The 71,168-nt window shown below is 41.3% G+C and overlaps 5 protein-coding genes, 1 long non-coding RNA gene and 2 other non-coding genes across 9 annotated transcripts; 6 read left to right on the top strand and 2 right to left on the bottom strand.

Annotated features, from left to right (window-relative positions):
• Window positions 1-7,955: 7,955 nt before the first annotated feature.
• Window positions 7,956-15,036, top strand: Gbeta5 (guanine nucleotide-binding protein subunit beta-5). Its single transcript, XM_074098110.1, is given in 6 exon segments — window positions 7,956-8,378; window positions 10,377-10,513; window positions 11,398-11,516; window positions 12,702-12,771; window positions 12,774-13,400; window positions 14,226-15,036. Coding segments are annotated over 6 exon segments (1,110 nt in total). The 5' UTR covers window positions 7,956-8,233; the 3' UTR covers window positions 14,238-15,036.
• A 1,010-nt stretch (window positions 15,037-16,046) lies between these two features.
• On the top strand, window positions 16,047-29,061 carry Bsg (immunoglobulin domain-containing protein Bsg). Its single transcript, XM_074097578.1, has 7 exons — window positions 16,047-16,111; window positions 16,248-16,492; window positions 18,599-18,904; window positions 20,953-21,133; window positions 27,258-27,510; window positions 27,783-28,168; window positions 28,652-29,061. The coding sequence occupies exons 1-7, from the start codon at window positions 16,062-16,064 to the stop codon at window positions 28,662-28,664; spliced, it is 1,434 nt and encodes a 477-aa protein (XP_073953679.1). The 5' UTR covers window positions 16,047-16,061; the 3' UTR covers window positions 28,665-29,061.
• A 9,378-nt stretch (window positions 29,062-38,439) lies between these two features.
• Window positions 38,440-40,398, top strand: LOC141435389 (uncharacterized). The gene is made up of 3 exons (XR_012452145.1): window positions 38,440-38,491; window positions 38,857-39,033; window positions 40,196-40,398. It is a non-coding gene; the product is annotated as an uncharacterized lncRNA (long non-coding RNA).
• A 3,316-nt stretch (window positions 40,399-43,714) lies between these two features.
• On the top strand, window positions 43,715-47,585 carry LOC141435388 (general odorant-binding protein 1-like). The gene is made up of 3 exons (XM_074098108.1): window positions 43,715-43,863; window positions 45,468-45,648; window positions 46,464-47,585. The coding sequence occupies exons 1-3, from the start codon at window positions 43,735-43,737 to the stop codon at window positions 46,649-46,651; spliced, it is 498 nt and encodes a 165-aa protein (XP_073954209.1). The 5' UTR covers window positions 43,715-43,734; the 3' UTR covers window positions 46,652-47,585.
• Window positions 47,586-49,226: 1,641 nt separating this feature from the next.
• TRNAA-UGC (transfer RNA alanine (anticodon UGC)) lies at window positions 49,227-49,298 on the top strand. The gene has a single exon. It is a non-coding gene; the product is annotated as a tRNA-Ala (tRNA).
• Window positions 49,299-50,318: 1,020 nt separating this feature from the next.
• On the bottom strand, window positions 50,319-50,390 carry TRNAW-CCA (transfer RNA tryptophan (anticodon CCA)). The gene has a single exon. It is a non-coding gene; the product is annotated as a tRNA-Trp (tRNA).
• Window positions 50,391-52,115: 1,725 nt separating this feature from the next.
• LOC141434795 (ATP-dependent RNA helicase vasa-like) lies at window positions 52,116-57,707 on the top strand. Of its 2 annotated transcripts, XM_074097237.1 has the most exons (7): window positions 52,116-52,438; window positions 53,408-53,608; window positions 55,025-55,054; window positions 55,337-55,467; window positions 56,145-56,233; window positions 56,939-57,063; window positions 57,500-57,639. In XM_074097237.1, the coding sequence occupies exons 1-7, from the start codon at window positions 52,270-52,272 to the stop codon at window positions 57,550-57,552; spliced, it is 798 nt and encodes a 265-aa protein (XP_073953338.1). In that variant the 5' UTR covers window positions 52,116-52,269; the 3' UTR covers window positions 57,553-57,639. The 2 variants fall into 2 exon arrangements, with proteins under 2 accessions (XP_073953338.1, XP_073953337.1); XM_074097236.1 differs by lacking the exon at window positions 55,025-55,054 and having other exon boundaries at window positions 52,118-52,438; window positions 56,939-57,065; window positions 57,500-57,707.
• Window positions 57,708-59,792: 2,085 nt separating this feature from the next.
• Window positions 59,793-62,012, bottom strand: LOC141434794 (ATP-dependent RNA helicase vasa-like). The gene is made up of 5 exons (XM_074097235.1): window positions 61,737-62,012; window positions 61,381-61,578; window positions 61,050-61,180; window positions 60,730-60,854; window positions 59,793-60,402 (listed from the first exon to the last, which is right to left on the bottom strand). The coding sequence occupies exons 1-5, from the start codon at window positions 61,897-61,899 to the stop codon at window positions 60,246-60,248; spliced, it is 774 nt and encodes a 257-aa protein (XP_073953336.1). The 5' UTR covers window positions 61,900-62,012; the 3' UTR covers window positions 59,793-60,245.
• Window positions 62,013-71,168: the final 9,156 nt, after the last annotated feature.

The raw sequence follows: 71,168 nt of genomic DNA, 5'->3' as shown, positions 1-71,168 counted from the left end.
GAGGCGACCGAGGTAAAGCGAATGTTCGCGTTATCGCAATGTGTGTGGCCCTAGCATTATTAAAATCTAAGATACAATTGATCTAAGAAGCATCGGTCTAAGAAGAAACTGGTCTAAGTAGCAAGTGCTCTAAGAAGCAACTGGTCTATGTAACAAGTGCTCTAAGACGCAATTGGTCTAAGAAGCAATTGGTCTAAGTAGCAAGTGGTCTAAGAAACAACTGGTCTAAGAAGCAACTGGTCTAAGTAGCAAGTGCTCTAAGAAACAACTGGTCCAAGTAACAAGTATCTAATCTAAGACGCAATTGCTCTAAGAAGCAATTTGTCTAAGTAATAAAAAATGGTCTAAGAAACGACTGATCTAAGAATCAACTGGTCCAAGTAGCAAGTGCTCTAAGAAGCAACTAGTCTAAATAGCAAGTGTTCTAAGATGCACCTGATCTAAGTAGCAAGTGCTCTAAAAAGGAACTGGTCTAAGAAGCAACATCTGTGGGGTTGGTGTGTTGTAGCACTCGCTGTCGCAGCCGCCGCCGTACTTGGCGGACCTGTCGCTCGCCGGACACAGCTTGTTCGGGCCCGACAAGGAGGCGCCGGCGCTGCGGGAGGCGCTGGGCGCGCTGCCGCCGCACGCCGCGCCCGCCGCCACCGGCTGGGGCGTCGACCTGCATCTGCACCGCGTCTAGGGGGCGCTGGGGGGGGCGCGGGGCGCGTGCCGCCGCACGCCGCGCCCGCCGCCACGGCGGGGGTCGACCTGCATCTGCACGCGTCAGGGGGGCGCTGGGGGGCGCGGGGCGCGCTGCCGCCGCACGCCGCGCCCGCCGCCACCGGCTGGGGGGTCGACCTGCATCTGCACCGCGTCTAGGGGGGGCGCTGGGGGGGGCGCGGGCGCGCTGCCGCCGCACGCCGCGCCCGCCGCCACCGGCTGGGGCGTCGACCTGCATCTGCACCGCGTCTAGGGGGGCGCTGGGGGGGCGCGGGCGCGCTGCCGCCGCACGCCGCGCCCGCCGCCACCGGCTGGGGCGTCGACCTGCATCTGCACCGCGTCTAGGGGGGGCGCTGGGGGGCGCGGGGCGCGCTGCCGCCGCACGCCGCGCCCGCCGCCACCGGCTGGGCGTCGACCTGCATCTGCACCGCGTCTAGGGGGGCGGCTGGGGCGGGGGCGCGCTGCCGCCGCACGCCCGCCCGCCGCCACCGGCTGGGGCGTCGACCTGCATCTGCACCGCGTCTAGGGGGGGCGCTGGGGGGCGCGGGGCGCGCTGCCGCCGCACGCCGCGCCCGCCGCCACCGGCTGGGGCGTCGACCTGCATCTGCACCGCGTCTAGGGGGGGCGCTGGGGGGCGCGGGGCGCGCTGCCGCCGCACGCCGCGCCCGCCGCCACCGGCTGGGGCGTCGACCTGCACCTGCACCGCGTCTAGGGGGGCGCTGGGGGGCGCGGGGCGCGCTGCCGCCGCACCGCCCGCCGCCACCGGCTGGGCGTCGACCTGCATCTGCACCGCGTCTAGGGGGGGCGCTGGGGGGGCGCGGGCGCGCTGCCGCCGCACGCCGCGCCCGCCGCCACCGGCTGGGCGTCGACCTGCATCTGCACCGCGTCTAGGGGGGCGCTGGGGGGCGCGGGGCGCGCTGCCGCCGCACGCCGCGCCCGCCGCCACCGGCTGGGGCGTCGACCTGCATCTGCACCGCGTCTAGGGGGGCGCTGGGGGGGCGCGGGCGCGCTGCCGCCGCACGCCGCGCCCGCCGCCACCGGCTGGGGCGTCGACCTGCATCTGCACCGCGTCTAGGGGGGCGCTGGGGGGCGCGGGGCGCGCTGCCGCCGCACGCCGCGCCCGCCGCCACCGGCTGGGGCGTCGACCTGCATCTGCACCGCGTCTAGGGGGGGCGCTGGGGGGGCGCGGGGCGCGCTGCCGCCGCACGCCGCGCCCGCCGCACCGGCTGGGGCGTCGACCTGCATCTGCACCGCGTCTAGTGTGGACGCTGCCTGTGGGGGCCACAAGGGGGGGGGGCGCCCATAACATATCATTTGACTGAAGTCACGAATAGTGTCGAAACAATTTATATTAAGCTCCAGTTCTGAGAATAGATGCCGTGGTGATATCGCCAGCTATTAAGCTAAAGGCTGGCCAGAATTATAAAAAACCTCGCCATATTGCAAAAAACCAATAGAACTAATTTCTTGCACTGGTAACACTAAATTCAAATGTCATCTGTCTATTGCTGTCAAAGTTTACCGTTGTTTGCGCGTGGTATTTTAAAGTGTTATTTTGTGTTTTTGTGCATTAAAATGCCGAAGATTGTCCATAGATTTTGAAGGAAAATAATTCACAATGTATAAAAGTATTTGTCATAGAAAAAGTCTGAGGGATTAGAAAATATTCCTTTAAATAACATTACCGACACCGTTGTCAATATGACTGATAGGTATCGTCACAGAGTACTTTATACATATACTGAAAGGTATCGTATAGTAAAGTGTAAAGAATGTTGCAATATAAAACGTAGAAGTGCTGCCCTCGCGTCAGGTTTTTTATATTCCTGGTCAGCCTTTACTCGTACTATATTATCAGTATACTGGCAAATTAGTGGAGACGGTAGCTGGCCTATAAACGTCTTTAATCCATCGGGGACCTGGACACTTTAGCCTCCCCCCCAAACGTAATGTGTGAACTTGTAGTCCATTCTTCGCAGGGCCCGTGCCCAGAGTTCTCAGTGGAAAAAGGCCCCGGCTGGCGACGTCGCTATGGCGTTTTGATAGGTTAGAATCCTAAAGCAATCGAGTTACGGCAATGCACTCGCCGCCCGCGGTCCCTTACTCATCGGGGCGTGCAAACTGGGGGCAGACGCGTAGCGTATACTGCCTCGCTTGTCGATAACCACTTATCTCCCTAAGAATATAATAAATAGTTAAATTACTTTGTTTATTGCGTTAGCGTTTAACGTTAGTGCGGACTTTAGTCTGCTGAATATGTTGCGCGGGGTCAAGGTTGTGAAGCGTCAGTAATAGGTACGGGAGAACTTGTGTGAAGTGCCAGGGAGACCGAGCTAGTTCGCGTACTTAGGGTTGGCAGGGTTTCTTCCCGTGTGTCATCTAAATGTGTGACCGTTCATGTCAAGAATATGCGCAAGATGCACAGTATACTTACTAGAAAATTCCCATAAATTGGGGGCGCCGTGGAAATCACGCCCAGCGCGCTGGAAGTGCTAAAAGCGGCACTGGGTAATGTAGTTCAATTGTAACTTAACGAAAGTCTATTAAACCCTAAATGGAAATGCCTTATTTACTGCCTTCGGGCGTGTCGTCAGACAATAAAGACCGAGGGTCTTATGTACGGCTTTACAGCCAGTTAGGTGAGCCTGGAGGAGGCTTTGGTTGGGCCTTAGCATAATGCTTATATTAGACTAAGATTTCGAAAAGACTAATTTGTAAAAATGACCGAAAGATCGATTTTTTTTTTTGTAAATGTGCTGATCGGTCGTTTTAAAAATAGTAGAACCGGACAAGTGCGAGGCGGAGTCGAACACCGAGGGTTCCGTACAAAAATATCCCTGGATCCGAGTCACGCTTGATGAGTTTTATTTGTTGATATGCATTATTAATCTTTTTGTCATTCCAAGATTAAGGTTGTAACCTGTGGTTGAATCGTTATGGACATAACGAAAATCTCCTTTAATTATTAATTTAATTTTGTTATAAGGTTTGGAATGGTTTCGTAGTTTTAGTCACATAATTGGCGCGTCGCCGCGTCATCTGCGGTTAAATTATACGCCGTGTGCATCTAGAGCACGGAATTTGAGCAGTTGTCAGAATGATTTGTCAGCATTTTTTTAAATACTATGTAGGTATATTTTGTTATTAGAATAATACGTAATTAACTGCATCTAATGCATCAGAAGTTATTTTGCGGAGACAGCAGTGAACTACACGTGTAAGAGCCTTATCACACTGTCGATTTGTGCGCGAGTTGAAAGCGAAGGGAGCCCCATTTCGCTACGAGCACGCAGCGAAATCGTTGCGCGCTCGCTTTGCTTTCACTTTCAACTCGCCCGGAAATTGCTAGAGTGACAAAGCTCTAACACAGATGTCTGCGCTACACACGCACAGCACACGACACACGTCAAGTCCACTAACCGTTTGCACATTTATAAACATAATGTTACACAGCATATCGCTAAACTAAACACTGACGAGTTTTGGACTCCAATACGAGAAAAACTATTGTTAGTCCCATAAGTTTGTTTTTGTTATAATATTGTAAATAAATGTTATTACTTATATTATTCGTGCTTTTTACTTTAGCTTAGTACCCAAGTACTTGCCCAATATTTATTATACATACATATTATATTGAGACATGCGGGATCAAGCCAAAGAGAAGGTCAATGTAATGTCGTATCAGGAGCTCAAAGCATTGGCAGAGAGGGGTTAGTCTCACTTCGTCTAAAAAGCAACTGTCATGTAGCAGGGGTCTAAGTAGCCAGTGGTCTATAAGCAACTGGTCTAAGTAGCAAGTGGTCTAAAAGCAACTGTCTAAGTAGCAAGTGGTCTATAAGAAAGCTGGTCCAATTAGCAAGTGGTCTATAAAGCAGCTAGTCTAAGTAGCAAGTGGTCTATAAGGCAACTGGTCTAATTATCAAGTGGTCTATAAAGCAACTGGTCTAAGTAGCAAGTAGTCTATAAAGCAGCTGGTCTAAGTGGATACTTTTTTAATTCATTATTATTTTTAATTATCTTACTATATTTTCATTAGTAACTAAGTAATTATTAATTTATATCATATTCATAATACATTATAATTCTGTAAATTTATTTTCCTCACAGTCGAAATGAAAAGTAGAATGTTTAACTCGGGTAAAATTAAGTACCCATTTTACCCTCGAACTATTTGCGCCAGAAATATCTCAGGTGGAATGGTTCACTTTCCACCCTGGTTATCAAACTAAAAACGAAAACTGCAGGATTTATTAGAAATCATATTTCGAGTAAAAGCTATCCTATCAGACTATCACACATAAGTATGCATGCCAGCAAGCAATCTAAAATTCAAACTTTATTACGTGTATTTTATTGTTTATTCCGCCTGCAGTTTGACTCCCATTGATTTTTGATGTTGTAAGTTAATTTAATTTTATCCCACAGGAGGGGTAATTACACAAAAGATCCCTACGGGTCGAAGTGTATCCGCAAGGACCCTAACGATAAGATAAGATCCCACAGGAACACTTTACCGGATAAAAATATTCTATGTCCTATCCTAGAAGACACACACTGAAATTTTGCACCCACCTACCTGCGTGCAAAATTTTAGCAAATTCCGTTCAGCTGTTTACGCGTGATTGTAACGAACAAACAAACTTTCGCATTTATAATATTAGTGTGAAGTCGTAATGAAACCTACTCAAAAAGATTTCGTACGTATGGTAGTGAGTATAGGGAGACTAATTTGTGTTTAGACCAGTTGCATTTTAGACGAGAAGCGTTTTAGACGAGTAGCGTTATAGACGAGTTGTATTTTTAGACCAGTTGCGTTTTAGGCGAAAAGCGTTTAAGACCAGCTTCCAGTTGCGTTTTAGACCACTTGCTACTTAGACCAGTTACCTTATAGACCACTTGCTACTTAGACCAGTTGCCTTATAGACCACTAGCTACTTAGACCAGCTGCTTTTTAGACCACATGCTACATAGACCAGTTGCTTTTTAGACGAAGTGAGACTAACCCGCAGAGAGGGTAGAGGCGTACAGAATGGCGATTACTTCACCGACAAGAGCTAGGCTCTTAAAAATATGATGAAGAAATAAATTAAAGTTGTAAGGTGCCTGAGGGAGCTACTACGAAAATCGAAGTTCGTTCCGCACCGTTCCTTTCACTCGCGTATTAAATGACATAAGCGTCAGCGGGACGGCAACATACGAAGTGCGAGTTTTGCACTTCGTACTTTGGGGATGGTGCGAAAGGATTTTTAATTCAAATTCAAATGATTTATTCAGTAAATAGGCCGCAATGGGCACTTTTACACGTTATTTTTTTAAACTACCAGCGCTTTCGGAAAGACCATCATTGCCAAGAAGAATGCGCCGCAAGAAACTTGGCAGAAAGTCATTTTTTTCATAAAAATATAATTACAAATAAAATACTTAAAAACTATATTATACAATTAAGAAAAAAAAATACAAAAAATAATAATAAAAGAAATACAGGGATGTATGGGGTCCCTTAGTTAAAATACTAAACACTAACTATATCTACGTTCAGTGGAAGTGTAGAATGCTTCCACCGTCATACATTTTAAAATAATAATAACAATAATTTAGTTCTGAAATATACATTTCAGGTCAAGTAACCATTAAGCTTTTGGATTTCGAAGGCAAGTTCACGTCTGCCGCCCCCAAAGTTAGCTCACACGCACTCATGTCATGCTCTGAAAGCAGAGCGGTACCGAGGGCATGGTATTGCTTCCGTTCCCATTAGCTCTATGGGATCGTCTTGGGAACTTCGACGTCGCGAGCCTGTGACTAGAATTTAAACTAAAAATATAAAAGTTTAAAATCCATAAGCTTAACAATATACAGCCTTAAACATAACAAGGGATGTATAAAGTCCTTGAGTTAATAATAAAATTATTATACAGCAAGGGGATGTATGAAGTCCCTATGTTAATAATAAAATTCCGAATCTAAATAATTCAGAGATGTATATAGTCTCTAAATGTCAAAGTAAACTAATTAAATTAATTAAATTATACAATCTTCAGAGGTGTAAAAAGCCTCCAAGGTCAAAAACTAATAATAATTATTAAAATAAAGAAATGGAGATGTATAAGGTCTCAAATGTCAAACTAATAAATATTATAAATTAAATTCTGCAACGCGGACAACGGCAACAGAACCAGAAACGGACACTGCCAAGTCACACTTCACAACACTATACAATACAAATACACCGACATAAACACACACACACACACACACACAAACACGAGTACATCACATCACACATTCAACATCCCAATTTTTCATCGGCTTTCAGTTTGAACACAAATAAGTCGGCAACGCGCTGGATTTGCATACGTTCAAAGGCTGCAAATGTACAGCACCCTCGCGTTCATCTAAAAGTCCTAACTCGTGCCTAAAAAACCGCTCCCGAAGTTAATCATTCCTTAGATAATTAAAGACGCTCATTCAGACACTTCGCGAAAGGGGGGCAATCGCCGAATCCAACTCGGATGGGCAGCGTTCGGGAAACTCCGCAATATCTTTTCGTCCAAAATCCCTCAGTGCAGCTCAGTGCCAAGTCTTTAACCAATGTGTGTTGCCAATGATGACATATGGATCCGAGACGTGGTGTGACTATACGTCTTATAAATAGGGTCAGAATTGCTCAGAGAGCTATGCTTGGGGTTTCCCTACGGGATCGAATCAGAAATGAGGAGATACGTACGTAGAAGAACAAGGATCATATAGCACGGAGAACAGATGGTCATTGGGGCCGAAAGGTTCTCGAGTGGAGACCGCGGATCGACAAGCGCAGCGTAGGACGTCCACCAACGAGATGGACGGATGACTTGGTTAAAGTCGCGGGTTCACGGTGGATGCAAGCCGCTTCCAACCGAGGCAACTGGAGGTCTATGGGGGAGGCCTATGTCCAACAGTGGACGTCCTATGGCTGATGATGATGATGATGATGATTTACACACTTCTCAAATAAAAATTCGTTTATTTGTCAAACATATGATAGGTGAATCTCGTGAGTTGCTTGTCTTTCGAGGAGATATTCGGTAAAATCGTATATAATCTGACAAATATTTTTAGAGATTGATTGAATGAGACATTGGAAATATGGTTGAAAATACCACACACCTTTACCTTTTTTTAATGACCTGTTCAAGCTGTTCGAGGCTTTTTTTTAACTCCCTTATGAAGTTTCTTTGCCCGCTGGAGTTGTCGAGTCTACTCGAGTCATATTTTACTTTAACCTGTGGCGCGACCTCGTTTCCGGCTTTTGACGTTTGTCGAATCGAAGTTGACTGAAAATCTTTATTGATTGCGCTGAAAAGTAATTTATGATATAAAAGGAGTCGCAAGCCAGCGCGAACTGCGGGAATGTTCATCGAGTAGCGCCAGCGTCGACGAATCAGTGTGCATCCCTGCGGGTGTCGCGGGCGGGAGGCGCACGGGCTGTAGCGGGGCTGGGCGGCGCGGGCTGCGGGATGCGCGGGCTCTGAGCGGCAGGCTGTCGGCGGGCATGGCGGCGGACACGGCTGGCGCGGCGGCGGGCGCGGGCGCGGGCGGCGCCAGCCCCGAGGAGACGCTCGAGTCGCTGCTGCGCGAGGCCGAGGCGCTCAAGCAGAAGCTCGAAGAGGAGCGCCAGAAGCTCAACGATGTCACGCGTGAGTGCCCCTCCCGCACCCAGTACTGCTCCCATCAGCTCGTCTCCCTTAAGCCCAATTTACACTGCGAGCAGAGTGGACTCATTGCATTGACTTAGCTTCAACTTCCGTCAACTAACTTCATAGATGTCAGGTATAAGTACTTTCATGCAGCCAATCGTATGTTAAACTAAGTCATTATTGAGTCTGCTCTGCTTGCAGTGGAAACTGGGCTTTAGGCTGCATTTCCACCAAAGATGTGCGAGGCTGTGTTGAGAGAAATGTGTTTTCATGAACCAATAGCAACATTTGATTTACCTATCCTCGCACTGCTCACTTATTTCCACTAGAGCTAGGCAGTGTTTTTTTTCTACCTGTTTTTATATAAACTGTCGCTATTGAGAATAGAATAGAATAGAATTCATTTTATTGGTTTGTGTAAAACACATTCCTCGCACATCTTTGGTGGAAACGCAGCCTTACAGTCCTCCGAAAAAAGTATTGCGCTTAAAATGCTTGCTAGAATTAAATGCCTATCCATTAAAATCTTTGATATTAGAGTACCATTAAAAGCAGAGATAAGAAGATATTATTAAGTCTTAAAAAGACTTTTAAAGTTCCAAGTTGTCTTTATCAATATTTCACATTATCACATTCCTAGAAAGTCATTAATGTCACATTTATTTATTATTATACTTTTTTTTAATTACTCTAGTGGTCCCCAAAGTTAAAAGTCTCCTCCATCTTTTTCAACTTTCCCTTTTCTGTAGTAATATAAATGTCTATACAAAATGTAATCTATTAAAATAATCTAGACTACTTTGGTAGGATAGATTTTGTGTTGAAAGTTTGAGCTCAAATAAGGTTCCATAACTCAAAGACTTACGCTCTTGAGAAGCTCTTGACTCACATAAAGGGTTGCTATCGACAGATTCCGTTAGCAGTGACCGTCCAATGCCCATGCATTTTTCAATTCAGTTTCTTTATGGTCGGCAAAACTGCATGCAAGCTGCAATTGTAATGTATGGGCTGTTGCAGTTACGTTGAGTTGTAATTAGGGAGTGCAATCTTGCATCAAAATCCTCAATCGCGGTATTTGCAAGATTTAAGAGGTCTAATCTCGCAAGATCTCGGTGTTTTGCGAGATTTCGCATATCTATGAATTATTTCTTTTTTTTTTAATTATTATTATTCTATTGGAATTTCGTAAAGTTCTAGGGTCGAATCAATGCAATAATTTATCTTCTTACATACATTATACAAAAATGCTCAATCTTTTATTAAAAAAAAAACAATGGATTATTCTGAAAAAAAAAACTAAGCAAACAAAACATATCTAGTGTCGTCTGTCAACTGGCTTCGGATGTGTCGTGCCTTTTCTGCTACTGGGTAAACGTAGAGAGTGGTACTATGCTTGTTGTCACCACTGATGTTAGGCATTGACAGAAACAGATTGATTTCTTGCCAATATTTTTTATCAATTAATGGAGCTGCTACATGTGAAGGTGTTCTTGAGATCTTGAGGGCAGGCTTTCTAAATCATTTGTAATTTTTAGAGAGAGTGAGTGTTTTTGCGGCTATTGTGGATAGAATAGTGTAATATGCCTATATTACACTAGTCTATCCACACACATATATATGTATATGTATATTTTGCAGGTGGTAGGACCTTGTGTAAGGTTTGCCTGGATTGCTACCACCATCTTGCTCGCTAATCCTACTGTGAAGTAGCAGTGCTTGCACTGTTGTGTTTTGGCATGGAGAGTAAGACAGCCGGTGAAATTACTGGCACTTGAGGTATTCCATCGCATTACCCCTGGTGTTGCAGATGTTTATGGGCTTGTTTGCCATCCAGTCAAATAAAAAAAAAAATATATTACCATCATCGTCTGCTGGATGTACTGTAAAAATATATTACTTACTGTGTAATTGGCCCAAGATCTCCCTAGTTGTAATGTATATTAGTAATAGCGTGTAAGGTCTGTCAGTATGGTTGTTGTTTTTGTTGTGGGGATGCAGTGGCGAGTGTGGCGGAGCGCCTGGAGGCGGTGAACTTCCCGAACCTGAAGCCGCGGCGCGTGCTCAAGGGGCACCAGGCCAAAGTGCTGTGCTGCGACTGGGCGCCCGACAAGCGACACATCGTCTCCTCCTCGCAGGTCAACCACAACTTATTTTTTCTACAGTCAACTGCAATAGTACATTATGTCTTAAGGGCGGTAACAAGGAATTACTAACGAGAGTCTATTAGAAACCCGAAGTCAAAGACTGAGGGCTTTGATAAGTCGATCTTCGTAATTCTACGGGCGTACTACCGCCCGTGCGACATACAATGTTTTTCATCACATTTGCGAGTAAAATTGTATATTTGTAAAAGAAAAAGTAATAAATATGTAAAAAAAATGCCGATACCGCTGACTACGCTCTTGGCAGCGCCAGCCTCTGCGCCATGCAGTAGCAGACTCATTTACCGACCTTGGGCTTCATGACAACAAAATGAGTACGGGCAATGACTCATTTACCGACCACGGGTTTCGTGACAAGCACATTGAGGCCGAGGGTTTTATTTGGGGGGTTGCAACCAAGGTAGCCTGCATGTTATGACATTGTTTATGAGCAAGTGTGATGAAAAAATTTGATATGGTCAAAGTAACAAAAATATGCATATGTGTCATGACTTTACTGACTTGATTAAGGTAAATAAAGTACAGCATAATAACCAGCTCACAAACTTCTTTCTAAAATTTTGAAAATGGAGAGGCATACAAAAATTTACTATGGCTGCGCATGGCGTATTTTTCGGCGCAGACGACGATAATTTCTCAAACTGCAAGTAGAAAAGTGAGTGAATTTCGTTAACTACGCGTTGTCTGTGCGTTGCGTAATACAGTAGTCGACAACCTTTATAAAACCTCGCGATACCAACGCATTCTAGCGAGCGATATTCCTCTTGTCAGAAACTCCTCTAGCGCTTCGAGGGAGTACTGCCCCTCAACAGCATCCATACGGCCGCTCGCTGTGACCTGGCGCTGGCATGTTGCAGGACGGCAAGGTGATCGTGTGGGACGCGTTCTCGGCCACCAAGGAGCAGACCATCGCCATGCCCAGCACCTGGGTCATGGCCTGCGCCTACGCGCCCTCCGGCACGCTCGTCGCCGCCGGGTGAGTGCCCACTGCCCACTGCCCACCGCCCACTGCCCGCCACACGCTATACTCAGCAAGCGGGGTGACACTATTTACCGGCCCGGATAATACCGACATGGAAATACCAACCCGATTTTTTGGTACGTACCTACCATCAACCAAATATATATATGGTCTACCACCCTAAAGTTGATAATCGTTTGCGTGTCATAAAACAATAATGCCAATAGACGTGTCTGTCAACTTGAAAATTCGACATTAGCGACATATTCATTAGATAGGAACTTGTTTAAAAATTGATAGACCACTTATTTGGCTGATGGTACGTACACGCCCATAGAAATGAGTGTTAAACTGACATGACTTCCTATGGGCGTGTACAAATAGGGTCGGTATTATCCAGACGCAAATAGTGTCAACAAGCGAATCCTAGAACAAGAGACTAGCGACATATTGAAAAAGAAAGAATTTTATAAAAAAAAAAAAAAAAAGTAAAAGGGGCACTCACATACGCGCAAATATATTCATCTATCTTAATAGTTTTACAGTCAGACAAACAAAACAAACTTTGTTGAGGCTCTTTTCAAGTACAGGGACACCTATTGGTCAATAAAGTAATCATCGTCCAAAGCAATGAGTGTTAAACATTAAGGAGAGGATATCGTCTTGCGATGTCTCGGAGGTTCGCGTATTCGTGTGAATGTGAGTGAGCAGAGCAGCATTACATTTGTCACTATTCAATTTTGAATTAAGAGGGTTTATACCTGCTGAGATGACGTTGCATTTTTGTTAGTTTTTCTCGATTATTCCATAAAAATTGAATGAAAATTATTAATGTTGTCTGATAGAACCCTTCTTAATATATAAGCTAATGTGTCTACTCCAATAACTATTCGTTATAGACTTTATTTTCTTTAAAATGGTCATAAACATTAATTTGTTTTTAAGGAATATAAAAGTCTATCACGAGTAATTATTGGAGTAGACACATTAACTTATATATTAAGAAGGGTTCTATCAGACAACATTATTAATTTTCATTTAATTTTTATGGAATAATCGAGAAAATCTAACAAAAATGCAACATTGTCTCAGTCGTTGACGTCAGTGATTTTTAGGATTGCCGAGACGAGGTTCGTTTCACGTCGTTCGTCCCAGGACTCGGTGGGCGGGTCGTAATCCTTACCGTTCGTTATGTTGCAGCGGGCTGGACAACAAGGTGACGGTGTTCCCCGTGGGCGGGGGCGGGGCCGGCGAGGAGGAGGGGGGCGGGGGCGGGGCCTGCGCAAGCGCACGGTGGCGACGCACACGTCGTACGTGGCGGCGTGCGTGTTCCCGCGCACGGAGCGGCAGCTGCTGACCGGGTCGGGCGACGGGGCGGCCGCGCTCTGGGGCGTGGGGTCGGGCCAGCTGCTGCAGACGTTCCAGGGACACGCGGCCGACGTGCTGGCGCTGGACCCGGCGCCCAGCGACACGGGCGACACGTTCGCGTCGGGCGGGGCGGACCGCGCCGTGCTCGTGTGGGACATGCGCTCGGGCGCGGCCGTGCAGGCCTTCGACGCGCACCGCAGCGACGTGACCAGCGTGCGCTTCCACCCGGGCGGGGACGCGCTGGCCTCGGGCTGCGACGACGCCGCCTGCCGCCTGTTCGACCTCCGGGCCGACCGCGAGGTGGCGCGCTACGCCAAGGACTCCATCATCTTCGGCGTCAACAGCGTCGAGTGGTCGCTCAGCGGCCGCCTGCTGTTCGCCGGCTACAGCGACTACACGGCCAGCGCGTGGGACGCTCTGCGCGCGACACGCGTCTGCGTGCTCTGCGGACACGAGCACCGCGTCTCGCGCCTGCAGCTCGCGCCCGACGGCGCCGCGCTGGCCACCGCCTCCTGGGACACCACGCTCCGGGTCAGTAACACGCGACACGCGACACGCGACACGCGACACACGGCCACCGCCTCCTGGGACACCACGCTCCGGGTCAGTAGACACGCGACACGCGACACGCGACACACGGCCACCGCCTCCTGGGACACCACGCTCCGGGTCAGTAGACACGCGACACGCGACACGCGACACACGGCCACCGCCTCCTGGGACACCACGCTCCGGGTCAGTAGACACGCGACACGCGACACGCGACACGCGACACACGGCCTCACTGCTGACACCTCACAAATAATAATTTATCGAAGAAGCAAACTTTATTTGTTGATATCGTCCTTGTTCTTTTTACGCCATTCGTCTCATGGGCAGATCCAGGGTGGGCAGAGGAGGGGGGCGGTCCAGGTTAGAGCTTAACCAACAGTACATATTTAAAATAAATTTGACCATGTACAGATCTGTTGTCTCACAAAGAAGGACCCGTCCACGTTTTATAATAGTAGTTGTAGACGTATCCATACGACAAGTTTATGTGTGCGTGGCTCGAACGTGGCCTCAGCCGCAAGCGTACCGTCAGTCACGCACACTGAGACTGAGACAACGTGTAAGTATGAGGTCTACTCCTGCACATTGATATTAAATGTGGAGGGCCGCTTCCCCCTGGCTATAGAGCTGGTTTCGCCCTTGATTCCTAATCCCAATCCCAATTTTGCTCGTTTGCCATCCAGTCAACTGATAAATAAATAAAAATAATATTTTATATTTTACTTCTTTCTTAATTTTGTACAGTAAAGAATTTACGTTCATAAACGTTCATGGGCCGCTCACCGCATCCGTTTTCTGTTCCAGATCTGGGCATGAGCGCCGAGCGTCGTCCCGCACGCGGCCGCGTATTCTCTTTCTCTTTCCCGGTCTTACATATTTATTCGAATACGATACGTAGCTAGCGAGTAAGTGACGCCCCGCGTCGTTTTCGTGCAATGTTATATACCTAACTGTATTTATGGGTAGCGTGACGCTAGCGCGTCGGCAGCGGGCCACCCGCCCGGGGCCGCCGCCGATGTTTTCGAATATATCATTCCTCCGCGGCGATGACAGCGACGCCCCGACCCGGTCCCGCCTGCGAGGCGGGCTGCGGGCGTCGCCGAGCCGCTGCGAATGTTTCTTTTGTATATTAGCAATATTAGTTAGTCCAGTGATTCCGCGCGAAAGAAGAATGTGCGTGCGTTGAGAAACCAAAGAATGAGATAAAAGTAATGAAAGTAAGAACTGATGTAGACGATGCCAAAGGAGACCGCGCTCGTCGGACACGGTCGAGTATTACGTATTATGTAGCCGTATTGTATGTACCTCTATATTAAGAATAAGTTTAGTGACGTGACCTGTCCGCGCCCCGGCGGCGGACCGTCGATGCGTCGGGGAACACTCGTAGGATCTGATTGTGTGCAGAGATTATTACGTGTATATAATGATTAGTGACCTTGTTGAGCGTGTGGCGCTGTGGCGGTAGACCCCGGCGCCACGTGTCGCCGGACGCCCGCGCCCCGCGCCACGCGCCACGCGCCACGCGCCACGGGCTGCCGGCCGCCGCCGCTCAGTGTCGTAGTTGCAGCCTCCTCTGTGTCATCATTAACAATAAATAAACAAACTTACATGTTCACCTCTCGTTTCATTTTGCCTGGTTGCAGTTCCATTCGTGTACTGGTCGAATCCAGATCTTTGAGAGAGCCAGATGCTTTAGAATGTCTAAATGTTTGCCAGCTGTTGAAAAGAGCATATGGCCCACGCTCGAAAATATCAAAAAATTGTGCTTACAAAGTTAGTATAAATCTATACTCAAATTAAATATGCGGATAGCTGTCAATATGAATTAAGAGCTGTAGATTTACTAATTTGCTCTTATTTCTAGTTCGTTGTAATGTAACTTCAGAAATGGGTTCTTGTGTATTGTTGGACTATGAGCTACGGCAGTGTTTTTCAAACTTTTTGAGGACGCGACCCCATTTATTCGTAGGCGACCCCCTGCCTACCTGCACTTACAGTTATTTGTATTATCCTACGTTGATAATACAAACGTTGAATAATCATACACCATAGTGGTGAGAGTATTTTAAAGATACCGCGACCCCCTCAAGGGGTATCCGTGACCCCCAGAGGGGTCGCGACCCAGTTTGAAAAACACTGAACTACGGTAAGAAAATTCTAGAAAACTAAATATGAGAGGTAATGGCCATAATAGGCGTATATAGAGGGGGCCATGGTGGGTCGTGCTCACCCCAAGACGTGGGGCTGCCGATTCCAAAGTCTATAATAGGTACTGATACCGATATCTTCATACAAAAATTCAGCCCCCCCCCCTGAATTAATGATTGGTAATTTCGATTTGATTGATGTTATTTAATAAAAATGAATTTTTGATATTGATACCCAATAAAAAAAAGTTATTCGTCAAAAGATGGCGTCATACATTTCAATGTCCGAGACATTGATTAAGTATTCATCATCGAAAAAATACTAAGCAGTTTTTTTTATTAAAATATCGACTATGTCGGCACCCCTTCGAAATAATAGCCTTTATTTAATCTATATCTCGCTAAACCAATTTAATTGTCCATTTTTTTTTTATTGTAGCTTCGCGCTCTTGGCGCATTTAGCCAAACGGGGAAACGGAATAAGATAAGGGAAATGCGTAAGGATCGGAATTTAGAAAAATGGGTTGGAAAAGATCAGGAAGGGTAAAAGATAAATAATAATTTTATCCATTTTTTATGGTAGTCTAAGAGAACTCAGAGTTAACTTCTTTCAGGCTACTATCACACTTCCTGTAGATTCAGTACTCATTGCTTTCTGACATTGACAATTGACTTGTAGCCTACTTCAAGCAGTACGCCATCTTGTGCCCATCCATTGTTCGCCTGTCATTCAGTCGGGCCAGTTGACTGCTGCTGTCGGGCCCCAATCCGCCCAGGAGATTCCATCGATTGACCGAGTTGCGTCGCGAGCTTCCTATTCAAGCCCTGCCACTGCGAGAAACGGCCGCACCATGCGCCGAGCATTATCCTGTTTGCCGTTGGCTCTGCTATTATTAGCCAATGTAGTTCCATCAAAAGCACAAAGTAAGTGAATGTATTAGATTTTGATGTAATTAGTTTTATTTATATCATTGATTGTCCTTGGATATTCGTGCCGTTTTACGATACTAGTGGTCTCTCGCAGACGAGTCGCATGTCGGTTAACGTATTACGTTAAGGCGTAGACAGACGTCTGGAACAACGTTATCGCTATTTCCCGTCCCCCGTTAGCTCGGAACTCGGCAGCCCTAGCACTAGCACGTACCCAGCCCAGCCGCTCCGGGCGCGGGCGAGTGATGTCACGCTTACTACAAAGGCCTGTCCTTAATATTTGTTTAATTATTGTTGTGTATGATTCATACCACTGCTGCACTGCTCTAATTTGCACTTCCAATTTATATTTTTTATTACCATGTAGTACATTTTACTAGTTAGTATTAATCATATTTTGATCTGATGATTTATTGTAATCCTTTTAGAGGAATAAAGAATAGTTTAGTGACAACAGTTAATATTTCCAGCAGTCCTGGTGACTTGCAAGACCTGCAGTGTTAGATTATTCACTATTGCTTCACCAATATCTGTAAGGGAACTATTATATATTCGCATTTGATTTAAAGGAACTTGTAAAGTACAGTCAAACTCAAAATCATTTATTGGCCTTGAAACTCAAAATCAAATCTGCAGTGTTATTATAGTACACCGTCAGCTAGCTACAATTCAATTAGTTGAGAGGTACAGTTTAATTGTCAATGCCTGTTTGCTGGGGCAGGGCTGCTGCTGATACTGGCAAACATAAGTTAACAATGCCTGTCTTATCTGAGCAAATAACCAAGTCTTTATCATTTCATTGACTTGTTTGTGGACTCTTCTCTGTGATAACACAATGACGAAAACTATTACCCCAAGATGCTAATGTTGTCTTGCAGATAATTTTAGCAGTGTGTTATTATATAGTTTAGATACAATTGAAAGATTATAGTCCCATTTTTAGGATTCCCCAGTAAGAACGGCAAAAACAGAACTCTCATATGTAGTTTTGCTGTCTGTTTGTTAACATAATAATCATGCTGACCAGGTTGTGAAAATAAATTAAAATAGATTTGTGGAGTACCTACCCCATTTGTAAAAAGTTGGTTTGCATGGTGCAGTACCTATGTTGGATAGGTCTTTCAAAAATACAAAATATTTGTGAAAAGGCTTTTTTGATCCTTTTGTGTATAATATTAAGCTTCAATCAAAGTGCAAGTAGTGCCAGGAGTTATCCCCCCTAACCCTCCTCCTTCACCTACTGACTGAGTGCTTCAAGCTCACAGCTTAATATTATAAAAAACTAAAAACTACATATAAATGGTCTAATTGAACTACAGCGACTCTTCTTTTCGCTATCAAAACTACAGAAAAAGTTCCAATGTCATACCTATCTTTGATAAAATTAAAATAACATTTTAGATCTAAATTACATTTTTACTAAACAGCACCTAGGTACTTGATAGATTTCAGGAATAACAATTGTGATTTTGTTCATATTTTTAATCAGTTTCAAAAAAAACGACAGAATAAACTGAACAGCAAAGTTAGAGAACTCAAATAAAACTATCTGATAATGTAATAGAGTTTATAAAGGTAATAGGAACCAGTGGTAACCAGCTGATTGAAAGTACCTCTTATTGTCAAATTAATATTTTTTGGAAGCTGCAAACACTATTCACACATCTCTAAGTCAGTTATAGTTGAGATGCTCAAAACAATCTCAACGCACAGTAGAATTTTGCTTGCGTTTCCGTGGAAGCCTCCACCGTGTCGACCTAAACTGTTTATTGTACAACTAGCCGTTACCCGCGACTCCGAGCAGAGTTCTTTTATCGCTATCCCGCGGAAACTATGCAATTTTCCATGATAAAAACTCCTATTTCGTTCTCCGGGACTCGAAACTATCTGTATACCGAATTTCATCTAAATCGGTTCAGTGCTTTAGACGTGGTGAAGTAACAAACAAACAAACAGACTTACAAACTTTCGCATTTATAATATTAGTGGGATAGTGGGATTTTATCTGGGATCATGTGCCAATGTTCTTGCGTGTATGACTATGACCGCGTTAGCGAGTACGGTAGTGAGGCGGCGCCCTGTGCCCTGTGCCCTGTGTAGAGTCTGCGGCGGGCGAGGTGGTGGTGCGCGTGCGCTCGGGCGCGCCGCTGCAGCTGGAGTGCGCGCTGCGCGTGGAGCAGCGCGCGGAGTGGCGCCGCGAGGACGGCCGCCCGCTGCCGCCCGAGCTGCGGCCCGCGGGGGAGGCGCCGGTGGCGGCGCCGGCTCGCCAGGGGCTGCGGGCGCGGCTGCGCGCGCCGGCCGCCGCGCCGCACATGGCCGGCGTGTACGCGTGCGCGGCCGGCCCCGACGCGCAGCGCCTGCGCCTGCTGGTCGAGGCGGACCCCGGTACCGCGCCCGACACCGCCCGCATTTGACCGCTCTTCGCTAATTCGCTTCGCTGCTCGTACTTTGGCCGTAGTTTGGATTTACTCTATTAATATTCGACTGTAGAATTGTTCGTTCTCTGTAGGTGCATTGTAGTTTGGATTAATAAAACGAGACATTGTTTTGTCGAGCACATTTTTTTTTTATTCCGAAACCTCACCTTCGATTTTCTTTACGGAGCGGGCCCGTCCGCGGCCGAGAGTACCACTGAGAGTTGCTATTCCGTCGACCGTTATCGGGCTAATAAATTGAATCAAAGTATAAGTTTGATAACGTTTCCCGTGACGGGTTACGCCGAGTAGATATTGAGAATCAAACACGGATTTCATTGTAATCTAAGTTCCAGTTGGTTAATTAAAGACGACTAAATCGGTGCGTTTGACGATAAGATATTAAACTACTTTGCGCCGGTAAACGCGATCAGATTCTAGCGAAGGGATGGAAATAGGTACACGGTCAGGGTCGAGTTGCCACTGGCCACGCGGCGGCGGGCCCACGCCGCGCCGCTGGCCTGCTGCTGCACTTCGCAGGAGACTATTAATCAAATAATTCCTAATCAATTACATCTACTGTCTAAATTAAACGGCTCAGGGTGACTTCGTCCACAGTCCTATTTCATCATCTTCTTAATCGTCCTCATTCTCATATAGTCTACAATTCTGATGCGCCAACATTCCTATATCGTCATTTTCCTTTCATGTCCATTTTCTTACGGGGGCCACAGTGCCAACTCGTCAACATTCCTATTTAGACCACGGTGTTAACTCGTTAACGTTCCTATTTAGACTACAATGCCAACATTATTTTATCGTTCATTATCCAGACTTGTTCTATTATTATGCCCGTACCTAGACGCCACGGGCACGGGGTCCGCAGTTTAATTTTCTTTGTATTTTTATGTAAAAACTCGTTCACAACTTAACAGCGCTGGTCGATAAAGGTAGGTATGCGGACGAGTTGGCACCGCTAACCAAGTAGCAAGTAGTTAGTACTGTCTTTAGTAAAAGAAAGTGGACGAATTGGCACTGTGGTTGAAATAGGAAGTTAGACAAAATGGGATATTGACGATATCAGAAAGTGGAAGATTTAGGAATAGCCGGACGACGTGGCACTGTGGACGATTTAAAAGAAGGTGATAAAATGGGACCGTAGACGAAGTCATCCTGAGCCAGTTAAACGCCTTGTTTCCATTTTGGACATGATGAGATAAAACTTTCCGTGCTACTCTGGTAAATGTGATGCAATAATTGCCTATTAATATTTATTTTCTGCACCGGAGGCTGAGCGGTGTCCTTGACGTATTTTTATTTTGTCGTAAATAACTGACTTACCTTAGTCGTTGTTGTGATTGATTACGTATTAGTAGTGTCGGTCTCCTTGTGTTTAGCGAGTGTGTAGTTAGCGCGTAGTGTTTGAGGTCGGTGGTCGCTCCTCGAAGCTCGCTCGCGGCTTCGCGGCTGCCACCGCTGTAGGTAGCGCTCTGGCCGTGCCTACCTTTTGTATCTATAATACCTAAATAGAACGTCGTTCGCAGTAGCCGCCTAATTATTGCTACTTAGTTTGAATTATAATAGAGTGAGACCGCACTGAAGGGCGGTGAGCGGCTCTCCGCCTGCGGTCTGTCACGAGAGTTACCGTGTTACGTGCCCGAGCGACTGCTGCTCGGACCGGCCGACTCCCAACTCTGATAAAGCCCCTGAGATTTTTCTTCATTCACATTAAAATTATTACATTGTCTTTTTGGTTTGGAAAAATTGTTCCTGCTCACTTGATCAGCGATGTGAAATGAGATCGTCGGTGACGGGAGCTGCGGCGCGGAGCCGCTCGCCGCGTCCTGTGCACGCGTGCGTGTGCGTGTTTGTTTATGTCTAAAAAAAAAAAAATGCTTCCAGAGTTCAGTCATACTATAAAATCAACAGTATAAAAATATCAATAAGTTCATCAAGCTTCAACTTAAAATGTAACCAGCGAAATCATTATCAGAAAGTAATGTTTTATCGCATCGTGACTGTGGGACTCGTCTGTTCCAGGTGTGGAGACGACGGCGGCGCCGACGGCGGTCCCCGCGGAGGCGGCGGCGGAGGCGGCGGCGGCGGCGGCGGCGGAGGCGGACGCGGAGAGCGAGGCGGGGCCCATCGTGTACTATGACCTGCAGCGGGCCGTCTCCTTTAACTGCACGCTCAATAATGCCGACAAGCTGCCTTATGTCTGGTGCGTACTCACAGCTCACCCCTGCACCGCCTTTACCCCCCTATAATATTATAGTCGCCGTCCCCCCTTCGCTGCAGGCACGGGATCAAAACACAAGTTTTTTCACGAAATAGGCCGGTGTTCACGTTGAATATCTTCAACAAACTCAGGGACGTGGTTATAGGTGCAAAGTTATAGGTAGAGTCATTCACGATGACGCGTGCCGTGGTTCTTATTACAATGTCATTAATGGCCAATTTTGACAAAATCACGCGTCTTCGCGGGTGGCACTAGGTATAGATAGAAACTAGATTTTGCCCGCGGCTTCGCTCGAGTGAAATTCGGTTATCGCGCGCTGTTTCTTCCGGAACTGTGGATTGCTGTGCGTGATAAAAAGTAGCCTATGTTACTCTCTGGCCCATAAACTATCTCTATGCCAAAAATCACGTCGCTCAGTGTCGCTCCGTTTCGACGTGAAAAACGGACAAACATACAAATACACATATTCGGATTTATAATATTAGTATATGTGCTGACTTAAGGGTCAGAGAATGAGTACTCGTTCGAAGTATGCTCTCAATGAAACAAGCAGCGCCTGACGATAACCGCATGGCAACAGTATTTCAGTTCACAAGCTCGGAACAACAATCCTGCAAAGAACCAGATCCGGACCGGGGGATCCTCCAAAACTGGGCAGTCATGTTCACTATCCGATAGTTAGCAGATCCGATAAAACTTACGTTGTGTGAACGGGCTCTACGTACAGACAGATGTTTAAGTTATAGAAAGTTCCCAAAAAGGTGAGAAATTTCTCGGAAATTTCTGGAAATAGGTGTGCAGCATTTTGCTGAATTTCGGGGCGTACCGCTAGCACTATATAGGAAATTTTAATTTAAGAAACGGAAAGTTTCAATCCCTATACAAAAATTTTTGGAAAGTTTCCTTTGGCACATCAGTAGCTCTGCGCTAACAATGTCGTGGCTTTTCTGTTCGTCACATTCAGAAACCGCGAGTATTTCATTAATTAGGAAGGTCGTTAGTTCGTTTTCATCACACTTGCTCGTCAATGATGTTATTCCATGCCTGTATACTATAGGACAGTGGCCTCAATTGTTCCCGCGGGAATTATGGATTTACGTATAGTTTTCCTCCCCAAGGGAGTTATGACTTTAGTTTTAAAAAGTTAGTAGGTACGTCATTTCAGACTAAAGAGGTTTCAAGTCAGCCAACGTTTTATTCACATCTTTAAAATTTAGTTATAACCCAATTTTACACCATAACAATTTGCCACGCTTCATGAAACTTCGTTATTTTTATATTTTGAATTTATAATCAAAATGTTTTGCAATAATTTTTGTACATATTTTTTTAGCATCTTGGAATAATCTGGCCGTAAGACCATTCGAATTCTAAACTAAACACGGTTCTTAGTATTATCTACGTATATGGTAGACGACTCGAAAAAAGTGACAGTCAGGGGGGGCTGGCTACCACGTAATTCGAAAATCGAAGTTCATATAGTTTTCCTCACGCTAATATTATTTAATACGAGAGTGAGAGGGAGGGTACGATACGAACTTCGATTATCGAATTTTGTAGTAGCCCCCTGTATTGGCAGGCAGCCATATTTTATTCAGTTGTTTTCTTAGCGTCTTGCTTTTGCTGAGCTGTGAAGTGCTTGGACACAAAATAATTAAATTTTTGCATTTTTTTCCTCGCAATGTGATTATTATCATTGTGTGTATCACGGGTCGTAAGGGGATTACAAACTCGAGTCATTAAAAGCCCTCTGCCTCCGGCGTCGGGCTTCTAATAGACTCGTTAGTAATCTCCTTCTTACGCCCCTTGATGCACAATGCACTATAGTGTAGTCAGTAGCGGTCCTTAGTGACAGGTGGAAACTCGATACGGGTGAACTTAATTATTCAAATTATTCGTTATTGACGTCTTAGTTAGTGTCTGAAAGTTCATCGACCGCATCGTTCATTTGTTCATTACAATAACAAGCTTTCATTTAACTTGCAGCGTTTGTGTGTAGTACTAGCTTTTGCCCGCGGCTTCGCCCGCGTGGAATTCGGTTATCGCGTGCTGTTCTCTCGGGAACTGCATTTTTCCGGGATAGAAAAAAAGTAGCCTGTCACTTTCTGACCCAACTATCTCTATGCCAAAAATCACGTCGATCCGTCGCTCCCTTTCGATATTCCTATTCGATATGTTATAGAATTCGAAGTCCTGATCAAAAATGTCTAAAAAAACTAAACTCCGAAAGGGACCCGGAAACAGAGGTAGCACCCTTAGGGGCTGTTTCACCATCCATTGATTAGCGTTAACCGACGGTTAAATGTGATGCCATCTCCGTCTATTCGAACAAAACAAATAGAGACGGCAGCACACCTAACCGCCAGTTAACACTAATCAATGGATGGTGAAACAGCCCCTTAGACTTTTGATCAGGACTTTGACATCTATCATCATCATCACTTGCATAAGCCTCAAAATTCAGCTAATAAAATTGCTGTCCCCACTGACATGGTTCGCGTGCTTACTCTACTAATCTTTAAACGTATTCAAAATCTCAGGATATTTAACTGGAACTTCAATTTCATCTTTCGGTCCGGGGTACGAAAGTGAACGTAACAGCGACAAGGTAGTACTTTGCATTTATTTTGATTTGAAACTGTGCGAAAATGCCTTGGAAAATGTTTTTGAAAATAGCTTCATTTATCAAACATAAAAGCTCAGCTGTTTAAAAACAGTGATCATAACCGTTCTGGTTGTTTTATTTATCGGAATGTAAATATTATAATAAATTCCGTTTCATTTTAAATTCGTTAATTTTGAAAGCTGACTAAATCGAATGTCATTGCTTACCGCTGCGACTGTACATGAAAACGACATTTCATGAACGGAAAACAGGGCTTAATTTTGATAGGACGTTTTGACATCGCATCACATCATCATGCCTGTTCGTATGCTGGATGGCACGATGTGCACGATCCTCGGACTTGAAACGTAACGTATCAAACCCTCAGGTTTAGTAACCTACCACTTAACATCTTTCGTCCACGAAATGAACTCAGGCAAGGATAGGCTGGTTCCGGTTCCGATTTTCGGTGTTTGATTAACCAATAAAACGCTCATTTATCTATCATCGTCGCCAGCTAAAACCACATGTTCGTTCCATTCCGTTTCGCTAAGTCACTTCCGTTTGATATTAAACATCCGTTTCGGTTCCGGTTCCGTTAGAAACGTGAAGTCTATTCGGATGTCGCTTCCGCTGCGACTGGACATCCGCGTACATCAAAAAATACAAAGGGCTAATTATGTTAGGTTTCTGAACTCGCGACAATAAAGACAGTTTTGTATGCGAAAACTTTCATTTGATTCTGATTTGTCAAACGTTGCGCAATAGACCCTCAGGTTTAGTAGACCTACCCTTAACATCTCGTCCACCTATACTCAGGCTCCGATTCTGGTTCGATTTTTTCGGTTCCGATAAACTAAATTGTCAGGTTCCACTTTCGGTTCGCTAAAACCAATTCGGTTAAGCTTCTAACACATCTTGCGCATTTGTCGGAACGCAGCGTAAGTTTTTTTAAAGACTTATTTCATTAGTGAACGGTGCGCAGTGAGGTTTTTCAGATGGTAACAAGTTGATTGGATTCAGCAGTAACTCGCTATCTCTCCATCTGCATGATAATCATATCTTTTTGATTCGGCCGTGAGTTGCGCAGCCCCCCCCCCCCCATTATCGCTGCGTCAGCGTCGCGCGCGCATGCTTCCCGCGTCTGTTTGCGCGCTTTACAGCTGTCCTTAACGTACGAGAGAGCTCATTCGAAGACGGAGGAGATTTAATTTTTAAACGTGAGCAAACACCAATCAAGCTATGACGCCAATATAATCTTATCTACGTTTTGCATTATTTACTATCTTGTTGACATACTTAACACCGCGACACGTTTTTAATCCATACTTTTTGTTGCGATATGTGATACTTAGGGGCTGTTTCACCATCCATTGATTAGTGTTAACTGACGGTTAAATGTGATGCCGTCTCTATTTGTTTTGTTCGAATAGATGGAGACGGCATCACATTTAACCGTCAGTTAACACTAATCAATGGATGGTGAAACAGCCCTTAGTGTCGTATTTAATTGGATAGGTCGGTATCACCTCGGCTCGTTTCCTGTTCTCGTCACTGGTTCTTCATTCGCCTGTCACATCTCACATCTGTGTTGTTGTTCATTTTCTTTGCGGCAACACTTTACAAGGCACTCGGCATCGACGCTCGACTTTAAGATAAATTTGCACTCGTACTGTAAGGTTAGAGGAGAAAAAAAAAACACCCTCGCTTTGCGTCTTCGGGAGAGTTACCTTACCTACTTACCCTAAAAAAATATATATTTTACTATTTTGTAGGCATAATTACTGTGTATTATATCCATGCATAATTATACTTGTCTAGCACTAATAGTCTCTAAGCTAAGACGGACGGACAGACAGGGCATGGCGAAGCTATAAGGATTCCGTTTTTGCCATTTTGGCTACGGAACCCTAAAAACATAGGTACTCAGTTGAGGAATGGAACCTGAGGCCTTATGACTAGCGCACTCTGAATCACAATAGTTTTCACCACTTCTTTCTGTCTCACGGTGTAGGACGAGGGTAGAAAGAGATGGTGAATGTGATTGCGAGCGCCAGAACACTAAACAATACGGCCAGCACTGGCCGTAGTGAAGAAAATTGTTACATTTCATTCGTATCTGTCTACCAATAACCAAATCTCGAAATTTGACCCACATAATGGTTGGATTGACTTGAGATTTAGTTCTGATATGTAGGTCGAATGACAGCTCGAGTACAGTTAACAAAGAGTACAGGCAGCGAAAAGGCAGGATTGTATTAAAAATGGTTTTAAAATGATTAATGTAGTTTTTATCAGAGTTGTCCATTCTGACCCGTCTATACTTCGTTTTTTTAGCATTAGAAATAAGGTAAACAATCTTGACGAATCTTTTTATTGAAAAACTTAAAAAAAAACAGTAACTATTACTCAAGACACCAAAAGAATGTAAATGATCATAATGTCCTTGCTAATTGTTACATTTTGCTGCGACTTATTTTTCAAAACTTGTTTTTCAATTAAAAGACACGTCACGATCGCTTACCTTCTTTGTAATGCTAAAAAAAAGAAGTATAAATGGGCTACTCGGTACATTTGGAATGGTCATAGAGCCTTATTGCTTTTCGCCTTATGAGGTAGGGGGTCTAACTTATTTTCCGGCCGAACCGGCATATCGCGCCTCGCTTCCGACAAACCGATCGAACCTGAGGCCTTGTCTGACGCACTCGGAATCACAATCGTTTTCACCGCTTGTTTCTGTCACACGGCATTAAAAATAAAGCAGGATATAAATACTTGGCGAATGCGATCACGAACGTCAGCGCGTTGGACATTACTGACTGACTGTATCCACAAACCTCAAAACCCTTCTACTGTTCTCCTTCTTCTACTCCTCTAACAAAAAAATCGTGACGTTTAGGACGTCTTGTAGGATTTTTTAAATCTTGATTTAAGGCTCAAACTGACAGTTCTTGTATGGATCTGACAGGACTTAAGACCAAAACCTAGATTAAAAAAGTGGACATTAATGATGAAATAGGTACATGACAAAAGAAAAAATAAAACTTTAGGTGCTTCTTCGTTTTTGTCTCTATCTTGGATCCAATCTGTACCTATTGTCTTAATGTTCCGTATTGGCTCTACTGCTGCTGCCAGGAGTCGTTGGCAGTAGTGGTTGTTGACCTAAAGCGACCGATTGCCAAAAAGTTGAATCTGACTGTAACTAATTTATTGAATCAGGCGATACTTTCCGACCATATCAATGAACTAAAAGAATTCCTTTGCTCACCCGCGACTGGCCGCGACCTTATGATAGCTAAGTTTATGCAAGATATGCGTGTTCATGCAGTTCCTCCACCTCCACACTGTACGGACACACACAAATCACACAAACCCTTCTATCACCACCACCACACTACACTGACGCGTTTCGAACTCAAACAAAGCTGAATTTTGCTCTGAAGGTCGCGGGTGAGCAAAGAAATTGTTTTAGTTGTGACTGTAAGTGCGCAATCTTTGCAGGTATAAGAACGGCTCTGCGATATTCGAGCAGGCGGAGATGAAGGATCGCTTCAAGACGTCTGAGGGCGGCGCCACGCTGGAGCTGCCGCGCGCGCTGGAGGAAGACTGGGGGAACTACAGCTGCGCGCTGGGAGCCGCCGCCGGAGCCGGCGCCGCGCGCGAAAACTGGCGCCTCCACGCGCGGGTCTACACCCGCCTGCCCTCCGCCAACACTAACGTCGTCGAGGGACAGAAGCTAAGGCTCATCTGCAAGGTATTTGCATTCCCATTGCAGCAGCCACATATACCAAAAAAGTTAGAAGTGCTACATCCCACTATCCCACTATCTCACTAATACTTATTATATGAAAGTTTGTATGGATGGATGGATGTTTGTTACTCTTTCACGCAAAACCGAGCGGGGTACCGGGTCGCTGCCACTGAATAGTAATTTAGTAGTTCTATCAATTTGCTGCGTGAGTGTTGAAGTAATATTGATGGTCGATGATGGTCGTTGTATTGTGAATATGTATTGTTCGGTTGCAGGTGGTGGGTCGCCCGGCGCCGGCGGTGGAGTGGCGCTACAACGAGTCCCTGTCGGTGGAGGGCGCCGCGCTGTCGCCGGTGGACGGCGAGCGGGCCACCGTGCGCGACAGCGAGGCGGGCGTGCGCGGCGGGGAGCTGGTGCTGGAGGCGGCGCGGCGGTCGGACGCGGGCTCGTACGTGTGCGCGCCGCTGGCGGCCGAGGCTGCGCTGGCGCCGGCGGTGCCGTTCGGGCACACGGCGCTGCGCGTCAAGGACATGTACGCGGCGCTGTGGCCGTTCCTGGGGATCTGCGCCGAGGTGCTCGTGCTGTGCGCCGTCATCCTGGTCTACGAGAAGCGCCGCACCAAGCCCGAGCTGGACGACTCCGACACCGACAACCACGACCAGTGAGTATACGCGCCCCGCCCCGCCCGCGACCGACCCACACCGTCTCGGAAGTCCCACCCGTCCCGTTTTGTGTCTTCGTCCCGACCGATCCTTCCGGACCGTCACCCGTCCCGTATTGTGTCTCCGTCCCTTTCGACTCGTCCCGAACGTCCCACCCATCCCGTTTTTTGTCTCCGTCCCGGCCGACCCACCCGTCCCGTCCGAGCCACCCGTCACGTCCGTCCCCCCCGTCCCTTTTTCTGTCTCCGACCCACCTACCCCGTTTTTTGTCTCCATACCGTCCGACCCGTCCCGTTTTCTTTCTCCGTCCCACCCGTCCCGTTTTGTATCTCCGTCCCGACCGTCCCGTTTTGTGTCTCCAACCCGTCCGACCCGTACCGATCGTCCCACCCGTCCCGTTTTCTGTCTCCGACCCGACCCCCGCCCGCCCTCGAGTCTACCGTGCACACCACTACAGCGCACCGTCTTCTCTCGTGTTGCAGGAAGAAGTCGTAAGCGGCGAGCGGAGCTAGCTGGAGCGGCGGCGCCGACACTTGTTGTGTTTTTAGTAATACGAGTTTTTTTTATTGCGCATTCTAACCCAAAGTTACTTACTTGTTATTTAATTAAGGATAATTGAAGCCGAGCGAATATGGTTTAATGCCGTCGGACGCGGCGCCGGACGGCCGCAGTGAACCCATAATGACGGAGCGAGCTAGCTTGTAAAAATGCAACTCCTTTGTTTTCTATTTCTTTTGCAAATTGTTACTTTGTCTGCTATAACTAGTTACGAGTGTATCTCGCCGGTCGCCGGTCGCCGGTCGCGGTCGCGGGCGCTCCGCGTTACCGCACCCAGTACCTACTAATATTATAGACCTATTAGAGATCGATACATTAAATAAATTATGTTACATCGCTTGTTTTATTCAATTCTTGAAAGTGTAGCTCCATCGATGATTCCGCCAATGTCGACGTTGGAAAAGACACTACTTGTTTTATAAAACCCAGTCTCGGTACAGTGTGAGACGTCTGAAAAACAAGTTGAATATACAGGGTGTAACATACATATCGGTCAGTATGAGAAAGTCTGAAATTATAAGACATACGAAGATCTGTTCTTAGGAACCATGTCTTCGATTTTAATAAGAAGAAAAACTGCATTCATACATTAAAAAAAAAAAAACTTACCATATCCCAGCTAATGTCGGCGCTGACCGTTTTTTAGGACATGCCTGATGGAACTTATTTACCTATGTAATCCACAATGTCACAAAAATGGGACAAAGTTTATTTTGTACTTTTTGACTTACAATTATTATTATAACTAGCTTTTACCCGCGGCTTCGCACGCGTAAACTATTCGGTGTAGTAGCTGCAATTGAAATTTTCGGGATTTTACAAAATTCCCCTGGAAATTTCCAATATTTATATCGTGGTCTTCATTGAGGTTGTGTTGTGAATAACTGTACAAAATTCAAGACTCTAAACCCAGTGCTGAAGTTTCAAAATTTTTCCCTATCCAAATTCAAATGCAAAATTCAAATTCAAATCATTTATTCAGTAAATAGGCCGAAATGGGCACTTTTACACCTAATTTTTTAAACTACCAGCGCTTTCGGAAATACCATCATTGCCAAGAAGAATGCGTCGCAAGAAACTTGGCAGAAAGTCATTTTTTCAAAATAAAATAATTACAAATAAAATACTTAAAAACTACAGTATACAATTAAAGAAAAAAATACGAAATAATAATAATACAGGGATGTATGGGGTCCCTTAGTTACAAAACTATACCGTGGGAATATCGGGATAAAAAGTAGCGTACTTATGTTTTATTCCAGACATACGGCTAGCTACATCCAAATTTCATGCCTCTAAGCCTAGCGGCTGTTATTTCGACATTTTATTCCTAGGTATCCAAACTCAAACTCAAACTCACAACATTTATTGACAAGAAAAACACTACATCACAACAAAAACACAGTAAAAACATAAATAGGAGAAGAGAGGAAAATAAGAGATATTGTGCTGTAGTGTGATGCCAAAAGGACTCAGCTCAGCAGTATCCCGTGGTAATATCGGGTCAAAAAGTCGTTTATGAGTTTTTCTAGACATCCAGCTTCCTACATACTTACCAAATTTCATGACTCTAAGCTCAGCGGTTAATATTTCAAGATTTTATCCCTATCCCGTGGGAATATCGGGGTAAAAAATAGATTATGTGTTATTCCAGAGGTCCAGCTACCTACATACCAAATTTCATGGCTCTAAGCCCAGTGGTTGTTATTTCGAGATTTTATCCCTAGGTATCCCGTGGAAATATCGGGTCAAAAAGTCGCTTATGTGTTATTACAGACGTCTAGCTACCTACATACCAAATTTCATGACTCTAAGCCCAGCGGTTATTATTTCAAGATTTTATCCCTATCCCGTGGGAATATCGGGATAAAAATTAGCCTGTGTGTTATTCCAGAGGTCCAGCTACCTACATACCAAAATTCATGGCTCTCAACCCAGTGGTTATTATTTAGAGATTTTATCCCTAGGTATCCCGTGGGAATATCGAGTCAAAAAGTCCCTTACGTATTATTCCAGACGTCCAGTTACCTACATACCAAATTTCATGACTCTAAGCCCAGCGGTTATTATTTCAAGATTTTATCCCTATCCCGGGGAATATCGGGATAAAAAGTAGCCTATGTGTTATTCCAGAGGTCCAGCTACCTACATACTAAATTTCATGGCTCTTAGCCTGCGGTTGTTATTTCAGATTTTATCCCTAGGTATCCCGTGGGAAATCGGGTCAAAAGTCACCTATCTGTTATTCCAGACGTCCAACTACCTACATACCAAATTTCATGACTCTAAGCCCAGAGGTTGTTATTTCAAGATTTTATCCCTATTCCGTGGGAATACCGGGATAAAAAGTATCCTATGTTTTAATCCAGGTTATTAACTAACTTTTCGCCAAATTTCATCAAATCCGTCCAGCCGTTTCAGCCGTGAAAGAGTAACAAACATACTCACTCACTCACTCACAAACTTTCGCATTTATAATATTAGTAGGATTTAATGAACTTTATATTACATCTCTTATTTAACTCATCTGCTAATAAATTCAACACAAATTGAACACTTCTAACATTTTGTTTTTGTTTTATGGTGTCAGAAATGCACGCTGACGCAAATCCCGCGAATCCTTAACTTCAACTGTCGCTTGCGCACAAATAGAACGTCACCTACATTTGGTGTGTAAGAGAAAAATATAGTATCGTTTTCGAACTTTCTTTAGCGTAGTTTTTTTTTTCTAGCCTGTCGGGGCGTTTAAATTTACCGCCACATTAACTACCTGTCCTAAAAAAGTTAACAGTTAACAGAAACAAGTTAAGGGTTAAATAGAGTTCTTTATTCAACGAGCAAAGCGGACGTGTACTAATTAGAGTTACGAGTTTCTGAGTTTAACTTACGATCAGTTATCGATAGTATTGTTGTTGCCATTAAGGTTAACTTTTAAGTGTTGTGTTGTCACTGCATGCGACGAGAGCGAGACCCTGCTCTTCGCCCCCCCGCGGATAAATATTTGCGTGAGTGCGCCGTGCGCAGCTGTCGATCCCTACTAGTGAGCTACTTGAGGAATTCGATTTAATTTATACTTACCTACATATATAAAAAAAAAAAAAAAAAAAAAAAAAAAAAATGAGCACTTTGCGTCGTACACCTCCTAAAAGTGGATCCCAACCGGACCTTCCGACCTATGTGGACCAGGATGCTCACCAAATCACCATGCGCAAAAGGAAGCAGCAGGGACATGAGTATGACATTAAACTCGAACTTTCTGAGTTCAGAAATGACATAATGTCCCTTCTTACAAATTTCACTACATCACAAAATGAAAAATTTATAGCTATGCGAGAGGACATAAGATCTGAAATTAAAGATCAATTGCGTGTTATGACTTCATTATCAGAGAGTGTTTTGGAGGTACAATCTCAGGTGAAGACTAGCTTATCTGAATTTGAAAATAGGATCACTTTGACTGAGAAGAAAGTTGCAACAATGACAACACTCTCGAAATCGCTCGATGAGGCCCATGAAACTATTAAGCGTTTGGTCACCGAAAATGACAGCAATAAACAGTTCTCTATGATGAATAATTTGGAGATTTCTGGTATACCTTACGCCAAGGGAGAAAACTTACTCACTGTTCTCCGAAACATATCTACTAAAGTCGGATACTCGCTAGGTGATAGTGATGTCGACGTTATTCATCGAGTGCGCCGCTTCCATTCAGATCAGAGTGAAACACAGAAAAACAATAGACCACCAGCTGTTATTGTTAGATTCACACAGCGTCGTCGAAAAAATGAATTACTAGCCGCAGTGCGCGCTCGCCGCGGCCTAACCACCGCTGACATCGGCCTGCCGGGGCCTGCCGCCACCGTGTACGTCGGCGACCACCTAACCCCAGCCAATAAATTGCTGTTGAAACAAGCTAGACAATTACGGCTACAACATAACTACACTTTTCTGTGGATACGCGACTGTAAAATATTTATTCGTAAAACCGAACAAAGTAAGGTTATCTATATAAGTAATGAATCCGACCTTAAAAAAATCAAGTGACTGGTATTTTTATCAGCGTTATGTATTTTTATAATTTTAAATATTATATTTTCTTCCCATAAAAACTCTCTAAATACTCTCTTGCCCTTGCAATATTGCAATTGTGCTTATAAGCATGTGTGTCATACGCTATACTCATCTGATCTAATTGTTTTTTGTACTGTTTACAACTACAAACGTGAACTTATTATTTGTTTACACTTTTTTATTGAATACTTTGCAAGCATGTCTCTTTTAAATATTAATCTACAAAATATATTACATTATTTCTATTCTAGTATTTTTTATTTAAAAAGTGAATATCCGTCTTTTTCTAGGAGTGCCGCGAATTCTATTTATTTAATAAAGGTAAAAACTTATTTTAAATTTGTATTTAAAAATGGCCAATAACGCTTTCAATGGTTATTATCAGAATGTGAGGGGTTTGCGAACAAAATCTTGCGATTTTTTCTCGAAAGTTGCTCAATCAGACTATGATTTTATCTGTTTAACGGAAACTTGGTTGACTCCAGACTTTTATGATGGAGAATTTTTTGATAATAGTTTTGATGTTTTTCGATCCGATCGATCAGCTGAAGAGAGCGGGGCGGCGCGTGGCGGTGGCGCGGCCGTGGCGACGGGATTGGCCCGTGCCGCCGCGTGCTCACTGTGAATGTGTCTGGGTTTCTTTACCGCTTGATCGCAATAACGATTCGCAACAACAATCATGCTTCAATATAGCTTGTACTTATATTCCTCGAGGTGCCGGTTATAGGGAATCGTTAATTTCATTTTTCGATACCGCTAGTCAAATAATTATAGAAAGGCCTAATGATTTATTCCTGATTACCGGCGATTTCAATATACCTGAGGCTGAGTGGGTGGCCCGTTCTTCAGCGGGAATGCATTTAATACCGGGTAACAGCTATGCAATACAACTCATTCAAGATTTTTTATCGTTCACCAATTTGAGTCAATTTAACTGTATACTAAACGCCAATAATCGTATACTTGATTTAATACTGTGCAGCACCGAATGTACAGTAAATGCTTGCGACCAACCGCTCACGCCCGAAGACACTCATCATAAAGCAGTCATTATAGATTTAAAATTAAATTTCAAACCCACTCTTAAGCCGGCCCCTAATTTAATTTATAATTTTAATTCTGGTGATTATAACACGATCAACTTGGAGTTATCAAAATAAATTGGTATCATTTCTTCGCCGATTGTAATTTCAAAAGTTGTGTTACAAATTTCTATGATCTTTTGAATAATTTGATTAGTAATTATATTCCAAGACGTAGGGTGAATGCATCTGTGTCTGTGCCAGTGTGGTACACTAGACCTCTTAGAAAGATGCTTAATGAAAAACGTAAGTATCACAGGTTGTGGAAACAATACGGTAATCCTTTGGATTATGAAGCCTTTAAAATATTACGAAAACGCGCAGCTAAAATGGAATTACAGTGCTATAACAGCTACATATCTCACACGGAACAAAAAATAAAATCAAACCCTAATTTTTTTTGGACTTTTATTAAATCTAAAAATCTTAAACATAAACTACCACAAATTATGATTTACAAGGACTCTGTTACATCAAACGGTGAAGAAATTTGTAATTTTTTTAACGATCACTTTCACTCCGTATTCGAAAACTCTAGTAATAGTTTGCTTTGTAATAATGACTGTTTACCACCACCCTGTGAACCTTTAGTCGATATAAGTTCTATAGAAATTAATCGCAGCACTGTCCATAAACTATTAAACACAATTAATGTCAACAAGGGCGCTGGTCCGGATGGCATTCATCCTATTTTTATTAGGAAATGTTCTTCAAATTTAGCACTTCCGCTCACTATATTATTTAATAAATCTATGAAATCAGGGTGCGTTCCCGAAATTTGGAAAAAGGCTTTTGTAACACCTATTCCTAAGGGTTCAGTTAGTCGTAATATTGAAGAGTACAGACCCATTTCAAAATTGTGTCAGTTTAATAAAATTTTTGAAAAGATCGTTACAGATCAACTTTCCCTAGTAGTTAAAAATCATATAAGTCAAAGGCAACATGGTTTCTATAGGGGTCGTTCAGTAAATACTAATTTATTGACTTTCACTAATGAGATTCTATTGGCAATGGATAGAGGTGCCTGTGTAGAAGCCGTGTATACGGATTTCGCTAAAGCATTCGATAAAATTTGCCATCGCACACTTCTTCTCAAGCTTTGGCGCATCGGTATACACGGTGATTTGTTCCGCTGGATTAAATCGTATATAGAAAATAGGAATCAGTGTGTGGTTTTATCTGGTTATGCCTCAAAATGGAAGTCTATTAGCTCTGGAGTACCCCAGGGCTCACACTTGGGTCCTTTATTATTTACGCTTTTTATTAATGATATAAATAATTATATTAAACACTCAAATGTGTTACTGTACGCCGACGACACAAAAATTTTTAAAGTCATAAACTCTGTTGATGATTGCTATCTATTGCAGGAAGATTTATTTAATTTTGAAAAATTTTGTATTGACAATAAATTAGTTTTAAACCTCAATAAGTGTTATGTCATAAATTTTTCAAGGAAAAAACAAAACTTAAATTACGATTTCACATTGTGTAACAGTCGTCTGAGTAGAGTGACACAAATCCGTGATCTTGGTATTATTATGGACTCTAGACTTCTGTTTAAACCACACTTAGATTCAATTATTGAAAAAGCATATAAACAATTAGGCTTCATCTTGCGTGTATGCAAACAATTTAAAGATAGTCTTACATATAAAATCCTTTTCAATAGTTTTGTTCGCAGCCATCTCGAATTTGCCTGTGCGGTTTGGAAACCCTACCATGCTATCCACATTAAAAGAATAGAAAGGATACAAAAAAAATTTGTTAAAGCTCTTGACTTTAGAACTGGCCACACTTATAGTAGCTATGAGGATTCACTGACATACCATAAACTCCAAACGCTCAGCGAACGTCGGGATTGCGTAGACTCAGTTTTACTTTTTAAGATGTTGCACAACACGTTGGATATCCCCTCATTATTTCATCAAATTGGCTTTAGAGTCCCTCGTAGATGTCAGCGCCAGTGCCGTAAAAAAGACCTGTTTTTCATTCCTCGAAGTAGGACGTGCTATGCACGAAATGTATTCATAAAGCGTGCTTGCAAATTATTCAATGAAAATGAAAAACTTAAGGACGTAGATTTATTTAATTGTACTATTAACACGTTAAAACGTGCTTTTCGATAAGCACTAATGTATAATTTTAGTATATGTTTATGTATGTGCATATATATTGTTTTCTTATGTATGTGTGTAGGTATATTTTTGCGAGATTTGTGCCTTCGATTGTTTTTCGACGCGTATGAAGTAGGTAGTATTATAACTTTATAAGTGTGTAAGTATTCCAAATTGTATCAGCCTAAATGTAAATCTTTAAATTGTTATCTCAGGACATGTGGCTTCGTTAGATATACACTGCAATTTAAAATGTAAAGGAAACTCCAGGTCTAAACTATATGTCATAGTTTAAAAAACTAATATTTGTAAACGACTGTTTGTTTCTGAATTAAATAAATAAATAAATAAATAGGTAGGTATTTTCTTACGACTTGAGTTGTGTTTGAGATACAGCAAGCCGGTGTAGACGGAGACGTCCGTGACTACAGTGACTGTCTCTCCCATACGAGTATAGGCGTATCAATTCTAATAAGCAAGGACAAATGTATAATGAAAAAACGCCAACTGCGTTATTTAATGTTTAATTAATATTTAATGAGAATTATATTATTAGAAAACATTGGCCGATTTGGCCGCAGGTCTAAGATCGATTCTCCAACAAATCCGCACGAGACCCTGCTTCTTTCCAAATATTTAGGTCAAAAGAAATAGGACTTGGAACGGGAATATGGGGATAGGATGGATTTGACTGTACGGTGTTATACTGCATACCATAATTATACTTACTTTGGTCACTCAATTATTTTGTCGGCGAAGTCAACAACGACGCACATTCTGCGAGGTAATTATTGCTCGTTTGCTAGCGTGCTTAGACGCTAATGCTGGTAATAGTTGCCCGCGACTCCGCCCGCGTACACTTCGTTTATCGATATCCCACGGGAACTACCTATGCAATTTTACGGGATAAAAACTATTCTATATCCTTCCCCGGGGCTCAGTCTATCTCTATACCGCATTTCATTTAAATCGGTTCAGTAGATCCAGAAATTACCTCCTACAAACTCACAAACTTTACCTCTTTATATAAAGATAGACGATAGAAGAAGATTTCATTATCGTAACTGTTTACCTATCTAATTAACTTAATATAAGAATCTTGATGTTACCTACTAACAAATCTATGGACCTATGGACTTTTATTTACCTACCTAGGTACTAGTACATTGTGTCTTAAGGGCGGTAAACAAGGAATTACGAACGAGAGTCTATTAGAAGCCCGAAGTCGAAGACTGAGGGCTTTAATGAGTCGATGTTCGTAATTCTAGTACCGCCCGTGCGACATACAATGTTTTTCATCACATTTGCAAGTAAAATTGTATATTTGTAAAAGAAAAACTAAGATTTTTCCAAAAATTGCCGATACCGCTGACTACGCTCTTGGCAGCGCCAGCCTCCGCGCCGCCCTAGCCCTCCCCCAGCCTGACCATGCGCGCGCCGCGCTCCTGCAGGCGCTGCAGCTGCAGCACGCCAGCGCCATGCGGTATCACACTCATGCGATGCGACCGACCAAGGGCTGCATGACAACAAAAGTAGTACGCGCAATGACTCATGCGACCGACCACGGGTTTCATGACAAGCACATTAAGGTCGAGGGTTTTATTTGGGGGGGTTGCAACCAAGGTAGCCTGCATGTTACGATACCGTTTACGAGCAAGTGTGATGAAAAATTATGTAGTAGGATGTCCGACCTACATACATTACAGGTTAAGCCTTCATAAACCTTTATATCCTAGCAAGTTATATCGCTGAAACTACCTACCTGCTACTCGTTTAAGTAACTAATTTAATTAATGTTTATTACTGCAATAACTTGATGAAGTGATATTTATTATAGGATCATGCTTGAAGGTGAAAATAAATGTAAATTGGTCAAATGCAAATACAAAGCATTTATGGCAAAAGGGAGTAGATATATCTATTAATTATAGTACCTGGGTATCTTTACTTTCAATGCAAAATTACAGCTTTCTATAAGCTGTCTGTGTCTGACCTAGCAGTCTCTAAGCTGAGTCACGGACGGACGGACGGACGGACAAGGCGAAAAGAACTATGACAGTTGCTTGTAGGCTACGGAACCCACAAAATGAAATTATTAACAAACATTTTTCAGATTTTCCTGTCACCGAAATCAATGACATGGTTCTTTCTTGCTAAGTCCTAAGGTACTCTTACTGCCCTATCTGAACGGTCCCGGGTCTGTGGGGCCTACAATAAAAGCACAGAATAGAACGTAGTCATTATAGGGACCTTCCCATTGACCTATTTTGAGAAAGCCAGGGAACCACTATTTGCCTTGCGGGAACTTAACTAGGATAAAGTTAACTGGAGGGAACCCTCGACGCGCGAGTCCGACTCGCACTTGGCATTTTTTCATTATACATTTGTCCTTGCTCATTAGAATGGATACTGGTATAAAAAGGAGAGAAAAGTCACTGTAGTTACGGACGTCTCCAGTCTAAGTCTTGCTATATCCACCTCAAACACACCTCAAGTAAGTAAATACATATTTAATTACTTATTTTTTACTAGCAGTTGTTGCAATTAACAGAATAAAATAAATAAATGCCGACTTATAGCCAAATACCATAACCAATATTGGAATAACACGTGTCACTTTTTATCCTCATATACCCACGGGATAGGGACATTTCAACCGCTGGCTATAAGTCATGAAATTTGGGACAGTTATTGTTCAACGTCAATGAAGACCACGATATTTCGGGAATTCCCAGAGGAATTTTGTAAAATCCCGGAATTTTAATAATACCTAACTACCAGATCGAATAGTTTACGCGTGCGAAGCCGCGGGTGAACTCTAGTAACTACGTAACTTAGTTTTATTGTTAATTTTCACAGAACTATAATAGAGATTGAAGGAAAGAGTGTAGTAACGAAAAGTCCCCGGTGTCATTTCTCGCCGCTAACTACAGGCCGCTCCCGCCGTCCTACCCAACTCCAGTCCGCTTCACTGTTTAAAAACAAAATGACCACCAATAAAGTTGTAGCTGCTAATGGAGGTATTTCCTTGCGTCGGTAAGTACTATTTGACCTTAAATATCAGTTATTAATTAAATAACAATTTATTTTTGTAAAAAATATTTGTAAAACTTGACGTTATTGTTTACATTATCAGAAGGCGAAATGCACAATTTATGGTAAAGTTTTCCTTGTAAGTTTCATATACCATCATGAAATTCATTATTTTTTTCTAAATTTTCAAACCGATACTTTAGCTTTAGAGCCCCTTCTATGAGTTAAACTGTTGGATTGATAATTTTGAAAACATTCCTAATAAATATATTAAATTAACAACAACTAAATATTACGACTAAGTTCTCTTGACAATTACTAGTAAAGAGTAAATAGTAGCCTAACTTATTAAATATACTTACCTAAGTACATACCTACCTACTCGGAAAATTCCGTACAAAATACAAAATCCTTAGAAAATTATTCCTTGGTTTTTTCATAACGGCTACGAAACCCTAGGTATTTTGGATGTGTCCAAAATGTTCTTGGCCGGTTTTTAGGGTTCCGGAGCCAAAATGGCAAAAACGGAACCCTTATAGTTTCACCATGTCTGTCTCCGCGGCTTTGCTCAGGGACTATCAACGCTAGAAAGCTGTAATTTTGCACGGATATATATGTAAACTATGCCGACAAAATGGCACAATAAAAAAATCAAAAAAACATTTTTTTAGCGTACCTCCCATAGACGTAAAGTGGGGGTGATTTTTCTCTCATCCAAACCTATAGTATGGGGTACCGTTGGATAGGTCTTTTAAAACCATTAGAGGTTTGCTAAGACAATTTTTCGATACAGCGACATGTTTGCGATATATTCAACTTTAAGTGCACATTTTCATTAAAATCGAGCGTCCCCCCCTCTTAAATCTAAACCGGTGGGTGGAAAAATTTGAAAAAATTCAGGATGGTAGTAAATATATCAAACTTTCAAGGAAAACTAAAACGGTTAAGTTTGCTTTAGAATTATTAGTAGTTTAAGAGTAAATAGCATAAAATATACCTAAATTATGGAAGATTCCGTACAAAATACAAAATCCTTAGAAAATTATTCCTTGGTTTTTTCATAACGGCTACGAAACCCTAGGTATTTTGGATGTGTCCAAAAAGCTCTTGGCCAGTTTTTTATTTATTACAACTAAGTACTAAAACACTTTCTTATATTTTTCAGACAAATCATCCAAGCAAATATGACGAAGTTGTTTGTATGTATATTGATTATGGTCGCATCGTGCTGTGCCGCTGTGGTCCCAGGACCAACTGCTAATAAGGCAATGCAAATGGGTTAAATTGTGGGCCACAATGTTAATGTCAATGTGTTAAAAAATTACTGAAAACTGTAAATGGTAAATAGGAAATTGGAATAAAAATCAAAGTGGGTAAATATTGCAGTTTTAATCCAGCATCTAGATCTAGATGTTAGGTACAGAAACCTATTATACACAACACGTAGTTTAGAAACATACTTAGATTCAAAAGGCAAGCATAAAATTCTACAAATACACTGACGAGCAAAAATAAAGGGTCGGTTACTAAAATCGCAATAGGTCCTAAACTATTCATTATTATTAAAGATGTTTTCTTGATAAAAAAAAAATAAGAGACTACAAAAAGCCATGAAAATAATTTTCTACCAGTCTGAAGTCGGTGTCTCAGCACGAACCAGCAGGAGTGGACCTATAGTCATCTACCTCACCTACATGCTATACATTGATTGGGCTTCAATCACTCCTGCTGGCTCGTGCTGAGGCACCGACCGACTTCAGACTGGTAGAAAATTATTTTCATGGTTTTTTTTAGTCGGTTAAATTTTTTGTTATAATTTTTTTTTCACGCTTTTTAGTGTAAATAATCTAAGATACAATAGTTCAACAGTAGTAAGTCAACTGCTCGTCACCTTTTCGAAAGTTTGCTTTTTCCGATGCAGAGACGTTCATTATTGAGGAGTCCTGGTGCTTCACCACCCGTTTTACCATATGCATAGGAGCATAAATTGCTTAGCAACTGTGTCAAAGTAATTAAAATTCAACCCGTGAAATACTTGTTATTGAGTAGTAACTCCGATGGTCAACTGTATGGTCTTCATCATCAGTTCCACTTTTACCAAATGATGATTTTCAAGGAGTATAAATTGCATGCCGCTTTCATAGACACTGCAGCAGCTGCATACTTGCCTATGAGAGAGCCAATAAGAACTGTAAATGAGCATCTACAGGGCACATCTGACATTTCAAAAGATATCATTTAGCAGAAAAGATATCATTTATTTATATTACAATATATTCGTCCTGCCCACGCATATGAGTATTTAAAGGAACTTCCGTATTCTGCCCAGTGTTCTTAAAGAAGCACACTTTTTTTTTGTAGGTTTTTGCCCAAGAAGGATTTTTATTATTATTTTAAGGACTATGTAAGATATGATAAGTATGATAAGATAAGGCGATACTTTACTTTTCAAAACAGAGGCACACGCAAAGAGAGAACACATAACAGAGGCACGAGGAGGACGACGATGAGGAGACGACGAGAAAGAGTTGTCTAACGCACTCAGAGTAGCCATCGTTTTCAACATTTCTTACTATCATACGGCATAAGACGATGGTAAAATGAGATGGAGGATTCGATCGCGAACATCAGCGCGTTAGCCAATAAGGCCTGTGATCGTTAAAATAAAGAACTCTGCCTAAACAATCAATACTATTATGCGTAAACAGATTATGCAAAATAGAAATATGATATAAAAAAATATGCGTAAACTGTGCAGACCATGAAGTCTATTTAAATCGGACCATTGTAAACTTTTGGAAAAGGTAGTTGGGAGACCTTGTCTTGATTACATCAAACAAGAACCATGCGAACACAAGCTCGACTGTCGTTTAGCTATCCTAAGCCAGTGTGCATGCCATCATTAATCATTAATGTAAGACGAGACTGTGATCGTGGGGGAATCCTGAAACAGAACCTAGCGTAGGCATTACGCATCCTTTGAAGAAGTCGCTGTCTACCTACTATTTCTATTTCTATAAGACACAAGGACCAATGGCAGTCAGACAATACTCGTAATTTAAATGATACTTAATCATGGTTTTTGTAGTCGGTAAAATTTGTTTTTATGTGGGAACTATGGCCCAAGCCCTCTTGTTCTAAAAGGAGGAGGCCTGTGCCCAGCAGTGGGACGTATATAGGCTGGGATGGATGGAATTTTTTAATGCAGTATTTCGAGGCCAATTCAGTGCATTAGCTCTTTAAGCAAACAATTAAGTTTTAATTAATGAATGTTAATTATTTTTACATTGCACACAGGCTGGTTACTTAAGTTAATGTACCAGCGCAGTTAAAAGGTAAGCTAATAAGCTACAGTACTACATTATTTTCTAATCCGAGTGTTAATCAATATGTCATTACCTACTCAGTTAATACAGTGAGTATTTACGGAGTCACGGTCCGATAGCGCGATGCAGGCAGCTGGCAATTTGCTAACAGTCGCAAGTAAACAAAGTAACAGTCACGGCCCTTGCCTGCCGCTAATGCTGGACATTAGCTGATAATACAGGCCTTCCCTGGGTTGCCAGCAGACCAATTTACCTGAACACTCCAGCTTTTTTATGATTATCAGTCCACTACTAGTCCAATTCTGTATTTGGTGTCTGTGGTCGTGTGTCGTGTGACGGATGACCTGGTTAAAACCGCGAGTTCACGGTGGATGCAGGCTGCTTCCGACCGAAGCAACTGGAGGTCCAAGAAGGAGGCGTATGTCCAAAAGGGGTCCTAAGGCTGATTATGATGATTTTAAAAGCCGAGATGGCCTGCCTCATGGCGACCTCGCTTCTTTGTTGGATACTCTTGAGAGAGCAGTCCTGGTCACGTAGCACGTCGATCAAATCTACGCCAGTTCTCCCTGGGCGGCGCAAGTGTTGAGAGGAGTATTTTTTAGGGCTTCTCTGACCAGTCCAGCGCATGGGAGAACGTCCTCTTTATCTTTTGCCATTGACCCTTTCCTACACCACAAGCTATATTATGGCGTGCATTGAGTAGGTAGGGTAGGCAGCGCAGGCGCTGGTGGCGCTCCGCTGTGGTGCATATTACCAACTGTCTACCCTGGAACCGACTTAATGCACGTCAATGTGGTCCACCAATCGGTCCAGAGTGGGGAAAACCTTGGCTAATCGGTGATACTGGGTAATTCGGTGATGCTGCTTTATTTTCTTATACAGATCCTCACTATGAGGAAATGCAAGCTATAAAATCGATGGGAGCTGTTTTGATCCTTTGGTTGGTAGCGATTTAATTGCTTGTGTTTTTCTATTGTGAGCTCAGCATAAGATTATCGCAGTATCACCGGATTACCAAGTACCTGTTTTTTTTTGTATGTGTCATGTAAATTGCGTGACAATACAATAATCTGGTAGTGACATCCTGGTAGTCGGCCAAGATCGACTCCACAGGACGGAACTCTTCAACGGTTAATGGCATCGACTTGAAATTTGGTATGCAAATATAGTTTGGGTGACAATACAAATATACCTAGTCAACAATTTTTTACATAAAACTTAGTTTATTTTTTATCACCGATAAACCAAGGTTTGCCCTACTCCCCACGTCGAATACTCGTATAGGAGCGACTGTAGCCTTTAGCTACAGTCCCTGGCAACCCAGCGTCGGGCAGGCAGCTGGTATATGAGGGCGCGGCGTCTTCGCCGAGTCAGCATCATGTCCGCGGGCGCGCTGGGTCGCACGCTGGCGCTGGCTGCGCTGCTGGTCGCCGCTCGGGGCACCGTCGACGTCATGAAGGATGTCACGCTCGGCTTCGGGGAGGCACTCAAGCAGTGCAGAGAGAGCGTAAGCGGTTTCACAATATCCGAACCGATTTACTTATTTCGTTATCAGCGACTTTTGCTGGTGGCATCGCTCTAATTTTTTTTTAATGTATCAAGTTATTTTGTTTCAATTGTCTTTTCTGTAGCCTCTCCTTTTCTCCCTTTTCTATTTCAAATATTTTTATTAATTGAATCAGGCGTTACTGTGCGGATGTCCATTCTCTCTATCTCTATAGCAGCCCTTGTTGCTTCCGTCTTCGAACGTAGGCCTCCTCTTCACGTTTCCACGTCTGTCTGTCTCCTGCTACCTTCATCCAGTTAATGCCGGCTTGCTGCCGGATGTCATCCTTCCATCAAGAGAAGGAGGTCTTCCTCTACCGCGGGTGTTGGCACGTGGTCTCCACTCCAGTGTTCTTCGCACCCAGCGGCAGCGGTCCATTCCATATCAGTGAACAAATAAACGATTACTTCTTGCGATTGCTAATGTGTGTTCATGCAGCTCCTCCACCCCCGTACTGCAAGAACACATACAAACTAAAAGACTACCCGTTGATGATCGTAATAGCAACCTGTCAGGCAAAAATATATTCTTTGTATTGAAAAGTATGAGACTACGCCCATTAGCATGTTTTTAGGGTTCCGTAGCCAAAATGGCAAAAACTTCAGTTTTCCCTTAAAGTTTCGCCATGTCTGTCTGTCTGTCCGTTCGCGGCTAGAAAGCTGTACTTTTGCACAAATATATGTGTTAGCTATGCCGACAAAATGGTACATAAAAAAATTTTTTTTTTAGAGTACCTCCCATAGACGTAAAGTGGGGGTGATTTTTTTTTCTCACTCAACCTTGTAGTGTGGGGTATTGATGGTCAGGTATCAGGGTACAAAAATTTGAAAAAAAAATCAGGATGGTAGTAAGTATATCAAACTTACAAGGAATACTATAACGGTTAAGTTTTCTTGAGAATTATTAATAGTTTAAGTGGTCTAAGGTATAAGTACCTAAACTTGGAATATTCCGTACTAAATAGGAAATCCTTAGAAAAATATTACTTAATTTTTTCGTAATGGCTACGGAACCCTATTTCGGGCGTGTCCGACATGCTCTTGGCCGGTTTTTTTTGAACCTACTAACCGACCGTTTCCGTCGTGTGTCATACATGCATTTGACATTCCGTTATTGACACGTTCCTATTACGGTATTGATACCTACGATGTAGTGGTAGACCATAAACCCAACTATTAACACCACCACACTGCACTGACGCGTTTTTCGTGACTTGTTGCTCTGAGGATCTCTGATTGAGTTCGAAGCGTCATCAACTTTAGTCACCTTCACTTTTTTTTTTCAATCGACTGGATGGCAAACGAGCAAGTGGGTCTTCTGATGGTAAGAAATCACCAACGCCCATAAACATCTGCAACAACAGGGGTAAGTATTGCAGATGCGTTGCCAACCTATAGCCTAAGATGGGATACCTCAAGTGCTAGTAATTTCACCGGCTGTCTTGCTCTCCACGCCGAAACACAACAGTGCAAGCACTGCTGCTTCACGGCAGGATTAGCGAGCAAGATGGTGGTACCTTGCACAAGGTCCTACCACCTGCACTTGTTGAACGAATCTTTCAACAGACCCAATTGACGGAGGAGAAGATGGAGGAGTTCTTCCACTTCTGGCGCGAGGACTTCAAGTTCGAGCACCGCGAGCTGGGCTGCGCCATCCAGTGCATGTCGCGGCACTTCAACCTGCTCACCGACGGCGAGCGCATGCATCACGAGAACACCGACAAGTTCATCAAGTCTTTCCCCAACGGTATGTATAATATAACGGCACTGCTTGGGTTGCTGCTTTGAATGCGGAAGACCAGCGCTCACTCCACCCCTGGTTCCATGCTGAAGCGAGACCTTTTCGTGTACATTTCGCGTAAACAACCCTGCCTTTCATAATTCTGTACCTGACGGATGAGAAGTCGAGATTTTATTTCGATCCCGTGGCAATATCGGGATGAAAAGTAGCCTATGTGTTATTCAGACATCCAGCTATTAACTACCATTTTTTTAGCTTATATTTGTATCCCACTGCCGGGCAAAGGCCTCCCTTCTTGGCCGCCACATCTCCCTATCAAGAGCCACATTCGGCCACTCTCTCAGTCCTGCGTCCAGGTCATCTCGCCATCTACGCATCGGCCGGCCTTGCCGTCAGTGGCCGTCGAGCGGCACCCACCATATGGCTGAGTGCTCCCATCTTTGCGGGTACATCCGGCAGATATGCCTGACCCATACATACCATATTTCATCGAAATTCGTTCAGTTGGTTTTATCTTTACAATCCGTCGTTACAAACCAATCGAAACGGTCGATCGATAGTGTATGTCAATATTGTCTACGATTTACTTGATCGAAGACAATATCGGAAATCGCAACAAAAACCCGTTACCCGTAAAAGCAAATTATTTCTGCTAAAGTCCTACGCTACCTACCTAAATCAATTGCTGGCTGGCTGGCAATTTCGAAGCGATCTTCCCATGGGGCCCTTTAACATAACATAAAGGACTAACCAACATACACAAACATTTGCGTTTATAACATTAGTAGGAGTTACCGTACTATATGTACATATGGTTGCAGGCGAGGTGCTGTCGCAGCAGATGGTGTCTCTGATCCACTCGTGCGAGCAGCAGCACGACGCCGAGCCCGACCACTGCTGGCGCATCCTGCGCGTCGCCGAGTGCTTTAAGGCCGGCTGCCAGGAGCGCGGCATCGCGCCTACCATGGAGATGCTCATGGCTGAGTTCATCATGGAGTCCGAGGCTTGAGGCAGACCCCCCACAGTATTTTAACCTTTTCAATATGGGTGTTAGTTTTTTGGATCGGCAAGCGCAGTTCACCAACGAGATGGACGGAGCCTGGTAGAAGCCATGGCTTGAAGCCTGGTGGCCTGGTGGTGGTTCATGGTGGATGCAAGCAATTCTATGGGGGAGGCATATGTCCAACAGTGGACGTCCTACGGCTGTATGATGAGCAGTTCTTAACGATTCACGGTTGTAACCATCACACACGGTTGTTCATCATCATCATTCTCATCATATTTTATCAGTCGTAGGACTTCAACTATTGGACATAGACTTTCCCCATAGACCTCCAGTTACTTCGGTTGGCAGCGGCCTGCAGCCACCGTGAACCCGCAGCTTTAACCAGGTCATCCGTCCATTAAAGCGATAAGTTTTTCGTATTTTACGAGTATGTAAAAATCATGCCATAAATTATGTAAGGTTCTATTCGATATACATAGGTAGAGTCCTAAAGATAAATGTTGTATGTTGGCTACTCTACATAATTTTCAAAAATATCGAATAATGTCCGTTATAAAAATTTTGCATTTAAGTAATGGTTGCTTCAGTTGTTATCGAGTTACGAGTAGATAAGATAACAATCATAAATATTAATGTTATAATATTTGGAAAAGAATAGAACCAACATTTTAGTTCAGTTAAGTGATTAAACAGAAATTAAATTTTTAATGATTAGTTATTCGATTATCTGCAGAAAGTTATAATGCTGTGCTGTGTTGTAATTCATTTTATTTTAGTTTGTTAATCTTTTATTATACGTTGCATCTAAATAATTATATAACCTATATTTAGATACACGATGACGACCCGGCGTTTCCCAGGATATTGTTAAATATAAGATGTTTGCGATCAGATCACACTTGTTTATTAAATAGAAAATAAATATTTTAATTATTAACATTTTTGTTTGACTACGTTTTAGCATTTATTTAAATACCTTGTAGAGCATACACTACAATTTGGCCCGTTAGATATATAATTATTAAAATTGTACCTATGACTAAGAAGGGAGTCGTTGAAATCACGTTTAATAAAAACAAGTGTCAAAAGGGACCCGCAGCGAATTTGTAAAAAAATATTATCAGTCATTTACTGAAATTTTGGTAACTGGGCCAATCAACTTTTTTACCCACACTATTAATCTGTCCGCGACATTTTTCAAACAATTGCAGATTTTTGTAAGTAAACATGTTTAAGTACATGAATACATGCCATCCTACGAAAGTTCAACGTATTAAACCATGAAATATCTTGTTGGAAGTACGATTTTTTGGTAACGCCAGAGACAATTTTGGTAACGCAGGAGACGCCCAAAGTGTCGGTAAAATAGTTGATTGGCCCAACTACGAGTACAGTCGACGAGTTCTTATAATTACCTACTTTCGAGCAACATTTTCATCAAAATTTGTGGACACGACTCTCTTGTTAACGAAATTTTGCTCAGAAGTTTAAGAGTTCGACTCTACCTACTAACTGGGGGTTTTCATAAAAAAATGTACCTGCCGGTTTTGCCTTAATTATCCTTAATTTTCCATACAAAATTTGCTGGTCAGTTTTGTGACGGTCCATACAACAACATACATATGGTTAACTGCGTCATCGATAGTGCTCGTGATTCTGAGTAGAAATAACCCAAAATTTGTTAGGTTAAAAAAAATACAAGGTACACTTTGCCAGATTAATTTATTCCTACAAATAATTATTAGCTACGCACTACTTAACTAGATATGTAGGTAAATTTTGACGTCATAATTATAGTTTCCCATTCGTTAAATACATTCCCTGCGGATTCCTGTAAGTACCTATGTGGAATTTGATCAAATGCTTAATCCAAACATTACTTATTTGACCGGTTATATTATTTATACCAATGCACAGACTTTTATTTCTTTCGGGCGATATTTTCACAAAATATCATAATTCGACCCCCCTCTCATATTTTGCACACTGCCTTATATTAAATGCCAAATGACGATCATAAAGCAGCGTTTCCACCAGAGATGTGAGAGGATGTGTTGGGAGGAAAATGTTTTTCATTAACCAATAGAAACGCTTCATTTGCACATCCTCGCACAGCACATCTCTGGTGGAAACAGCTGAGCGGAGCGAGGCGAGGTAAATGAAGCGTTTCTATTGGTTAATGAAAAACACATGCCTCGCAACACATCCTCGCACAACTCTGGTGGAAACGCTGCTTAAAAAGCTTGATGTTCGTGTTCGTACGAGTATTCATCCAGTTATTCTTCCAGTACCGCCCGTGCGACGAACAATGTTTTTCAGCACATAAATATCAGTAAATATATAATATTGTACTTAATGAGATAATTTTATTTATTCACAACAGAAGATACAATAATATGATAGGAAACCAAATTAATAAAACTACATAAATATTGTACTTGTATATTTATTTACACAAATGGCAGGCTATTGTTCCACACCTAATATAATTATGCTTTACGACACTGCTTACGAGCAAGACCAGTGTGATGAAAAATAGTTTATCGGTGAATCATTAATTTCAACCAGTGAAGTAAGCGGGGATGTAGCTCAGTGGTAGAGCGTTCGCTTTGCATGTGAAAGGCCCGGGGTTCGATCCCCCGCATCTCCAAACTTTTTGATTCTTTTTTTAAATATAAATGAAGTTTTTTTTATTAATCTTTTTCAAATGCATTTTGACGTGGACCACGTAAATGCAAAAACAATATTGTCACATTGAGAATAATTTATATTCAAATTTATTTTATTTTTACTTACCTTTTAGTTTTAATTACTAAAAATAAAGTAAATAATTTTATAAAGAATTTACCTTTAATTTTTTTATAAGAGCTAATAAATATTTATATTTCTATTTTTTTTCTATTTATGTAATGTACTCGTGTATCTAATACTTTTAAACAAGCAATGGGAGCGAATAATTGTGTTAGAAAACGAGTATAATCCACCGAGCTATTATTATTTTATTATACAGGGCGTCCCAAGATTATGGGACATCAAGGGAAAGTACCTGAAATATCGTAGATAGGAAATTTTGCTGAAAGAAGACTATGTTATTTTTAAAAGTTAGTAATTCTGCATTTAAAGATTTTCTAAGAATTACTTGCTTCGTCTGGGAATCGAACCGACTTAAATGTGGAAAAATTAATTTCACGTTGTTCCTTTCTGTTAAGATAGTATGTTACTTTGGAAGAATTAATTATTATTTTTTGTCCATTCTTTCGATTGGCATCATAAAAATAGGGGTGATTTTTTTTTCACATTTAAGTCGGTTCGATTCCCAGACGAAGAAAGTAATTCTTAGAAAATCTTTAAATGCAGAATTACTAACTTTTAAAAATAGCATGTTCTTCTTTCAGCAAAATATCCTATCTACGGTATTTCAGGTACTTTCGCTTGATGTCCCATAGTCTTGGGACGCCTGTACAGCCAGAGCGAAGCCCGGTCGCTCAGTTTTGAGCCGCACAGCTAAATTGAACTTTTGAAAAAAAATCTTGGTTACATAAGTAATGATTACTGTACAATTCTGTTTAATACAATAATGTCAATTAAAAGTCAAACAATGACTTCCACCCACTAAACATACATACATACCTCTATCTACATTATTCCGAAACAAAAAAAATACATTTTATGACCCCGACGTGATTTGAACACGCAACCTTCTGATCTGGAGTCAGACGCGCTACCGTTGCGCCACGGAGTCGTTGTGAAACGAAGCGAAATTAGTCATCAGTTCACAACAGCGTGCGTGCTATAGATATTAACGCCATCTAGCGGTGATGCACGTAAGCACGGCGTAGTAAAAACATACAAAGAGCTACGAATACGTTCTTATTCAGTGCGGAACGCTTGACGACGTATTAGTTCCGATATTAACCACCAGGGGCCATTTACATAATAAAAAAATAGAAGTACTTAAATAGTATTAGTAAAATATCCATAACAAAATCGCTAATACTATTTACTTGTACTTTATTATGCAAATGGGCCCTGTTCATTAAGGTGCTTTACCATTCAGACTATAATCATGGCTAGATAGATACGATAATTTCAAAGTAGTTTGTACGAAAAAGAAAAAAAAATACATTCCTTCGTTCGTGATTTGCCCCAGCGGTTATCGGTTATTCGGCTGATATGGCAGAACCAGAAACTAGACACGAAATGCGCCGGGACACTGCCAAGTCACACTTCACAACACTATACAATACAAATACACCGACATAAACACACACACACACACACACACACACAACACACGCAAACACGCAAACACGAGTATATAATATATCTCTGTAATGATGGTGTAATGTTTTATTAAATAAATAAATAATAAATAACCAAATTACCATATAGGTGTCCCTACAATATTTGAAGAGTTCACTCGATTTCCTTCGGATCCAACAATTAGATCCTGATTTGGTGCTTATGGGACCTAATTGAAGGTCTTCCTGAACAAACGAAAAGATTTTTTTTTCAAATCGGTTCACAGTCAGTCAATCGGTGTTTTGAGGTAACAAATATAAAAAATATAATATATAACCGAATTGATAAACTCGATAAACTCCTTCTTTATTTTAAGTTCGTTAAAAATGTGGCATCACTCAGACAACTGTGAAGACTGTGAACGATTGTGTTGCTCTGAGGATGAGCTCTAGTTGAGTTCGAAACGCGTCTGCGCAGTGTGGTGATGGTCATAGATGAGTTTGTGTGTGTTCGTACAGTGTGGGAACTGGTTTACTAATGTTTCGGCGAATAACGTTTGGCAACCTGTTTCATTTCGCAACTTTTCATTTCCCAACTGTTTAATATTTCTGAAGCTGTAAATATTTCAGGATTTTTATAAAACTAACCTAACCTAACCTAAAGGGTTCTACACGATGGCCCTGAAATAAATCCTGAAATATTTACAGTTTTAGAGTTTGCGAAATGAAAAGTTGCAAAATGAAATAGGTTGCCAAACGTTACGTTGCGAAAAGGCAGTACCTACTCGGTGGGAACTGCATGAACACACATTTCTTGCATAAACTTAGCTATCATAAGGTGAGCAAAGTTTCAGTTCCATAAACAGGTAAAGGTTATCAAAAAGTTGAAAGTGCTCTGTATTACTTAAGTACCTATATAATTAAACTTAATGAATTACTTAAGTACCTATAATAATTAAACTCGTCTGCGTGATAAAATAGCTTTCTAGAACTGGGAAGTATCCTAATTTAAGTTGTTTTGTAACTCGTATTTTGTTTGTGCGTGAATTATAGATAAAATATCGGTTTTCTGTAACTTTAGTGCACTGATTTCTTTCTAAACAAATCGTCTATGGCATGTTTTCAATTAGGAGATAATTGCCAAAGACATTTGCCTATTAGCTATAATGATTTGTTAATGCCCTAACTTGACCTGAGCGGTATTAAATAAATCACATTATTGTTCCTGTTCACTTAATAGTTGATGAAAACAATTCCCTTATCTATTTTATATTATTAATAGTTAACGTTAAGTAAGAGGAGGTCGTCGTGTACGAAAATTTCTGCTGTGGTTTTTGTCAGTGCTGATTTCCTAATTGCATTAAACTTACTTCTTCGCGTATGCCGATCGTGAGGATGTCTCGTTTTTATGGTGACATGGAGACCGTTGCTTTAGCTTCGACGTCCAAGGAGGCATTACCGAACATATGCGGGGACGTCGATCAATCATTCAAAGAAGTCAACAAATTTGAAAAAACTATGACGCTCATTAAACTGATCCAAGAAAATGGTAAGATCATAAAATATTTGTAAATAGCATTTGCCGCCGCTTTTCTCTATTGCTCTATCTCCATGACTATAAATTATTTGAATACTTTTTATATCTTTTATAAATTAAAACTTCACAATGCACAAAGGTTTGAAATTCAAGATTGACAGAAAAGACATACTTGCATGTGACGTCACACGCAAGTAGCACCATACTTGCTGCATAGAGAAAAGCGTTTGATAAAGAGCATTTATAAATAAAATAAAAAACACTATAAATCCAATTTTCAATCGATTTAAGTTTTCTCTTCGCTAAACACTGTGTGTATACCTATTTTTTCACCAAAATATACATATAAGACATGGCAAATTCAAGAATTGTCAAATACCGTATTATAAGAGATTTCAATTAAAATTATTTTACCATTCCCACGGGATAGGGAATAAAAGGGTTTATATTTTCTGTTATACCGTGGCTCAGGCCCGATTTGCACTTTTTTTTTTGTTTTAAGAGTACTTGAGTCGTGCTTTACTATGGTTGGTACTTGTACTACCTTCGAGATTCTAGTTGTAAAGCTCGTGTTAGATATTTTTCTGAAATGTCCATATGCCATCAGCCGTAACTTCTTTGACTGTGTGTTGACGTGTGGACGTTCAAATTTGCTACTGGTAGCTTCGAATCTTATCTTTACTTTATGTACTTCATAGTTTGTTTGGATATACCTATATCTTATATCAAAATTTACATAAACTGTCAACTCTACAAGAAAGATAATTTAAATAAGATTACTGAATACGAAAAAAACTAATCGTATCAAGATTTGAAATCAAAACTACAATTAAAGTAACACTGGTTGAAGGAAAAAAAAAACTATCTGAATGCAAAAATAATTACAATTTGAAAGTAGTTTCGAATTAAAACAATTGCATTCAGGAATTCACTTACAGAATAAAACGCAAATTTATATTCTTGTATACTTACTGCTTTCAGATGGCAAGCGCATCCTAGTTTTCGTAACAACGAAGCGCACCGCGGATTTCGTAGCCGACGTGCTCTTCGAGCAGCTGCAGAAGATAACAGCGTCGCTCCACGAAGACCGCAAGCACCGTCACAGGAAGCTGGCGCGGCAGAGCTTTATGAACGGACACTGCGACATCCTGGTGGCCACGACGGGAGCTATTTGCGGTCCTGGTAAGTGCCGTATTGATATTCATTTTACTATCAGCCGTAGATCTTCCATTATTCTACATACCTCCCCTATAGACCTCCAGTTGGTTCGGTTTTATTTACCTATGTCACAAAACAGATAGTTACTGAAGTCAATCTCATGTATGAACTTCACTTTTCATACCTACGCTCGGCGGTCGCTCTAGGGTTGTCAACTATGGTTTATGCACAAAAAACTATCGTGGTAGTGGCACTCGTATCTAGATGTTGTATTTATTGTTAAAAATGAAACGGGAAGAATGGAAATATAAATTAATATTTTAATGTTGATGTCATTGTTATATTACAAATTTGTCACAGAAAATATCTTGCGACGATTTCGACATTGGCGAAATGCATGACTATAATCACTACTATAATGCATGATTTTAAAGTGTAATTGCACAAAAAAGTTCACGGACGCGTGTCTCAAGCGGATGGCACTCGCGCTCGCACTGGTCCCAACCGGTCCGAGATATCGTGTCCGTATGCGTGTCCATGTGTGAGTTGCACGAGCACACCTTGTATGTAGATTGATTTCTGTACCTACCTATCTGTTTTGTGCCTATGTTGACGAAATAAATGAATTTGAATTTGGAAGTAACCTGCATCCACTGTGAGCCCACGGCTTTAGCAGTTGATCCGTCCCTCTCGTTGGTGGACGTCTTACGCTGCGCTTGCCGATCCGCGGTCTCCATTCGTGAACTTTTCGGCCCCAATGGCTATCTGTTTTCCGTGTTATAATGAATCCATGATCCAAAACATTAAAGTTGTGGCAGCTTGTACCTAGGTATCGATATTGTATGTACCATCAGCCAAACAAGTGGTCTATCAATATTCAAACAAGTATCTATCAAATGCATATTATGTGGCTAAAGAAGAACTTTCAAGTTGACAGACACGTCTATTGGTATTATTGCTTTATGACATGCAAACGATTATCAACTTTAGGGTGATAGACCACATATTTGGCTGATGGTACATTAAACATGGCAATCAAAACGCACGGATTGAGTAGATCAGATTGAAATATTGGAAATATTGGAATCATGTAAATTAACAAATGTAAAATAATGGCTAGTTCCTAGCCTAATTTTATTGATATATACCTACCCTAGTTGACTTCTGACCATAGACAAAATATAATACTATATTTTGTCCATGCTTCTGACAGAGGTCGTGATCAATAAATTTATTAGTAAATATTTTTTTTTAATGAAAACCATAACAACCTGGTTATAAATAAAATAAAATAAGAATTTGTATAATTTCAGACAACATGGCAATTGTCTTTTTGATAATATTGGTGTTGTTCTTATAGTGTTGTGAGGTACTTTCAAAAACTCTTAATTTTGTGGTTCCGTGGATGAAAATAAAACAACCAATTTTTTTATCAAATAGCTGGCAAACGAGCATGCGGGTCACCTGATGGTAAGTGATCACCGCCGCCCATGGACACCTACAGCATTATTTGGACTGCGGGTGCGTTGCCGGCGGGGAGGAGGGGGGAAGGGGGAGGGGAGTCACCGTACGAAACACAAAACTTCTATTTCACGCCGGTATTCTGTGGGAGTGTGGTAACTAACCCGGTCGAGCCGGCCCATTCGTACTGCAGCCAGCGACTGATCTTACAGTAAGGCTCTACCACATAACAAATGAAGTAGGTACACATTGAAATACATACTGATTTAGTACACACTATTATTATTTCAGATATTACAGACGTTGATATAGTGGTCAATTATGATCTTCCAACGAGCATAGACGAGTACGTGCATAGGATCGGGAGAACCGGGCGCATTGGCCACAGAGGGAAAGTTATATCTTTCTTTGATGTGACTCAAGTAAGTACTTACCTATTATATTGCTCAAAAAATGCCACTATACCTACTGACTTAGCTAACACTTTTTTATGTGTGCCATCCCAAAGTCGGTATTACTTATTTGTGGAATTGTTTTTTGTAGTTATCACTATTTTTGACTTAATAATAATAATAATTAATTTGTTTGTTTGTTGTACCTATTAATTTGTTTGTTGTTTATTTGTTTTGTTGACTTATTGATACTCATGCCTAAAATACAAATTGATAGTGACTAGAGATAATGTGTAATACCTTTAAACGAGCAATTCTTGTATGTATAATTCGGGGATCTCGGAAACGGCTCCAACGATTTCGATGAAATTTGGTATATAGGGGTTTTCGGGGATGACAAATCGATCTAGCTTGTTCGTATCTCTGGAAAAACGCTTATTACCTACCGAGTTTTAGTCCGAGCAAAGCTCGGTCACCCGGTTACTATTTATTAACACACAGTAAATCGTACAATAAGTAACAAGTATACAACATACCAAAAAACAAAGAAAAGTTGATCTAAAACTCACTTTTATTCTAAACCTAAAATCCTGTTTAAAAATATCTCCCAGACCGCTGTTATTGGTCTGCTTATAAGGCTTGCTGCGTTTCCTCGTTCTATGGCAATGCCTACGTTGACTAAAGTAACTTTGGTGATTAATTTTCAGGACAGAGATATAGTGGCTGATCTGGCCAAATTTCTATGGCAAGCCGATCAACCCTTACCAGACTTCTTTCAAGGCGAAAGCACTTCCATGTAAGTGCAACATATTTATTTGGATGTACCATCAGCCAAAAGCCAAATATGTGGTCTACCACCGTCAAATTGATAATCGTTTGCATGCGTCATAAAACAATAATACCATAGACGTGTCTGTCAACTTGAAAGTTCGACTTTAGCGACATATTCATTTGGTAGGAACTTGTTTTAAAATTGATAGACCACTTATTTCGCTGACCGTAGCAACTATAGTACGCACATATACTTGCCCCTCCTGTTTGGAGTTGGCTAACCTAACCAAACCTCACCTATTTTTACTTGGTGCGTTCCCCCCCCCCCTCTAAAATGTAGGTACACCGGTGGGTGGAAATATTTGAAAAAATTCAGGATGGTAGTAAGTATATCAAACTTACAAGGAAAACTATAACGGTTAAGTTTTCTTGAGAATTATTAGTAGTGTAAATAGCAGTCAAGGTATTAAATATACCGAAACTTGGAATATTCCGTGTAAAATACGAAATCCATAGAATATACCTATTACTTAACTTTTTCGTAATGGCTACGGAACCCTATTTCGGGTGTGTTCTACACGCTCTTCGCCGGTTTTTATTTATTTAGCCACACTAAAAAAAAAAACAACAAAAAAAACAAAAAGTAACAAAGTTTGAGTTAAAATAAAAAAATACAAAAAGACTACAAAAACCAATCTTACCTAATCTTGTTTTGTTTCTGTTATTGCAGATATTCAGCGCCAAATCTGCCGCAGCCGTCCGAGGAGAGCAATGACTGGCAAATGCCAGAGACGTCGGCATACGATGGCTGCTTGTCGGTGTGGCTTCCGTATTGCTGTGAATGTTCAAATTATGGTGTGAGTGACTACTGTATTAAATGACTCGGTCGACAGACGACAAACTACCTAATAATACAAAAACAGCTAAATCTCAATAAATTACCGTCATGACTGAGAGACTGGCTATACCAAGACGGTTGTTTGTTTTATTAGGCAGGGTGAAAATAAAGCAATAAATAAATAAAATATTAATAATAATGCAATACAGAGTTTGATTTTGAGTTTGAAATATAAGGCTAAGTTCAGATGAACGCGCAGTGACGCGCGCCGAGCCAACCGCGCGTCTCCGCGCGTTCATCTGAACAGCCTTATTGTAGTGCCACCACCATAATCTAGTTCTGTCTCCGTCGTAATATTAACGTCCATTGCTTTACTTATTTCATAGTTTTAAACAGAAACTGTTCTGGTGTTTCTTTTTATGAAACATTTCTTTCTTCTTTTGCAACGCGCAGAAACTCACATCGCAGCGACCGACAGCGACAGATGCTACGAGGCATCGAGCTAGACGACTCATACGCGCGGCGCAGTCGATCCTATGCACAGAAAAAAAGGAATTCTTTGACCAAGAATATTCATAGTCTTAGGAATATTGTTTAAATCCAAAGATAAAGATAAAGATAATTTAGTTATTTGTCAAATAATTTTGTGTCCTTTCTTGCCTTTCAGCATGCAAACTTTTTACTTATAAATTTAAATAGGTAATTTATACAATAAAAAAAATAGAAAATACCTAATTAAATTATAATGAATATTACATTAATGTTATATAAATAATTTTAACGACGTTTTGAACAAAAACAAAGTAGTATCACGTAGTGATACATTGTGTGTTAATTAATTTTATCAGGAAAATAATAAGTCTAATTTTTTACTAAAATTTAATAAAATGTGATAATTAGGGCCTTCACTAACTACCCTTAAAGTTTGAGGTAGTATCAAAAATACACGCCGTATATTTGTGCAAAATTACAGCTTTCTAGCATTGATAGTCCCTGACCAAAGCCGCGGACAGACAGACAGACAAGACAGACAGACATGGCGAAACTATAAGGGTTCCGTTTTTGCCATTTTGACTACGGAACCCTAAAAATGACGTGTAAAAGTGCCCATTGCGTCCTATTAACTGAATAAATGATTTGCATTTGAATTTGGACATAGGCGTCCCCCATAGACCTCTTTGCTTCAATTGGAAGTGGCCTGCATTCACCGCAAACACACGGCTTTAACCAGGTCCATCTCGTTGGACGGCCTATGCTGCGCTTGTCAATTCGCCGTCTCCAGTCAAGAACTTTTACTGTCCCAACGTCCATCCGAGCCGTAGTTGGATAGCGATAAACGGATTCGTGACAGACGAAGTCGCGGGAAAAACCTATGGTAAAGTATGAAATAAAACTGCATAGCATCACGCAAACGTTAAAACTCTAAATAACAGGTTTGGACGCAGTACCTGGGAACCGGGAACCTTAGCGTTTAAAATTAAGTATCTTGGAATAGTGGCTCCATATCACAACTGCCCGCAATTAGCCCTGCGCTTGCGCGGCCAGTGATTACAGGACGACCAGGCGGCGCGAAAAGCGAATTTTGTGTTCATTGCGCGGTGTAGACGCGAACTCCGCAGAGGTTAGTTAGCAACACGCGTAGTGTATTAGATCGCGCGTCGCGTCGCCGCTCGCTCAAAATCGTGGTGGGACCGATACATATTTCTGCGGGAACTTATGGGTGCATATTCTTATTCACAGGTGTTCTCATCAACATGTTTTCTGACTTATTCAAGGTATTTTAATCAGGTGTACCGCAATATTTCAACAGAACAGAGCAAGCATGGGCTCATGTTCAAATCCGTACTCGCACCTCTGAGTTTTGCAAATCATGTGCGAAATTACATTTGTTTATCACGAGATTTATTATTTGCATCTCTGGTGCCAACGCTGCTTTAAACCAATGAGGGCTATCGCGAATGAATTCGCCGCTAGGGGCGCTAGTGTAGCGTAAGGTCTCCGAAATGTCAAATCTCATAGTTTTTGGGTGAGCTACGCGGGTTTATTTATAATTAGAATAATTTTGTGAATATTTTGCATTACCTGAAATTAATTATGGCAATTATGCGGTATGAGGCAATTAATGTCTGTGTTATGAGACAGTTTTGTCTTTCGGAAACTTTTGTCCTCCCTTTTTTTCCGAACAAAACGGGACTAAGCAACACTGTGGTTGCTGAATATTTTTATGGTAAGGTTTTAAGGTGTATTAAATATGATTTTAATCTAAACTTTGTTTTAACGCCCGTAATAACAGGCTCTGAAAGCCACACTTAAAAACCTCACGCAACAGTGCGCCATCTAGTGAGATTTGTCTCACTAGATGTTTTTTGAAACGATAGCCCTCATTGTAGAGGTCAACCACAGGCTTATACCCCAGCGCAAAAAAATATGAGACTAACGATCCCAATAGTTACTAATGTTAGTTAGTGTGAAAGGGCCCGACAAGGGATATTTTTGTATAAGAAAAGGCGCATGACAACTCCGATTGATTAATGTTTTGAAATTCAGGAATAGTAAAACAAAAACGTAAATTAAAAACATACTTTTATTGAATCTCTTGCTGTGGTAATACAACAAAATGAATTCCTTAACTAATTATATACAAATTTTACTAATTATAAACCACCAAAGTAAATTATTTTAAACTACGAGGATATTTAAACACTTACAAAGATAACTTTGTACATGTACGAGACGAAAATTTTAAACCATTAATTAGTTATAACTAATAACAATAATACAAATAACGAGTCCAAAATGTGAACGGATTAGGTAGTTAACACATTATAAAATCTAGATGAAACTTTATTGTGACTCATCGGCATCATAACAATTTACTTAAATTAAGTACATTGGTAATAAATACAGAAAGTATGGCTTCAAAAATAATAACGTGGGTGACAAAAATGTTTGAAGAAAAGAAAATAACTTTATAACTTTACGAAGAAAGTTTACAACATCAAGACTGAAATAATAACAATGAGCACTTAACACTTGGACGAAAAAGAATAAATAAAACGATAAATCGCTGGAAGCAGCACCTATATTACTATCAAAAACAAGCGAAGTCATTAAATTAAGCCCTATTTTGTGGCTTAACTAACCAAAAAAAAAGAACTAAATAAAAATAATGGTTTAGTGGAGCCTGAAGTCATTCTACCTACGTATTGTAGTCAGACGCACCATAGTATGAACATTCACTGCGGAAACAGCACCAATAGATTAAAGGTCCATGCGGCGTCATCACCAACTGTCGCGCGCCGTTCCTCGGCAGGCAGGAGGCCGCGGGACACTGCAGCTGGTGCGCCGTTGAAGTCCTGCGATAGCAGAAACAGGACATGTCCATTAATGAAAAACTGATGGCCTGAATACTGACTACTTCAGGTCTACTGTCTATTAATTGATGGATCAGGGTTTAATTGCTATATCTGGTTTCCATGAATCCCATTTTGCAATGGCTAATACTAAGTGAAAGTTTGGTAAAAAAGTAAATTTTTAAGTTTCAATTAGTATGGATTTAACAAGAGTATTAGTATCAGGAGAAAGTGCAGAGTGCAAAATAGGTTGTCTGACTATACTGCTGCCAAAGAAGAGAGACGAGTTTATGGGCGTACAGTTGATTCATAGGAATATGTTGCACTTACTCTGACGTCACCGCCATCGCATCGTTGGCCTGGCACGTGGCCGCGCCGCTGACTGGGAAGAAGTCTGGTAAGGGTTGGTCGGCTTGCCGCAGAACTCTGGCCAAATCAGCCACTAATCCCGCGTCCTGTAAATTAATTACCAGAATTAATTGAGTCACTCTCAATTTGCATTATTAGGCATCAGTATCTTGTCAAAACTTGTGATTACTTTGCGAAATCAATATCAGGAATAGTAATTAATAATTAAAGTTTTAACAACTTAATATTCATACATTACAAAGAAAGTACCTGTACTGAAACTATTAGAGCAGAGTACTTACATGATCAACATCGAAGAAAGATACAGCTTTCCCTCTGTGGCCGACGCGCCCGGCTCTTCCGATCCTGTGCACGTACTCGTCTACGCTCGTTGGAAGATCGTAATTGACCACCATGTCAACGTGTTTAATATCTGTAATTAAAACAAAATGTATAACACAACTGTTTACTTTAATAAAAATAAAATAAAAAATCTTAGGAATGAGTGCCCCAAAAATTCACCATCCTGTTACGTAAGGCTGGAAACAAGAACTGTCCAGTTCCGATACTTCCTTGCATTTTTTCGCAATGTTCTTATGTTCTAATGCTTAGCAATATCAATATGGCACTCACCAGGGCCGCAAACAGCCGCCGACGTGGCCACCAGGATGTTGTGGTGTCCGCTCATAAAGTTCTGCCGCGCCTGCTCCCTGTCGCGCTGCAGGCGGTCTCCGTGGATAGACGAAGTTAACTTTTGCTGCTCAGAGAGCATCACGGCTATGAAGTCCGCGTTGCGTTTCGTTTTTACGAAAACTAGGACGCTCTTTCCATCTAAAACAGTAAACAATAGTAAACATAGGAATCAAAACTACTAGTAGCAAATCTGACCGTCCTTACGTCACTCACACAGGCAAACACGTCACTTTAAAATGAAAATAAAAAAGAAAAGTCGCGACAAATGCTGGTAAGAAATAATTTTATGATCTTACCATTTTCTCCGAGCAATTTTATGAGCGCCTTCATTTTATCATATTTGCTGACTTGCTGGAATATTTGTTCCACGTCTTTAGGCAATGCCTCATTGGATGCCGTAACTAAAGCAGCGGCCTCCATGTCACCACATAAACGCGACGTTATTTCACAATGCGACATTTTCACAATGGATATGTATACAGTACGGCACGCGTTAAGTAAGTGTTCCAATTACTTTTAATCAGGGAATTAGCACAGAAAAACCAAAGCACAATAAATAGACTTTTACACGCGGTGAGCTCCGAACAGACTGCGGAGGATACCGCAGGTCGAACTTAACGTTAATTGTTAATAATAATCATAAATCAATTAAGAAATTTAAGGTTTACCTCAAAAAGTTAGCAAACAACTATAACAATGGGACTTAATTACCATTCACATCCAGTTAGGGCATTAAAAAGCTATTATATCAGGTAGACAAATGTGTTTTGCAAATTATCTCATTATTTAAAATTCGTCATGTTGTTATTTATGAATTAGTGTAAGTAAGTTCTAGAAACCGAACTTTTTTTTAGAAGCACTATTTTCATGCAAAAATAAAATATGAGTTAAAATATTCAAAAATGGTGATGGTTTTAGGAGCACTACCAGTTAGTGTAAATATAATTATTACCTAATTTTTTCGTAATGGCTACGAACCCTATTTCGAGCGTGTCCAACACGCTCTTGGCCGGTTTTTTTTAATGTAGATTACATTTGCTATGTAGTGTGAGTTGCTTCTCACTCACACACTCTTATATGACTATATTATATTTGATATGATTTTATTTGTAGGGACCAAAATTAGCTCTGTAGGTGAAAACAACTATAACAACAACACTTAATTACCGTTCACAACCAGTTAGGGCATTAAAAAGCTATTCTATCAGGTAGAAGACAAATGTGTTTGCAAATTATCACCTAATTTAAAATGCGTAAGTAATGCAAAATGTAGTTATGAAACAGTGCAAGTAAGTTTTAGAAAGCAATTATCTTGTTTGAAGCACATTATTTATACAAAAAAAATTAATTATATTAAAAGATATAAGTATATTAATGTATAATGATGGTTTTAGGAGCACTGCCAGGTATTGTTAATATATTCTTGTTTGTAGCTTCCAAAGCCCTATGCTAAAGTAGCACTAGAGAAATGCATGTATTTTCACATTTTTTTTAGGTTTTTTTTTAATATAGGTATTCTTAGTCCATATTTTTTTGTGGAACATATCAGTTTTGTTTTTATTGGTGTGTATTTGCTATAACTAAGTAGAGACTAAAATTAGGTATGTATGTGAAATAGATAAGTACTAAAATGTAGTCTTTCGAAAATATATAAATTGAACCACTTAAAACAATAATAAGAAACAAAAATAATTCGTTGCATGCAAGCGTTGCCGCTCATCCTTCCTTTTTCAAGGGTTCCGTAGCCAAAGTGGCAAAATCGGAACCCTTATAGATTCGCCATGTCTGTCTGTCTGTCCGTCCGCGGCTTTGCTCAGGGACTATCAATGCTAGAAAGCTGTAATTTTGCACGGTTATATAAGTAAACTATGCCGACAAAATGTTACAATTAAAAATTATAAAAAATTTTTTTTTAGGGTACTTTCCATAGACGTAAAGTGGGGGTGATTTTTTTTTCTCATCCAACCCTTTAGTGTGGGATATCGTTGGATAGGTCTTATAAAACCAAGGTTTGCTTAGACGATTTTTCGATTCAGTGCTTTGTTTGCGAAATGTTCAACTTTAAAGTGCAAATTTTTTATTAAAATCGAGCGCCCCCCCCCCCTTCTAAAATCTAAACCGGTGGGTGGAAATTTTTTAAAAAATTCAGGATGGTAGTAAGTTTATCAAACTTTCAAGGAAAACTATAACGGCTAAGTTTGCGAATTATTAGTAGTTTATGAGTAAAAAGCAGCCTAAGGTATAAAATATACCTAAACTTGAAAGATTCCGTATAAAATACGAAATCCTTAGAAAAATATTACTTATTTTTTTCGTAATGGCTACGGAACCCTATTTTGGGCGTGTCCGACACGCTCTTGGCCGGTTTTTAATATCTGGACAGCTAAAGAGTGAAATGCTCTGTCAGCTTCTGTGTTCCCTGATCGCTTTAATTTGGCCGTTTTCAAATCTTGGGTGAATGGGATTTTATTAAGCAAGCAGTCAGTTGGTCGCGTGAAAAAAAAAATCGGCCATGAATTGATCTTGTTTTGCGCTGCTATAGCGACGTAGTGTATGTCTGGCAACCACAATTTTACTAAAATATATTTGGCAACCGTAGTTGCTCAAAGCACGAGCCTATTTATATGTTATAAAAACTCCTGTAGTTTTAGGTGATGATAAATCGGCCAGGATATCTTTGGAAGCTGTAAGCTTGAATATATCTACAAAACTACGAGTAGAAGTGGTCCTAAAGGTATGATTAAACAAGTTTTTGTCAAGAATACATTTTTAACTCTTTTTGCTGACTGTACCTTTTGTTGATTGTCTTGCATTATCATTTAAACTATACCTTGTACTACAAGTTGATGCTATTAATCATTGAGTGGTTCCCTCCTACGGAGACGATCTTGATTGAACCACCAAAATGCCACTACCAGATTATTATATTGTCGCCAGATTTACATAAGTATGCAATATTCGAAGTCAATCCTACCACTCTGGAACTGGGTAAAATTTAGCCCAAGATTTACTCAAATCAAACAAATAAATAATCAAATAGGGCAAGTTTGCGATTTTAATATATAGTTAATAGGACTGTTTGTCATTTTCCAAGTAAGGACGTTTGAATAATTTATTCCCACTTTTGGACTTATCCTTTAAACAGTCGGTTTAAGTTTATCTCCAAATCCTTTTTTTGCTTAAGTACATTTTGAAGCATACTGCTTAAGATTAGCGGCAAACCGCCAGCGTAATAGGCTTAATGATTCCACTTAAACAGCACACTTTACAAATCGGTATCTTCGTAATTAGCATAAACAGTGATAATGTAAAGCGCGGTTTAATTCTGCGCCCGCGTTCGTGGGCGGTCGGCGCAGGCGCCAGTGTTGCCATAACACTGCGTCTTTTTCCCTCCGATATTATCATCATCAGCTGAAGGCGGTCCTAAAATAACAGTAGGGAAGTAAGTCAGTAATTACTAATTACTACCACTAGTAGTAGTAGCACTGTTTCTGGTGTACAATAAAGAGTCATTGTCATTTATTATTGTAAACTGTGTACAAAGAAGGTACATCACAAAAGTAGATATCAACTTAAAAGTTGCTTATTTTGACCATACATTTTTTTGTTCTTAGGGCTAAATTAAAAAGGCCATGGCAGGGTAAGGGAACATCTTGTGCCTTAATAGCTTTTCCACTTGATTTTTTTTCTGATGATAGGTCACGACGTTAGTAAGTGCTATACTAAATTTCAGCATTCTCCTCTTCTTATTTTTGAAGAAAATAAATAAATAAGAAAAATGAATTTTCATGAATATTTCCGCTTTAATGGAACAAATAATTTCGTGCTTTATACATATAATACACTTAGCTAAGATACATAATATGTCACTATAAGCCGCATGACATTCCATATAAAAAAATAAAAATAGATGTGTTGACACTTTTCATTTTTTTTTATTACTTTTAAGATAGAGATACCTCAAACTTTTTTACTTATGATAGCAATTTTAATTAACTATAACATATATTTAATTCAAGCTTCTAGCATTGGTGCTTTGTAACAAAAATATTTAAAAAAGTTGGTATGTCCCCTTGACGTAATTAAAACTAAATGAAATTAAACCTTCTTGCAATTGTGTATGTATGAAATGTAACTGGCCAGTGACCAGGCCTGGTACATAATACTGTTTCCGAATTCGAAATTATGATGTTGGACATTCTTTTGACACATAAACAAAAATAATATTTATTGCGAACAGAATAAACGGAATATCCTGCTGTACGATCATAGAAATAAAATAACATGAATCTATATTAAATTTGCTTTCTGAAAATAAAAAAACAAATACAGGATTCAGTGGACTTTGAATGTTTTGACGACGTTGTTTCGCTGGAAGAGGTTAGTATCATGTTTTCTGAAACTACTGAAATATTTAGTCTCGATCTTCTTTATATGTATAAAGCACGAAATTATTTGTTCCATTAAAGCGGAGATATTTATGAAAAATCATTTTTCTTATTTATTTATTTTCTTCAAAAATAAGAAGTTTTACCGGCTGTGGTATATATAAGTGCAGAAAGTTTGTGAAGTGTTATTAAAAGAAGTAATTAGGGGGGATTCCCTTCAATCTGGCAACATTGGCGGGCATCGCAGTGATGGCCGTCTCGATAGTTAATACCGCTTTACGATACTGCTAATGTTGAGCTGCAGTGAGAAAGGTTAAGAACGCCGCCGAGAGAATTTTTGTTTCGCGATTTAAAAAAAAGCAAGCGATAGAGTCCGGCTTCGTACGGGTACGGGTGCGATTAACAAAAGTGAAAATCGAGTTTTTTTAATTACTTACACCCGTTCTTATCCGGCTCTTAGAATGTAATTGTAAACTGGCTAATTACCTCAACTTAGTCTGCGACCAATTCGTTTGTCGCTGTTCCGCGGGACGGAAACTATACAAGATGAATAGTTTTCCTAATAAATCATTCATTCATTTATTCCAATGTCAAAAACCAGGCAAGTGCGTCGGACTCGCGCACCGAGGGTTCCGTGCACATTTATAGGTATGTAAACGGGATAGTGTCTTGAAGATATTTTTCGATTTTTCCCTGTGACACATGTAGTGTATGCAGAGCCCTACTCTTAAGCAAAATGTACGCAGGGTGGGGTCTGATTAAATTGGTCAATATATTTACACAGATATAAAAAATTAAGATTTTCAGAATTTTCTAGTTGCAGTAACAGCTACCTTCATACCAAATTTCAAGTTACTAGGACAACTGGAAGTGCCCTATAGGTTTTCAGTGCACTGCTATTTGTATGGAAACACGTTGTTTAATGACTGTAACTTTTGATTGCGTTAGAAAATTTTTTTTTCAGGCTTCAAGGGACCGCAGATTTGACTATTCGATATCAATTTCAGCTCCTGAGAAAAAGGGTCTTGACAGACGGACGGACGGACGGACAACAAAGTGATCCTATAAGGGTTTCGTTTTTCCTTTCGAGGTACGGAACCCTAAAAATATACATTTTACTCGTACAGGCCTTATAGCGTAACACACTTGGAACCATAATCGTTTTGACTACTTTCTGTCACAAGGTGGACCGGAGGACCGAATTGCCTAACGCTTCTGACGCTCGCGGTCGCAATCAACTGACAGTTATAGTCAAAATACCACGCACAGGACTTATCACGCTAACACAAACGAGTAATATTTACCCCGACGTTTCGGCAACATTGCAGTGGCCGTGGTCACGAGTAGACTGAAGTGTGGGGTGTCTAGTCTGCCTAGCAGCGCGAGTCCTTCGAACTACCCGCACTTGATCACAAATAGTACTCGTATCACGAACTACCCGCACTTGGTCACTTTTATTAGTCACCCCATCACACCGACACACAACACTAACAGCGTCCGATCGTCCCTCAGAACATCCATCCCGACGCCGACACTTATTTATAACAGGATTCCACGAAGATTAAAGCTTAAATGACAAATGACAGTTAATCAAAAATAGATTGATAGATTGTACAAATGAACATGATTGCAATAAATGAATATGAATATGAATATGAATATGAGATGATGAATGCAATTGCGAACGTCAACGCTTTAGACAAGCGGCCTCAGGTTAAGCAACCACCAAGCTTTTGGATACAGAGGGAAACTTACGCCAGCTGCCTCCAAATCTAGCTCTCACGCACATACAAATATTATTTTTTTTTCTGATATCCTGTCAACCGTTCAAAGGTTAAATGGAAGAGATCCCTTTGTGGGATAAGTTCGCCTTTGTACTTATTATTATTTTATTTGTTAATTTCATGTGTTTTTATGTACAAAACCTTCTCCTGACCATTGCCCATTGTGTGTTGTCATTACTTATTATTATTGTATTCCCGAGTTTTGCGCTTAGCAACACATTTTACGATTATTTTTTATTAGATAGAGATAAAGAGTTTACAATACCTACAATATGTACAATTTTGAACATGGAACTACCGTGAAACTCACTCATATTAAATATATTGACCCGGATAACTCACGTTTTAAATCAAGTTTAGCACGACATGTTTCAGGCTAATCCGTAGCCTTCGCCTTCGTTTTTTGTGCGCGTGTTGCAGTAGCCGCTGAGTCGCGTTGCTCTGAAGACGAAAGGCTACGGATTAGCCCGGAACATGTCGAGCTAAACTCGATTTAAGACGTGAGTTGTCCGGGTCAATATATTTAATATATGTACAATACAATAATCTTGCCCTGAAATACATAATTATTTATTCTTACGTAAATCTAAACCCAACACGCTTAAAATTAAGCAGGCAACGTCAGTCCATACTTCGTATGTTTCCTACGGAGACAGATCATAACGAATCCGGTAGTAAAATACTCAGCACTCAATTAATTTTTGGACATCATAATTTTAATAATTTATTGTACGCGGCAATAGTTTTTAAGTAGCTAATGACAACGGAAATGATTCTAATTACTACTGGTGGGTTAACGAGACCCGGAAGCCAGAACGAGACGGCGAATACCGGCGATGAGCGAGTCCAACTCGCGCCAGGGTTCCGCCCAGACGTGGCCCCTATTCCACCAACGTGACAATAGCCAATTACATAATGTAGAGTGACAATCTATTATTGTATCCAAATTTAATAATAATTATCTGTTGTGAAAGAAGAATTGTCTTTTTTAGTCGACATTCTATATATATAAATAAAAAATGAATCGTAAATTGTGTTTGCTAAGCGCAAAACTCGAGAACGGCTAGACCAATTCAGCTATATTTTTTTCATATCATCGTTAAAGTCTAGGGAAGGTTTATGAAGAGAAAAACTGGAAAAATTGCTGGGAAAAAGAAAATGCGAGTATGGAGTGCGGTAATTAATGCATCACCTGTGGTTTTAGTAAAATGCGGAGTGATGCGAATGTTTGCTACTCAATTTTATTTAGGCGTTTTGTTTATTAATCCCCCTTATTTTGCATTTGCATGCTTGCTGCTTGGCTGGAAGATGTTGACCTATAGTGTCTGAAATAGGGACGTTTTCTTCCATTTTTTTTCGTACACTACTTTTTCGTTTAAAGTGGAACGAAGATTGCGAGTAAATGAGTTTTATGACATGAGTACCTTAATACTACTACTAAATAATAACAAAAACAAATTTAAATGAACTAAAATAATTTCCTTGCTCACCCGCGACCTTACGAGTGTAGTGTGGTGGGTGATGGAGGTTTGTGATTTGTGTGTTTCTTAGAATGTGAGGTGGAGGAACTGCATGAACACGCATATTTTGCATAAGCTTAGCTATCGTAAGTCGCGGTGTGAGCAAGGAAATTATTTTAGTTCATTGATATGGACCTCCGCAAAGTAACGCCTGATTCAATAAATTATTTAAAAACAAATTTGTTTACGTCCTCAATTTACATTGACTGGTTGATTTATTTTGTTTTTGATTAATCTATTTATACTCATGCCACCTATAAGACGAGCGAAGCAATTTGGTCGAGAGAACTCGAAATGCTACAAACCAGCTAATTATCAGAGTAATCGAACAGCCCAGCAACGTCAAGAGCGAAATGAAATTGAAAGGATTCGGAGATAGCACAAACCCGTGCAGAGCGTAATGAGCTGAATGCAGCTAATAATGTTGTAAGTTTCAATCGAGCTGCTTTCAATTACAATGTTACAATGACTACAGTGCCTACCAATGCGTTGCTATGGATCTATGAACTCAGTTTGCCATATTGTAAGGCATGAAGTACAAAAATGAAGCCGCTGGATTGTGTTGCGCAAATGGCAAAGTGAAATTAATACCATTGGTGAAATTAAATATTATATATATATATATTTAAAGTACCCAAAAAATCTGTTCTGATATATTTAGGTAGTGAAAATTAATAATTTCATCATATGCGGCATCATCACCAGAATTTAATTATAACAGATAAGTTTCTACATCATTATATTTAGTGTTAGATAGCCTAGATTTCTGTAGACTTGCTTGCTTCCTATGCTCGCTTGCATGCTTGCTTGCTTGCTTGCATACTCGCTTGCTTGCTTCTGCATGCTTGCTTGCATGGCCAGCTTGCATGCTTGCTTGCTTGCTTGCATACTCGCTTGCTGCTTTCTTGCATGCTGGCTTGCATGCTATGCTTGTTACACGCTTCCATGTTCGCTAGCGTGCATGCTTGCTTGCATTCTTGCATGCCTCCTTGCATGCTTGGTTACATGCTTCCATGTTCGCTAGCGTGCATGCTTTCTTGCATGCTTGCTTGCATGCATGCTTGGTAACATGCCTCCATGTTCGCTAGCGTGCATGCTTGCTTGCATGCTTGCTTGCATTCTGCATGCCTGCTTGCATGATTGTTACATGCTTCCATGTTCGCTAGCGTGCATGCTTGCTTGCATGCTGCTTGCATGCATGCTTGGTTACATGCTTCCATGTTCGCTAGCGTGCATGCTTGCTTGCATGCTTGCTTGCATGCATGCTTGGTTACATGCTTCCATATTCGCTAGCGTGCATGCTTTCTTGCATGCTTGCTTGCATGTTGCATGCCTGCTTCCAAGCTTGCATGCCTGCTTCCATGTTTGCTAGCGTGCATGCTTTCTTGCGTGCTTGCTTGCATGCATGCTGGTAACATGCCTCAATGTTCGCTAGCGTGCATGCTTGCATGTTGCTTGCATTCTTGCATGCCTGCTTGCATGATTGGTTACATGTTTCTATGTTCGCTAGCGTGCATGCTTGCTTGCATGCTTGCTTGCATGCTTGCTTGCATCTTGCATGCCTGCTTGCATGATGGTTACATGCTTCCATGTTCGCTAGCGTGCATGCTTGCTTGCATGCTTGCTTGCATGCTTCTTGCATGCTAGCTTGCTGCTTGCTTGCATGCTTGCTTGAATACATGCTTCCTTGCGTGCTCGCTTGCATGCATTTTTACTTGCATACATACTGCTTGCATACTTGGTTGCATGCTTGCTGCATGCTTGCTTGCATGCTTGCTTGCATGCTTGCTTGCATGCTTGCTTGCATGCTTGCTTGCATGCTTGCTTGCATGCTTGCTTGCATGCTTGCTTGCAATGCTTGCTTGAATACATGCTTCCTTGCGTGCTCGCTTGCATGCATTGTTACTTGCATACATACTTGCTTGCATACTTGGTGCATGCTTGCTTGCATGCTGCTGCATGCTTGCATGCTTGCTTGCATGCTTGCTTGCATGCTTGCTGCATGCTTGCTTGCATTGCTTGCTTGCATGCTTGCT

Source organism: Choristoneura fumiferana, chromosome 14, assembly GCF_025370935.1.
Source record: "Choristoneura fumiferana chromosome 14, NRCan_CFum_1, whole genome shotgun sequence".
Taxonomy (NCBI): Eukaryota; Metazoa; Arthropoda; class Insecta; order Lepidoptera; family Tortricidae; genus Choristoneura; species Choristoneura fumiferana.
Note: the sequence above shows the minus strand (reverse complement) of the source record. Positions and strands in the feature narration are given on the sequence as shown.

Coding starts and splice junctions, on each gene's coding strand:
- Bsg (XM_074097578.1), top strand. CDS start 16,062: ATGCGTAAGGATCGGAATTTAGAAAAATGGGTTGGAAAAGATCAGGAA. Junction 16,493..18,598: donor AGTTCCATCAAAAGCACAAA/GTAAGTGAATGT, acceptor TGCCCTGTGTAG/AGTCTGCGGCGGGCGAGGTG. Junction 18,905..20,952: donor TACCGCGCCCGACACCGCCC/GCATTTGACCGC, acceptor CGTCTGTTCCAG/GTGTGGAGACGACGGCGGCG.
- LOC141435388 (XM_074098108.1), top strand. CDS start 43,735: ATGTCCGCGGGCGCGCTGGGTCGCACGCTGGCGCTGGCTGCGCTGCTG. Junction 43,864..45,467: donor TCAAGCAGTGCAGAGAGAGC/GTAAGCGGTTTC, acceptor ATCTTTCAACAG/ACCCAATTGACGGAGGAGAA. Junction 45,649..46,463: donor CATCAAGTCTTTCCCCAACG/GTATGTATAATA, acceptor ATATGGTTGCAG/GCGAGGTGCTGTCGCAGCAG.
- LOC141434795 (XM_074097236.1), top strand. CDS start 52,270: ATGCCGATCGTGAGGATGTCTCGTTTTTATGGTGACATGGAGACCGTT. Junction 55,468..56,144: donor CTTTCTTTGATGTGACTCAA/GTAAGTACTTAC, acceptor ATTAATTTTCAG/GACAGAGATATAGTGGCTGA. Junction 56,234..56,938: donor CAAGGCGAAAGCACTTCCAT/GTAAGTGCAACA, acceptor CTGTTATTGCAG/ATATTCAGCGCCAAATCTGC.
- LOC141434794 (XM_074097235.1), bottom strand. CDS start 61,899: ATGTCGCATTGTGAAATAACGTCGCGTTTATGTGGTGACATGGAGGCC. Junction 61,579..61,736: donor AAAATTGCTCGGAGAAAATG/GTAAGATCATAA, acceptor TTACTGTTTTAG/ATGGAAAGAGCGTCCTAGTT. Junction 60,403..60,729: donor GCGATGGCGGTGACGTCAGA/GTAAGTGCAACA, acceptor CTGCTATCGCAG/GACTTCAACGGCGCACCAGC.